The sequence below is a fragment of the Cheilinus undulatus genome, linkage group 9 (assembly GCF_018320785.1).
Source record: "Cheilinus undulatus linkage group 9, ASM1832078v1, whole genome shotgun sequence".
In the NCBI taxonomy this organism is placed as follows: Eukaryota; Metazoa; Chordata; class Actinopteri; order Labriformes; family Labridae; genus Cheilinus; species Cheilinus undulatus.
In genome coordinates, this window is record NC_054873.1 from 28,739,911 (window position 1) to 28,800,516 (window position 60,606).

The 60,606-nt window shown below is 40.6% G+C and overlaps 1 protein-coding gene across 3 annotated transcripts; it reads right to left on the reverse strand.

The window, feature by feature from the left end:
• Positions 1-3,329: 3,329 nt before the first annotated feature.
• Positions 3,330-59,331, reverse strand: otud7a (OTU deubiquitinase 7A). Of its 3 annotated transcripts, none has more exons than XM_041796531.1 (13): positions 59,208-59,331; positions 33,146-33,274; positions 29,372-29,525; positions 24,459-24,644; positions 24,159-24,377; positions 19,980-20,081; positions 17,279-17,406; positions 16,638-16,750; positions 15,313-15,440; positions 14,810-14,959; positions 7,413-7,527; positions 6,774-6,858; positions 3,330-6,422 (listed from the first exon to the last, which is right to left on the reverse strand). In XM_041796531.1, exons 3-13 carry the CDS (start codon positions 29,454-29,456, stop codon positions 4,869-4,871), a joined length of 2,865 nt encoding a protein of 954 aa, XP_041652465.1. In that variant the 5' UTR covers positions 29,457-29,525; positions 33,146-33,274; positions 59,208-59,331; the 3' UTR covers positions 3,330-4,868. The 3 variants fall into 3 exon arrangements, with proteins under 3 accessions (XP_041652465.1, XP_041652466.1, XP_041652467.1); XM_041796532.1 differs by lacking the exon at positions 59,208-59,331 and adding an exon at positions 39,686-39,723; XM_041796533.1 differs by lacking the exons at positions 29,372-29,525; positions 33,146-33,274; positions 59,208-59,331 and adding an exon at positions 24,814-24,919.
• Positions 59,332-60,606: the final 1,275 nt, after the last annotated feature.

Genomic DNA, 60,606 nt, shown 5'->3' on the forward strand with positions numbered 1-60,606 from the left:
AAAGGGAGGTCCCTCATGCAAATTCAAAGGAAATTCTGAGAAAACGGGATCCAAAGAAGAAGACAATGCACTGTCTCATTCAGTGCTCGTTACAGAAGATGCAGGAAACTAGAGAGCAAGATTAATCGCTCTGGTGAAAAGGAGCCCTCATGTGCCATTGTGTGACTAACATAAGACATCACGTGGAGATGTAATTCATCTTAACAAGTCAGTCCATATTATTCTTAGCTGCCGTCCACTACTGTGACCTGGAGCTGCAGTTTGAGAAGTGAGTGTAACCCACAGCTTTTTCTCAGTCACGAGACTGTACTCTCAGTCAGAAGTATGCGATTCATCCCACACACAGCAGGCTGCTGCCCACTAAACAAACTTCTCCTTACTCTCAATCCACCAACTCACTCAGCTGCTGCTGAAGCTACACACTGAGCTCTCCTCTTAAATGCAAGGGCTAATTTTAAATCATAGATAGTTTAGTGACAAATATTTTAAAGAAATCCTCAGAGTGCCATTTTTACAATCTTATGAGATGAAAATAGAGATCTGAGATATTTTAACAGTGTTGATGTGGGATCAGTGCTACTATGTGCAGGCTAACTTGAAAGCTATAACACTGTTTAAATGCTATTTTCTTTCCCAAACATTTAACAAGGACTCATTACTGTAAAAACAGCCAGAGTACACATCTCTGTCAGGCTGTATCAAACTTTAGCAGTGCTCCTTTGGGGTCAGTGCTAAGTTAATATACAAGCTGTGTGTCCCAAACTACACACTTCTGTACTTAATACAACATACTTTGAGTGCATAACTGCACATGGTGCATCCACACTGAGAAATATCCAAGAATTGAGTTTGAAATGATGGACACTTAGAACCCTCAATGATAAACTGGTGGCATAGCAGCATGCTAATCTTTTTTTATTAGAAAGCTTAGGTTATGTTTTTGATCAGCTAAGTGCAGCATGAGAAGTAAAAAAAATCACCAAAGTCTCCAGGATGTTCTTTGAGGAGGGTGAAAGAGCTGCAAACCTCTTAACAGACTTCTGAGATGCCAAGCTACTAAGCTGAATGACTGCTATTTGACTGTTGGGAATTTAGATTTCACCTACTAAAACTGAGCTCCTTTTTCCTCTTCTAGTTGTTCTCATGAGCTAAACTTCTACACATTTGGAAACTGAAGTGTTGTAAATTCTTCCAAACACATTCAAGATGATATCCTCAGAAATATTCAGGATGTTTGAAAACCTTTGTCACGACATGTTACTCGTGCTCACGTGCAGAGTTCTCATCAGATTTAGCTATGAGCGGGATGAAGAACACTTCACATTTGCAGATTTTCGGCTGCTTTTCCAAGGCTTATTCACTGCGTGGCGTCGATCCTCCTGCCAATGTAGGAGTGTCTCTTGAGGGAAAAGGCAGAAAGTTACAGCTCTGTCTGGAATGCTGCCCTACTTGGCTGTTCACTCCCAAGAATCTCAGCTCTGTTACCTCAGAGCAACTTTGGTAGATACTTTACCCACTTTCTGTTTGGCCTGACTAGTACAAAAAGCTAACACAAGGTGGATAAAGTTCTCCCATGAAAATTGAATCCAGTTAACCCTTTGTTTTCCTTATACTGGAAATTTTCTGTTGCCTTAAAAGGGGCACAGCAGCTTTGTAGGGTCCAGCTGCATGGATGGCCCACGGTGATGAGTAAATACATGGTCTGTTGTAAAGTTATTTATGATAAACATGTTTCATTTTTTACCTCAATACTCGCCTTTCCTTAAAAATGCAACTTATGATAATATAAATCCCCCTATCCTTAATTCGAGCTCAGTGAAAGACTCAGTAGGAAGACTTTCTCTACTCATTCATTAGTCACAACTCGCCCATGTCTCTTCCTTCTTCCCGCTCTGGTAATCAGCTGATTATGGGCTTTCACTCTCTTAAGCACTAAGCTAATCAGATCCTGCCACAACCTTGTTTGAGCAATCATCATGCACCTGTCATATTTCAAATCTATAATCCTTTTTACCTGCAGCCAGCCTATTGTTTCAGTGTGGATGGTGCAACCCTCCTCCACCCCAGCCACCTCCATTCAGTTCTCAGCATCCAGTTCAGATCCTGATAGGTCTGCTCATCTGATCCTGCATCCGTCATCAACACCACCACCAGCGCAAAGGCATCGCACATTTCCCTTTTATAAGGATTTATGAAATACATTACTATTAAACTCGTATTGAGTCTCTCCTGATTAAAATGAGTCTGTTAGTAGGAGGAAAGATTAATGTCGGTAGACCAGTTTAACTAAATCAACTGGCTAGTATTTCCATGAATTTGTGTTTTTGGTGTCTAAAGTACCCTGCTGACCATAAACAGTGGTCAACGAATCTTCACTTCCTGTCTGACAGAAGTAATACTGGACAAACACAAAATGCACCATGTTTTGTACTGAGATAAATAGCTTTTCTCCCTCATAACCTTGCCTTTAAAGGAAACCGTGATATATGATGAAGCAAAACTCATCTGACTTCTTAATTCAAGATAAGAAGCTGCAAGTCATAGGGATGTATAGAGCTGATTTCCCTTTTTCTAGTGTTGATGATAATAGACATAAGAAAGCCAAAAAAAGGCACCAAATGAGGAGCCATTTGGAAGCCAAAAGACCAGCTCTTACTTCTGTGTGGAGCAAAATCATCCTAATCATTGGACATTGGATGGACACTGGCTGTGGAAACACAACAGCGATCAGGGTTTACTGTACTGAACCAACCTGGACCACTTGGTGGAAATGCACCACGAGTCTCAGCCATGACTGACCTACACAAAAGAAGAAATTAAGGCAACTTTCTCCGGAACTTTTTAACTCAAATACAATGTAAATATTAGTCATAGATAGTGAATAGTAGATAATTTTTGGCACAAAAAGGAGGCAAATGTGAGCCAGGTGGCTAGCACTGATGCTACTAATCCAAACCACATGCATTGATATTAATAAATCACATCTGGGGAGGGGCTGTTCACTGGGCTGTTCAGGCCTGTCTGACACTCTACTAAAGCCAAAAATAAAACTAAAAGTGCATTTGATTTTCTATGTTTTTCAGGCATTAGTAGGAAAAGGTGAAAATGGTATAAAAAGAAAATACAATAGCACTTTTTCCTCTTAAAAGGAAGTAAACATATTAAAAGTGTGATTGAAAAATTCTTCCCTTAAAAGTAAAATCCCTGCTACCATTATAAGTTATGAGGAAAAAAAGGACAGACACACCAGTTTTGTAACAATAAACTATTTTTTTTCATATTTACATTTGTACCTAATGTGCAAATTAATAATTTAAAGTAGTGTAAAACTCTTAAAGGAATACAAAATCATATCTTACAATCCTAACATGGTGAGAGTCCATGAACTGGTCACATAGAAACGAAGAGGAGCAACACTGCAGTGTATACAGGAAAGAGAGAGAGACAGAAGCGAACCCGGGGAGCAGTGGACATCCTTGGCCAGGACACACTTAGTTAAGGACAGCATGGTACATTATCCAAGCATCACCAGAACAAACAGCAACACAAACACTGCGTCGTTACAGTAGTCATGTCAGATGAGCAGAAAGCACTTGGAGGCCCGGGGTTTTACAAACCCCACTGATTGGTTAAAGCACTGATGATCACAAAGGCTTGAGGTGCTCTTAGCAGCAGGTGCTTCATTTAACGGCCTCTAAATATGAATAGACAGACAATCTCACACTGGACCGGTGACACATCAATACTGCAGGTCACCACATAGTGCTAATAGCATGATTGCACATCGTGTTGAGTGTGTAAGAGAGGGAAGGAGACACGTAATTACATATCAGACAAATACGCATCGGCCTGCTCTCACTACCCAAAATTCCTCTAACACACTGACTGTATAGATAGAGTAATTAACAGGCGACTCGGAGAAACACAAGATAAACACTGCAAATTTGAGAAGCAGTTCATCCTATGCACATTGTGTGGTGTTTGCCACATTGAACATTTTAAAAATTTGATTATTTTGTTTTTTAAGAAGCCAGTTTGGCAGTGCTTGTGGTCTCTAAGAGGCCGACTACGGGAAGAAATGTGAAATGATCTCTTACACAATATTTTGAGTCCAATTCTGACACAGCAAAATTTTGCACCGTGGTTAAGAACAAAAGTACACTTAACAAATGATATAGTTTTACATTTCATCCTAATCCAACATTACAATCTATAATGCTTACACATTTGAGTTCCTGTAGTTCAAATTTGTTTACAAAAGCACACCATGACGATCCTTTACAATTTACAAGACACAGTTAACCTACAGTAACTATATTATTGGTGCATAGACAAAATTGGGAGAGGGTGTAGCAAAAATCACCAATTTATTGCTTTAATGTCTAATATTAATCTCCCGATAATTTTCTTTTGATTGCAAAACAACTATAAATTTTCCACAGAGATTTTGAAGAACCAAGAAGAGGTATTGCATTCAAAACAGATTGAAAGAGCTAAAATGTTCCCTCCTGATGAGATGCAAATCTTCTGTACTTTGAAAAATAAAGATTTTTTTCCCACATACACAAAGTTACATCACATAGAGATGACTTTTACTCTAAAACAAGTAAAAGACTAAAGACAGGGGGGAGAAAAATAAACAAAATAGCACAATTTCTGGCCAAAGCTGCTCACTGTTTCAAGTTCTGCTTCCCCCATCATAAAGTAATTCTTTACTAACAAGGGAAGGGTGACAGGAATACAAGAGCATTCTTCAACAAAATAGGAAACATTTGCCACCATGTTATTGGAAATGCAGAGTGCAGATGGTGTAGTTCCCTCCAGTCTCCTGCGGTCTTGCTGACAAGTGGCTGAAGTGGCTGTGATGGCTATGCGGGCCTCTGCACTTTGCTCTCCCTCTCCCTGCGTTTCAGCTCCTCTCTGTAGCAGTAGGAGCAGTAGTTGTCTGTCTCCGGCCTGCCGTAGAAGGAGCAGTTCTCCCTCTTGCAGCGGCGCTGCTGAAAGCAGTACAAAGGGCTTCCAGAGCTCCGCCCTTTGGTTTTGTCTTGGTTGAGCCAGGTGTGAGACGAGTTGTCCTCATCAGCAAACTCCAGGCAGTCCTGAATGTCTCCCGCGTGAAATCCATTGGTGTAGGTGTGGGACTTGTGTTCGCCAGGCATGTTGTAGGAGAGGGTCTCTATGGTGTTAACAGTGCGGACCCCTGACAGGCGAGCAGGGCTGTAACTCTGGGACGAGAGTGTGCGGTTCTGCTGGGGGTAGGTGGCGCATGTCTTTAGGGTGCCCACCACAGGCTTATTATAGGGGTCGTCCTGGAAGATGGAGGATTGCATGTTGACATCTTGTAAGTGGATCACGCTGTGCCTCTGGATGGGCGGTGTATGGCTGTAGTGGGCGGACACAGGAACGGGCCCAGGTCTCTTAGCACCAATACTGGGGGAAGAGTAAGGCGCAGGGGCTGGGGCTGGGTGGGTGACATGATGGGAGACTGTTGGCGGGGTGAGAGGAGGGGCTGGGACAGAGACAAGAGGGGCTGCAGGAGTGGGACTGTTCCTGCCCTGCATCTTGAGCTGGGAGTTGTGGTTGTAGGTGTGGGTGTGATGGGGCAGGATGGGAGAGCAGCTCTCCGGAGGCGAGCTGTCCGATCTCTCCCTCTGGAAGACACTCTCATGCTCAGGCTTCTTTGCTGTGACCTCAGTGGTGGTGGGAGGCTTTTTCTCTGCTTCCTTCCTCTTCTGCTCCTGCTCTTGGCTGAAGCGCTCCTGGGCGTTGGTCAGGTAGTAGCTGATCATCTCTTCGTGGAACTGGTGTCGGTGGCTGGTAAGGAGGAGGCCTGCAAAGATGAACTTGCGCTCCCCCTGCATGGCAGCTCGCAGGATGTTGAGGCTGAGCTTTACATCCGTGCTGTACTTCCAGTTTTCTAGGCTCTTATCCCCTGAGACTCTCCCTGCACTGTCCTGTCTCTCTGTAGGGGAGGAGCTGGAGGGTCTGTCCGTTGGGGAGGGACTAGTTGCCTTCTCTGATGAGGTGGAGCTGGCTGATTGGCCTGACTCCTCCTTGCTTCCCTTGGTTGTTTTAGATTCCTTCTTCTTTGTTTTTTCCCCTCCATTCTCCCCGTTACGACCTGAGCCAGAGTTAGATTTGTTCATTTTGCCATGCACGAGGCCACCCAGACCTCCCATGTTCTTCTTTAGCTTGATTCCCAAGGTTTTACTAAAGCTACCCAGTTTGTTGGCTACTGAATCAGCCCGGCTCTTGTCCTTGTCCTTGCGCTGCTTCTCTTTGTCCTTCTCTTTGCTGGGCTTGCCGTTGTTGACATTGGAGTTGCTGCCCACAGACTCACGGTCAGAGTCCATGGACTCAGCTAGAGACTGGACATCCTCACCTGCAGAGGCTGTGGGAGACTCTGGCTGAGCCAGGGGAGCCTGTACGGACACACAAACATGCAGTAATGAGCAAAACATGAGTAACCAAACAACAAGGTTGAAAGAATAATTCAAAACAAATTCAAAAGTTAATAAGTGGACAGCTTTAAAAGATTTCCAAAGTATTCCAGACAAATCCGCCCCAAAAAACATCTCACGAAGAACTTAGTTCAGCTGGTTTCAGATGATTTATTATCAGAACAAACACATGAATGCCTGAGATTACTGCAACTGACTGGTAAATAAAACTGATTGATTGGACTGTGGTTTCAAAAACATCTGGAGTAGAAGAGTCCCACAAGGGCTAAATAACCGTGACAAACATGACACATGTGTGAGGAAAAAAGTTACCCTTGTTTCTGATGGAATTCGGATCCATGTTACATTCATGTAGTTGTGCAGCAGGTTGAGTTTGGCCTCCAGAGACAAGATGAGACTGAGGAAGAACATAAACACAGTAGGTAACAGGCTATGGATGACATCTAACAAACACTTTACCAACATGTGCAGGTTATTTGGCAAAGTCCTGAATCCGAGAAGGACATTTTTAGAGCAAGACAGAGAGGAGGTACTATTTATCAGTTTGAGCATCTTTTTTCTGTGTATTTGTGATGTTCATTCTGCAGCATGCTAAAGGATAAGCTAAGCCCTGACTGGCAGGAATGTGAAACAGAAACCCTTACATAAACTCTTTGCTGGACTCAGAGAGGGTGTTGCTGCTTTAGTGAGGCCATTCCTGGGAAACCCTTTGGGTGACTGACGTGACTCACAATTTGCTCTCTCTCCACTCATTCTTTGAGGTGACCTGAGCCCCCAGCCCATAATCGGAGTTAAATCCCACATGTAAAGCTTTGTGGGTAGACTAACAGAACTGCCTTAATCTGCAGATTTTTACTCTCCCACCCTTCATGGGGCTGCTTTTCAAGTCAGCAACCTTTGTGTTCTTTCTTGATAAGCATCACACCTCGTGATACACTACACAGGACTTACTTGGCTAGCTTGGTGTTATCATTGTCGTCCCTCCCCCACTCCCAGTCCCTGCCAGGGTCCACGGCGAAATGGAGTGCCAGCAGCTTGTGCTCCGAGTCGGTCAGAGGGATAACAGCTGGAAGAGATGAGATTATCAGGTTAGTTTGGTCTAGTTTTACTACCGGACATGAGATCGCATGCAACTCATTTTCTCAGGAGGCCAGCGTGGTGTCAGATCTAATGTGACACCATAATGACACGCTAGAATAATGTCACCTTAATTATCCCAGATGCCTGTCAGTGTGGGGTAAAAGACACTGGGTGTTTTCTATTTGCCATCCATTTTTAAGATGTGACTGCAGCTGGTGAGTGTCACTGGGACTGCTTATGGCTCCTCTTATAACACAGATTGGTCCCTAATCTGGTTCTCAGAATTACTGTGCTAATGCTTTCCATCAGGGGGACAGTTCAGGGAAATGTCAACTGGTTTTGAGGTTGGGACAAAATACCGACATTCCTAAATCAAGTGATAGAATTAACAAACTGCTGATGCCAAATATCAAAATAAAAAATACAACATTTTGAACAGATTTCCCTGGCTCAGTTTGACCCACCGAGTCTCTATTTCACAACTCTTCACGTTGGTACTGATGACGTGAATTTATGTTACATGAATGGAAGTTAAACGGCTGAAGAGAAAGTTGACTGAGGGACAGACGACGGAGAGCACAGCTAGAGGATTTTGGATGGACATTAAAAGAAACTAAAGACTGGTAAGAGGTGAAATTGACAAAAATTACGATGAATAAATACATTGATCTTACATTTTACCATTTCAGAGACATTTTCAATTAATCAGTTAAGGAGTTACCGTGATGTACCAACATATAATTGTCTTAAAATACATTAATTACCACAGAGTTACTACCATCTTTCTCCTTGCTATGTATTGCCTATTGTATTGAAGGGCCAATGCTGACCAAAGTGGAGCCCTGAGTAGAATTTCGTATGAGGCCCTCTGCATACCAACACCTACACCCCCACAACCCACCGCATGCTACTCACCAGACATATGTCACTTACAGTAATCCTGCAAAATCAACTTTGAACTTTGTTCGGTGGGGTTGAGGTCAGGGCTCTGTGTGGGCCAGTCAAGTTCTTCCACACTGAACTCATCAAACCATGTCTTTATAGGCCTTGCTTTGTGCACTGGAGCACAGTCATGTTGGAATGGAAAAGGGCCCTCTCCAAACTGTTGCCACAAAGTTGGAAACATAGCATTGTCCAAAATGTCTAGATATGCTGAAGTATTAAGATTAAGCCTCACTGGAGAGAAGAAGCCTACCCTGAAAAATAGACCCATACCATCATCCCTCCTCCACCAAACTTCACAGCTGGCACAATGCGGTGAGGCAGGTAATGTTCTCCTGGTATTCACCAAACCCAAATTCACCCATCTGATTGCCAAACAGAGAAGCGGAGCAGTGGAAATGTGATTTGTCACTCCACAAAACACATTTCCACTGCTACACAGTCAAGTGTCAATGTGCTTTACACCACTCTATCCAATGCTTGCCATTGAACTTGGTGATGTGAGGCTTGCATGCATCTGCTCAGCCATTCAATGAAGCTCCCAATGCAGTTTTAGTGCCTACATTAATGCCAGTGGAAGTTCTGAACTCTTTAGCAATGGAATCAACAGAACACTGGCAACTTTTAAGCACCGTACTCTGTGATTTTATATTATTTTCTGTTTCTGTTGTTTCTAAATGCTTCCACTTTCTAATAAAATCAATTACAGTTGACCATGGAATATCCAGCAGGGATCAAATTTCATGAACCTCCTGTTTGCAAAGGTGACATCCATCACAGTACCACACTTAAAGTCACTGAGCTTTTCACAATGACCCATTTTGTTGCATAGATGTTTGCGAATAGAGACTGCATGGCTAGGTGCTTAATTTTATACACCTGTGGCAGCAGGTCTGACCAAAACACCTGAATTCAATCATTTACAGGTGTGGCCAAATACTTTTGTTCATATACTGTAAATTCTAGTTGTGTGAAATTAGATTTTCATTACCTTGTTGCAAAATCTGATGACTAGGAAAAACTTAAGCAAAAAATAGGCCCCTTACTGATGATGAGGACCTTGACACCATCTGTTATCCACATATAGGGAGCAGTGGGATATTATCTCTAATTGTATTAGGTGTGTCCTTGCTGTTACAAAACATCCAGTTATAGATTATGGAGCAATAAAATGTCTCAAGAAAACATTTAAAAATCAAAATTGAGAATATTTTGTTAAGGGCTGAGAACTTAATTTGAAACAAACAGAGACAAGGTGCCCTTAAAATTTCAAAAATGGCAATAAAAATTCCATAGCAAATGGGACACCTCATTTTGCCTAAAGTAAAATCATAAATCTGATAATAATAGGTGTGGAATTGTTCCTTTTATTAGACTGCTTTGACTGTTTTCAAGGCAAAAAACTCTTAATCCTATGTCGTCTCTTCTGTCTTGCCCATGTTCATGTGCCATGTTCATCTTTCAGTCATCCTAACACTAACACTGACACAACTCTTGATACATCTGCAAACAGTGAACTCACCACAGTAAAATGCTACTAGATAAGAAAATGTCTGAAACTAGCTTTTTTGATAACAATTTTACCATTTTGTTTCCTAAACAGATTTGTCTGTTCTGAGGTTGAAATCAAAAGCTATTCTGCCCCATCTGACTTTCTCTTTTAGCAGCGTCCCAGACCTCATCCTCCCTGGGCCAGTATTGGAGGAAAACCAGGAATGAAGAGACTTCAGCTTAGATATACATTAAAGTAAGCAGCTTTATGGATTCTCGAGACTGTTTGTGATGATTTGGTTTAGTGAAGAGTGCAATCAAGACAGCAGTGCAGAATAAAAACAGGAGTGCAGAAATGATTCAACTCATACCCTGGTGATATGATCAGCTACTCACAAGCAGGAAGAGGTTTTCAACACAAATCACAGGACAGAGAACATAAAACAGACACCCACCCGGGCTTCCTCTCGTGGGAGGCGTGCTTACAGTGTGAGTGCAGCGCGGGCGTGTTTGTGTGTGAGTGCATGGCTGCCTTTCAACAACGCAAGCGTGAGGAGGACTTGCTTTAAACCCCACTGGCCCACATGACAGCTCTCCACAGGCTACCTAGTGTGTGGAGGCTGCAGTCCACATGATAGCAGAGCGAGGCCGGCTGTTCGGGACGAGGGCATTCCAGCCTTCACCGTCAGACCCAGATGGAGGATGCAGTCTTCTCCCTGCTTCATCGATCCTTCCACTGCCAATCGGTTGCTCTGCTCTATGGGCTTCATGGACACAGACACCAGCAGAGACAACCTCTCACTAAAAATGCTGATTGAATATTCACCACTTTCCTTATTCACCCTTCCTCATACATGTAGTGTGAGAATGCCTCATGTTTTAAGACTAAATTAATGCAGTCACGCCCGATGAACACTTATTTGTGACACAGTTACTTGCCAAGCAAATAAATCCCATAAACAGAGAAAATATAACACTCCTGGCACACTATGTCCAGTAATCCATCCTGAAATATCATACTAGTCTTTGCAGGTAATTTACACAAAGTTATGCATTTTACCTAAAAAGAAGCATGACTAATGCCCGTTACCACTGGGGAAAAAATAATAGCAGTGCAGAGCAGCACCACAAAAGAAGGGAGGAATGAAATTTGAGGTTTTCTTAAAAAGGGTCTTTCCTAGAACACTCTGGCCCAGAAAAACTCGGTCATAATCACAAACACTCACACAAAGACAGACAGAAAGAAGACAGTGAACCAGCTCCCACTCAGTTCCCACTTGGGTCATGCAGCAGGCAGCGGAGGTCTGTGAGGTGGCGTCCTGGCTCCCACGTTGCAGCTGTCCTTCTTTTCTCGCTGTTCCAAACTGCTGTGTGAGCTGTTGTTCCTGCTTGGGCCCTGGTCCAGATCCACAGATTCAACACTGCCAATTGAGCTCTGGGGGGCTAAAGTGTGCTGTAATGTATTTACTATCCCTGTTGGCAGCCTTGTTCTGCTGTCCTTGAATGACCGTTTCCCATAGCTTGTGCATGGATGACATCATAGCCCTCCCTGGTATGCAAGTTGTGTACTCAGCAACAGAGCAGCTAGCCTGCCTCGCCTTTCTCAGTTTGCATCTTTGATTCAACAGACAGGGAAGAGGAGGAGGAGGAGGAGGAGGAGGGAAGCAGGGAGTAACTTGTGAAGACAGGACTGCTGGAAAGGAGGTGGATAGGCTTTCGAAGAATTTAAGACCTTACATAAATATCGTTCCTTTGTCTTTTTTTAGTCTGAGCGAAATCGACTGCTCTATGAGATGAGAAATCCAAAAAGGGAAGATTCTCACCCGTCTTTGTCTCTCTTCAGATGACAAATTTCACCAGTACAAGCTTTGATTCACAGCAGGAACACTGAGCCAATGTTTCCTCTGTTTTGTGATTCAAGAACAATTTGTACTGTCTGGAAAATGCACAAATTTGAATTCCTGACTTTGGTCACTCTGCACAGCTGCAGACTTGAAGGGCCTAATTCACCAGAGTAAACAGCAGTCTTGCATATAAACAAGCCTCTGCTTTTTTACCACCGATTTTAACAGCGGAACCGTCGTGGTAATTACAAGAACATTACATTTGAAGTAACACGTTGAACCACAACAAATAGCATTTTAACTCTCATTGCCATATTGATTTAATTACACTGCCTGCATGGTGAGTAATACACTGGCTGCCTGTTATAGATATAGAAGGAAAACCTGGGCCAGAGCAGGATGGTTGCACCGCACTGTTATGTAGGTGGTCTTTGTGTAAAAGAAGACCATTTACTTTTTTCAAACGGGTGTCAGAGGGTTGATGACGAGATGCCAAAAAAAACCTGGAAGTGTTTTAGTAGCTTGAAATAGCTCCGGAGTTTTGTAGAGGGCTAGTTCTACTCATGCATCGTTTTAACCACAGGAGCACAAACAAGCTGATAAAAGGCACGGCTGGCAGCGAGTAGTAAAGAGCTGGTCATTATCACACAGAAGGTGAGCTGCAGTGGGATCTAACAAAAACATACAAGGATGCATAGAAATCTAGCGTGAAAAAAACCCACTTCACTGCTCTTTGGGGAAATATAAAACAGACAGAAAAGTTTTGATCCTTTGCCTTTGCTGCTTTTTTTCCCATCCACCATCCAAGCATGCTATAAAAGGGGCAGTAGCAAGATGTGTCAGTGTGATTTAGCATCAGGTTACTGGTGGGGACTACCATAATCTTCCACACAGAGGGGCTGAAGAAAGAGCCAGTATTCAGACGCAGCCACTGGCACCTGAACACACAGAGCCAATGGATGCGCTTTGCTGTGCTGGAGGAAAACTGAGAGCAGCCTTCCACCTGAGACGTCCACACATAGGCCCTGACTGTCAGGAGAGATGGGTGGGTTTGTCGGGGCTCCAGCAGCCCGGGACCCCTGCCCATATGTGGTGATGCAGTTTAGGGCTTAGGGGCCAGCTTGGGCTACTCTGCCCTAATTGGCAGTGGAAGATTAGGTCTGACCCTTACACTGTCTGCCTGTCTGGCATCTGTTCAGAGGTATAACCAGTGTGGTGCATTTTGCTGTTTACAATAAAAAGAGAAACAATAAAAAATGCAAGTAGCCATGTCTAATAAAGTCAATCAGAGCCAAAAACTCTATTCCAACATGCAAAAAAAGTAAAAAAAAAAAAAAAAAAAAAAAAAAAAAATCAAGACTGGAGCAGCACAGATTTGCACCCTTGCAGTGTAACATGATACATCACATGACACACAAATGCACCGAGCTTAGCGCTCCAGAGTTTTCATAACATCCTGGAGAGAGGCTGCAGACAAAACCAACTCTGATCCTATCACAGGACACAGTGTACCAGAGAGAAAAAGTACAGTCATGCAGGGCTGTTGTGATCCAGCTATAAAGCATTCTTTGGACATATGCGCCATCCAGTGGGCAAAAACAGAAACTGCACTCTGCCACAGTTGCACACACTCATAAGTGGGCGGGTAGAGTGGCTCTCCTCTGTGGAGCTGTTTTTGATGTGCTGCTGGTATTAAAGGGAACGGCTTCAGGGCAAAGATTGCAGGTTAGTAATCATCTAGTGCTGGAACCAAGGTTTAATAACCGGGTTTGTGCTTCCAGCCTGAGAATAGGACTTTATAAACTCAGAAAACCCTGAGAAGAAGAAGAGAGAGGAAGACGGATGGAGGAAGTAGTTTTGCGTAAGAGATGGAGCTGGCCGACAGCCCACGCAAATGACAAGTGAGTTCCACCCACTGAGTCAGATACAGAAGAGTGCTGTGACTACCAAGACCGGTCGTCAAGGAGATCCACTCTGTTTGTCATTTAAAGGAACTCTATGTGAGGATGACTCCGACCTCAAGAAGAAGCAGCAGATCTAGAGTGGGAACACTGGCGTCTGGAGAAGCCAGTAACGAGACAAAAACATGAATCACACAACAATAAATCAAATTTTCTTCACCACAACGTGACACAATCAATATTCCAAACACAGAGAAGTGATTACATAGAAAGACATGCTGATAAACACTAAAAAATGTTGTTTTTTCACTGGGGTAACATATTTGCTTCAACAAGCTTAATTTAGTTTAAGTGTGGCAGTTCATTTCTGACCATGGAAATAGTGACAAAAGTCCTGATGGCACTTGAAACACAGAAAGTAAGCAAACTTGATCACTAATTGCAGCAGCCATATTGAAACATTTGTCATGTCAGCAACATGGCTGACTCACACTAGGTATGGTAATGGCACATGAGCAATCTTCATCTGCAGAGAGACAAAAAAGACCTACTTTAAAAGCTTTAACAGAAATGTCAGATAGATGCCTTTTCAATTTCTTCTGTATCTGAGCTAGAGACACTCAATTATACCCCTCGGTCACAGTAATTTAATTAAGTCATACAGGGTCTAAGGACGACATTCAAGTAAGAAAAATGGTTCATTTTTGGAGGTCTTACGGTGTCTTCACAGCTCGAGCTTCCTTAAATATGGTTTTCTTTGAAAGCCCCCTCTGTCCACTTTCCTCCATGTCAGCCAGCCCGCGTCCTTCTGCCAACTGGCCTGCTTTAATAATGGATCCCAGGTAATTAGAGTGCTGTTTTATGCATTATTCACCCCCGGAAGGACAGGCAGACCACTCACCCTCACTCTTGCAGTCTTCCTACTTTAAGTTAAAAGCAAAGCCTGCTTAACTATTACCTAACTTAACTACCGCGCATTACAGTGTTTTTTTTTTTTAAGCAAGGGGTCAAGAAAAGGTCAACATCTAAACTTGCAGAAGCCATGATTTCTTTAGTGGAAGTGGTTTTGTGATATTAGACGGATGCTCACCTTGCTCTCGCTGCTGGTCCCTCTGCTCCATGGACACCAGCGCCGAGAAGTGAGCCTGATCGTACGCCAGGACCAGAGGGGAGCAGTGACAGCGACTCGGGGGTACCTCCAGAGGCAGGTAGAGTCCTCCAAATGGGATGGGAGCAAATGCTGTAATTCAAAGGCACCATAAAGTGTCAGACTGTTTTTTTTTTGTCTTGAGCAGTATTTGCAAAGAAGAACGGAGTAAAATTTCAGTGTCTAGGTGTGACATCTATCCAAACAGAATCCGTGCATTTAAAAGTTGTATCTACCAAATACTGACTTGAAGGGGGTGAATATTTATGCAGTCACTTATTTGACATTACAAAATTTGATTAAGTTTGCATGACTTTGTAGAAATGTTTTTACAGTGTTTAGTCAAAAAAGACATTATATTGACCATGATTGATTTATAGAATAAATAAAAGGGGGTTGAATACTTTATTAGGTGCTGTAAAGGTAAAAAAAAATATTTGGTCCACCTTCTCCTCCTGAGTCTCTGAGCATGGTGTCAGCCACCACTACAATGGGCCTGCGTAACACATGGGCCAGCACAAACACATGGAACTCCTCCAGACTCTCATACACCGGATCTTCAGAGTTATCCACCCTGCAAAAACAAAAGCAAACATGTAGTACAGGGGAATGATGGGATATTGCGACAATTTCCTGAGCTGGTACTAACCGAAAGGAAATATTCATAGCCAGAATAATAATCTTTGTGCTAATCTAAATCTATTCTGATCTAGTTGGATCCATTTTGCCCACTGGCTGACTCTAACAGGCAGGACTACAATATACAAAGATCCATCTGTTCATACACGTGTTGGAGAGAGAGTAGGAGAGAAATGGAGAGGAAGAGGGAGGGGAGGAAGAGAGAAAACAGAGGCAGAGCTCTCAGGCATGCAACCACCAGGGAACTAGTGGATGTGCAACAATTAAGTTGTCAGCCACACAAACAGCCACGCTGCCAAATTCACTCTAATAAAGAGCCTCTTAATATGTGAATCCCACTCATCCTATTTAGGGGGCTCATCTCGCACTAGGGCCATCAAACATCCCTAACCTGATTACTGTGTTACAGTCAAACTCAATGAGAGGTTAAAACCACCAGAATAAATGACTAAATTATGCTCTTCAATGGGATATTTTTAGCATTAGAGGGTCAGCAAATGCTCAGAAAGCCAATGAATTCAAGGTTTAATGACATTTTCTGTAATCAGATGACATTTACATCAACAGCATGCTCCTCAATTGTTTTTCTGTTCATCATAAATGTTTTTCCCTGCTTCAGATCAGCTGCAATACCACACGTGTGAGAAAGCACCTATGTCTATTTTAGTAAAAATGGAAACAGAAAATAACCACAAGGTTTCTGTGCGTAGGTGGAACCAAGAGTTGGTTTCCAATCTGCCTCTGTAGCCTGAGATAAACCCACTCTTACGCTTGTTTATGCAACAGGGGGGCTACGCAAATCAAATCACCTGCTGCAGCTTAATGCAATCCACAGCTCAGGGGAGGCTGTTACAGCAGAAATGATTAATACTGACAGCAGCCTGTAGATGGCACCGTCTCACATGAGAGCTCCCACAATGTTATCAAATCAAGGTGGCAAAATTGAAAGAGCAACAAAAGGGAACGCAGAGCAACCCCTGACACACTCATCTCAGTTAGGAAGTCACTCTTTAATTGTGCGATCCCTTCAGAGAGAGGGTTGAAATGTGATGCTTGTGTTTCTTAGTGAGTTCAGAGTTCAGTATGCTCACTTGCAGGCATTTCTGGGAGAAAGACGAGCAGAGCAGCTTACCCTCCGCTAGTGTTGCCATTCTTGCTGAGGTGAGTGCGAGGCTCGCTGGAAGCCAACTTCAGAAGCTCGTTCCACTCTCTCTCCCACTCCTCCTCGGTGTACACCAGCCCCGACTGCACAAACACATACATGCAAATGAAACCTTTGTAAACACGGGCTGATGCTCACCCACACAATCCTATTATTATTCATATTTTCTATTTACATCTCCAAATACAAGGCTATCTTCTAATACGTATAAATGTCTGGTAATTTCTGATAGATTTTTGCTGTGAAGGGAAAGTCTGACGTACTTTTGCATCTCACTTTTGCGAGAGATTTGTCTAAGATCACTGGGCCACCAAGATGCCTCAGGCATTTTTAAAACATAAGCATCTGGACTACTTTTTTGCCTGAGCTATCTTTGGTGACACCATTTTGCTAACAGTTTGGCACATACCTAAATCCATGAACACCAGGAGAAGTGAGAGGAAGTGAGATTAATTTGATGGAATTAGCAGCACATGAAGGGAAACTAAAACCAACTCTTATTAACAGATTTAAGAGGTTTACTAGTCTTACGTGGCATTTTCAATGTATCTGTATTGAAAGAAGGTGTAATATATTCATGTTCAGCTGTAAAAAAGGACACTTTCCCCAACCTCCTTGTTCTGTTGCGTTTGCTGCCATCTCCACCTCCTCTTCAGAGCGTCTCTCTCTGCTCCGCTCTTCATCATGGTGTACAGAGATTTCCTCAGCATCAGGTCTCTGTCATGGAAGCCCCACATCCCTGATGAACAGACACACAGCAGAGTTACTGCATGTGAAGATTGAGAGCATAAAAACAAAGCCTTTGCATATTTATGACTAAAACAAGGTGTTGGATTTCTTAAAGCACAAAACTTCTAAATCAAACTGAAATGCTCTTTAACTTCCTGTCTAAAAATGCCTTTTATCACCCATCAAAGAGCTTAAGTTGTCTTAACTGTCAGTGCATATCACATTAGCTCTGTTTCCTCTAACCTTAAAGCCTTCGCTGTCTGCCCCAGCAGTCCTCGCTTTCAGAGTCAACAGTCTCACTTCGCACAGACCTGTTGAACTGTAATCTCACTGAAACCTGCAGCTGACAGTTTCTTCAAATCTATAGGTCAGTTTGCTCCCTCTTTCCTTCCTCCCTCTTCCTAATCTCTCCACTCTCTGAATTTGGCAGGTGTGCTGCAGCACAGTTTTCTGTCCTGAAGTTTAGCAACAAAAATCTGGACTCAAGTGACTGTGATGGATTTGTGATCGTACTAGGTTTTTTTTAAAATTTTTATTTACTTTAATTTGTCAGGGTCCATGTACAGGAAAAAACATTAAACTCATCAGAGTAGAGATGCTCTGCACCAGATTATAGCTTTCTAGCTAATTTCTATCTGCAGTCCCTGTGGCAGGCAAAAAAGAAAATAAGGTATAGATATAAAGTGCATTTACAGTACAGAAAGTGCATAAAAGCATAGGAAAATATATTTTGTTCATAGAAAATGCAAACATTCAATTTTAGTGCAAAGACACAGATTTAAAACAAAGACATAGACTCACTTACACTCAAAGGCATAGAAACATAATTATTAGAAGAATATATGTTAAAAGACTAGTCAATGCTGACAGGCTTGATTTCTAATAATCCAGTTTTTTGTTTCTCTGGAGAAGACTCTATAGTTTGTGTTGGTCTTTAGTTCAGTTGGGAGCTTGTTCCATTCTTTTATGGCTATGTATAAGAAAGCTGACTGTGCAAAAGCTGTGGTAAGTAATACTGCACTGGAATACTGCACTGCCACTGAGAGGCTGTTCTTGTTGCTCTGTTCATCCATTCAGAGGTCAGATGAACAAAGGCCTTAAGGGGTGGAAACGATTCCTCGAATTATCCCAGTGATTCCATTCAAAAAAATTCCTCGAGGCGAATTATCTGCTTTGAGGCTTCACTTAAATCAGTCCTGTACGTCCACGCTGTAAATTTGGATATCGGGCCTTCAGTTGCACGGCATGCTGTGTTTCGCACGGACGGCTATTTGTGTGGCACAGTGCACTTGTTTTCGCTGTTACTATGACGTAACATGAATGATACGAGGCGTAAAAATCACAAGGGAAGAGAAGTTGATGCATTGATGTTGACAGCCACACGTCCTGCGTTTTTACGCATCCACTGGCCATGGCTTCATGGCAGATATGGCACTATGCCTGCACCGGTGAAGCTACGCAGATCTCCAAGTTTACATGCTGCCTGCATAACTCGCTGGTGTGAGACAGCGCTCAGTTTGTGTCTGCAGACTTCAGGTAATTGCATAAACTTCTCTGAGGACTTGAATCGTGGAGCCCGACAGTTTCACAGAAGACAGTCAGGCTTCACGATTCAAGTCCTGCTTTGGCGCTTTCCCTCTCTCTCTCTCTTGTGCGTGCACACGTTATACATTTAGTTATAGATTATCTAAAATTCAGTGCACTGACGTCTTGATTACAGCGTATTTTTCAAAATGTTTTAGCATCCGGAATGATTTGATAAGACTTATATTGATAATGAATTGACACCAATTAAATAGCAACACGCTATTGCCACAGACTGACTGAGACAGAGACTAAACAGGTTAAAGTTCATCATCATACAGTCAGGATTCAAAAGGTCATAGAAGCAGCTTTATTTCTTATAATGTGTTCTCCATGTCTGTGGATGGTCTTAAAAGGTCAGATTCAGCTCACAAACAAAAATGTGAGAATTTAAAAGTGAACACCCTTTGAAAAACAGACCATATTCCTGTAATCTAAAGGTTCCCCTTTCAGACATCATCAGACCACTGTGTGAATGGTGAAACTTTATTCTTACTAGAATGTGAAATATTACATTCATGCATAAACTAGAGGATGTTAAAATAATTAAGTGTCCCTTTACTTTAATGGCAAATTGGAAAATAAATATAAACTACAATGAAAGAAATAAAGAAAATTTTCTGAAAAAGGATCCCTAAAACCCCAAATATTGCATAATCTTATGTAATTATTTAACTTCCTTTCCTTGTAACTTTAAGAAATGTAATTTGTCATCAGAACTTCATTGCACTTTGTAAAATGTATTTTCTTTAGAGAACCTGTTAATACCAATTTTTAATATAGAAGTAGTTCATTTAAGGGACCAATCTTCTTTTCTCATTTGTCTAGTACTACTTCTCTTGAAAATGCAAAAGTGACATTAAAAAAATGCAATATTTCTTATTAGAGTACTCGATTAATCTTCAGAAGAATTGATAGAGTACTCGACTACAAAAAGAATCTATTACTGCAGCCCTAGATCATACTATATTTCAGATATAAAGCTGTGCAGGGGCTCACCTAAAGAAGCAGCATGCAGGAGGCAGTTCCCGTCCCCTGTGGTGGCTAGAGGAAGCAGCTTCTTACAGCTGGTGCACATGGTGGACCACCAGTTCAGACGACCTGCACACATACAGACAAAATATTAAGGACTATACAAAAAAGGAAAAACAAAGGGGTTAACCTCATCCAGCACTTCTGGTTTGTATGCACTTTAAAAATAAGTTTTCTTGGATGGATTTGTTTCACACATCCATCTGGGAAAGCTTCAATAGGAAACATTTGGGAAAAGGCAGAGGCTTTGAAAAAAAACTTGGAGCATGATTGGGTGAACGTTCTGTCACATCTCTACGGGCCAATCAGAGTAACAAAACATGTGACGTAGCTGCTATCAAGCTGAGCGTGCGCAGCTACTGACAAATAACGTGAAACATGGCCACTACAGACATGTAAGTATTCGACTTTTGTTATTTTGAAAAGAAAACAACTCACTGCTGTTCTCTGTTCTTCTTTTAATGAAGAAATGTCGTCAAGTTCTAATAAATCTGGCACTATAGCAGCATCCACGCTAATCTCTTCCTCCATAACGGCACCACCTCTTGCTGATGCTTGTTTACGTCACGACTCTGCTGTGCCTGAAAGTAGTGCCCCTCATTGTTAATTGGTCCTGTCACTTTCTAACCAGGCCCAAATGGTTCAGATGGGAGCTTTGCAAGATGGATTTGCCAGTGAAAAACAAGGAAACGGGCATATTCATCTGCTTTGCAAGGTTACTAAAATCCAGAGTCAATTTTTGTTGCCTTGACAGGTTTTATGAGCACACAATAACAACATTTATTCCTAACATAGACTTTAATCTCTCTGAGAAAAAGAATCAACAAAAAAAATGAGCCCTGAGGTGCCAACTGAGCTCAGTCAATAGAGCAGTAACCTCATATACAGAGATTACACTCCTCCAAACATCAACTGCAGGTACGACTACCGGCCTTCACTCTTGGATTGTAAATCTACTCGACTCTGTCTCCCTCACATTTTCTGTTTTTGTATCAATTGAAAGGGTTAGGGCCCAAAAAAACAGAGAGATAATGTAAAATAGTGGTTCTCAACAGGTGGGTAAGGACCCAAAGGTGGTTTGCAGAAATATTTTCAGTGGGTCATAAACGTGTGCCTGGGAAATAATGTTGCAAGTTTAACAGGGACGGTTTAAAACATGTTTTATTTTCTCTGTCTTAAGTCATTTGTGTCCACTGTCTGAGGTCCAGACTGCACCACTTCCTGTTAAATAATCTAACTGGTTGACAAATATCAGAAATTTGGGTCATGAAATGTCGTTCAGAGGTTGGCGGGGGGGTCCTGAGGCCCTATGTACACAACATTTTCAGGAAAAAAACAAAAAAATTTTGTTGCGTTTTGGCTGTCTGTCTACCCAAGAATGGTGTTACAGTGTTAGGCAAAATTCCACTTTCTGACAATACACATGCCTTCTATGGTTGCAGTTAATTGCCATGCTCGAGTAGGATTTTCGCACATGCGCAGGTGGGTCCTCTGAGGAAGGAAGGGTCTCTACGCATTGTGTATTTTGGTTCATTGCAAAATCATAGCGCCATCTACTGGCCTGGCATGTATACGACAGCATTTTTGATGTTTCCTGCAGTCTCGTATGCACGGTTTCCAAAATGTTGTGGAACTATTTCAAAATGGAGGCAGAAAATGAAACAGAATGTTGTTGTGTAAACAGGCCTAAACTAACCTGACACGCCAGATGGATGTGTTTCATACATCCATCTGGTAAACCTTCCATAGACGGTAGTTTGGGAAAGTGCAGAGCCTTTGAAAAAAAACTTTGAGGGTGAGAGGATGAACATTCTGTCTGTCGAATCTTTACAGGCCAATTAGAGCAACAAAACACGTGACGATTAGACTCTTGCCGAATGCGGTCAGGAGAAGGGCAAAAACATTGTCCCCCCCCCCCCAAAAAAACCCCAAAACAAAACAAAACAAAAAACTCAATGATGTTCTTTGTTCTCGAAGAAATTTCGTCAATATCTGATAAAACTGGCGCTTTAGCAGCATCCATGCTAATCGGCCTCTAGTTGCTGCTTGCTTACATCATGACTACACTGCGCCCGAAAGTACTGCCCCTCGGCGCTTATTGGTCCTGTCACTTTCAACTGGGCCCAAATGGTTCAGATGGGAGCTCTGCAAGTTGTGTTCACCAGTGAAAAACACGGAAATGGGCAAATCCATCTGCTTTGCAAGGTTAGGCCTAAACCAGTTGAGAACCACTCATTTAGAAAGTTGTTTCTTCTGTTCATCTGCTCATTAATGCAAATATCTAATCAACCATTTATCTGGCATAGTCAAGACAGAGAGTTCTAGCACACTTTAGACATTTTTTAAGACATGAACTTAGAAAAATGAATGTCAGTTTTTACAAAGCAAAGATAAAAAACTGAAGGTGCGTACGATTTTTTTCAGTAAACTGGAAAAGGGATGAGTTTCGTGATTTATTTCATTGTTTATGAAATGTCAAATAGTATAGAATGAAGAATTTTTGTCCAAAACACCCAAATTTTATGAGTTTTGGCAAATCTAATGCATCTACTCTGACAGAAATCAAGACCTTTCAGAAGAGGCAACATTTTCCAGCCTTCTATTGTGCAATTTTTGTGAGCCCGTTGGAATTGTAGCTTGCTGTATTTATCTGACTGTAGCAACACCTGGTGTGGTCCTCTGCTATTGTAGCCCATCTGTTTCATGGTTATTTGAATTACCACTTGAACTAATCTGGCCATTATCTTCAGACAACTGCCATCAACAAACCATTTTTGCCCAGTGAACTGCCACTCATTAGATATTTTCTCTTTTTCAGAGAATTCTCTGCAAACCCTGGAGATGATTTTGTGTGAAGATCCCAGTAGAAGAGTAGTTTAGGAAAAAAATCAGAATAGCCTGCACCCTCACAGTCATTTCAATCCCCCTTTCATCCCATGCCGATGCTCGGCTTGAACCTCAGTTTACCATCTTTAAAAATAACAGGCAGTAACGGGTATGGAAAGGTACCCCATACATTAAAAATGGAACTTTAAGTCTTCTCGTCTCACAGTAAAGCAGAGTAAACCAGTAAGTGCCCACTGAGAACAATTAGCCAACAAGCTTAATGAGCCTCAATAGCTGAACTTTGAAGGTGATCATTAGCACAAGCCATATGCTTGCACAACCCTCCAACACCCAGCACTCCTCTACTCTTCCCCATCTTGTCCTGTATTTTCCTTATCAGCTTGACTCTTTCAGTCTCTCCATCACCGCCCTGCGCATGTCCCTGAGGGAGAGACAACTGCTTCACAGCTTTGGCCACGGCACACTGCGTTACTGCAGGCTGGCTCACTGCTCTGAGCCTAGGGTTATCTGAAGGCATCATTTATTTAACAACAGTAAACACAGAAGAGGCTTTGAATGATTTACCCCTCAGTGTAGATGGGGTCAAAATTAACCTTTTCTTTGGCACTATTTCTAATTAAATAACCACATTATTCTGGGAATGTAGAACACTATTATATTTCTTAAGGTTTAACCTTTTTTTTTAATTTTGGTAATTATTTTTAAAGAATTGCAGCAGCCATGGTCCCTTTGTAATTTTTAAAAGCAAAACATTTCGATCAAGTTCATTAAAAAGCTTCAATTATCGCTGCCAATCCAACACTATCATCTGGATATTTGAGACTGTTTGATCCAAACATATCAAACTATAAAACCGGTCATTTATCATTAATGTGGAACAGAAAATAAAGCATAGAAGGGGAATAAATTGTCCAAGTGTTCCTTTTTGTTCTCACAGATAATAGTAGAAGTAGGTGAGGAGGCTTTTCCAATCCTTACTGCCTCTGTGTGGGAAAATCTGCAGGAAGATTTCAAACTTAGCTAACTAGTTTCTTCCGCATTAGTTCAAAGCTTCAGTGGGGAGATGAATCCTCTGGGATCCAGGATGCTTTGAATTAGGTTGTTGTCGTCTTGCTTCCAGATGATGCTGCTTCTCTGATCTTACTCTCAGTCTTACCCTCCACATCACGCTCTACATCACTCACCCCAATGCGCTTCTCATTGCTGCTTCTTTGAGGATCTTCTACATTCAAGTGCTATTCAAATATGGATTCTAGTTCAGATCTTTCATCATAACATATGAAACCTTTTAGTACACACCAGCCTGCTCCAGAGCCATCATGGTGGACTGCTCTATCAGATCTCTCTCTATGAAGCTCCTGAAGTCCTCGCTGTAGACGCTGAGGTCCGGTAGCTGGAATGTGTAGATGGGCATCTCAAGAGGGAACTGCTCGCTGGTACACTCGTTGGCCACCTGCAGCCGTGCCAGGGACACGATGGCAGAGCTGGCATGGGAGATCCCGCGGGACAGACGCTTCTCTGGAGGGAAGAAGAAGGGAAGATGAGTGAAAGCTACCGAGTCCAGTGGTGGTGGTGTTTTTGACAGTTTTTCAGTCGAACCTTGTGCATTGTCCTCCTGCTTCTGTGCACACTGCCTGTCGATCTTGCTGACATGGGTGGGCGTGTCACGTGTCTCTGGCTGCTTGTAGTAGCGGCCCTCATTGAAGACCTGCGGCAGGTTGGCAGTGTGGACCTGCCTGAGCTCCTCGTAATCATTTAGAGCAGCACTGAGGTCCCAGTTTTTACCTACAGGACAAAAACAAAGAAAGGGTTGAATAAAAAATAAACATAAATGGCACTGTCAATATAACTTCCTGAGACCCATGCTTTTGTCTGTAGAGCAATTTTTGTTCCTCCCACTTATTTTGGATAAGTGGGGCCTGATAAGTTTAAAACCTAAAGAGTAACCACTAACAGAATATGACATCTCCAGGAGGCCATGTTTTGGTGGTAACAACACTTCACTGACCCTGTGCCAACTATTAAAAAACAAACAAAGAAAAAATAGATTATCCTCAAATATTCCCCAACCCTTGTAGTCAAAGATTTTCAAAGAAGACAAATCTGTCAAATTTCCAATAATATTCAAGTAAATCTTGAGGCAAATTTCATTCAACATTTCCTAATAACAAATTAATTCAACCAAGGTTCCATAGAAAATCACAGGGGGGAAAAAGACAAAACAAAAAGAAAAAAAAACAACAACATACATTTAAACGAATTACCTTAAATTTTTAACATGCAAGAAAATTTCATGTGTAATTCCCCCCAAAATTTCAATCAAATTCCACCAACAATTCAACATTGCATCCATTTTTACAGTGCCATTTAGCAGATGTGTTTGCCAATAATGACATACATTTGTGTTGACAGACAGTTGTTAATGGTGTTGGTTGTTTAAGGACCTTGCCCAAGGGACCACACTGGATAATATTCATGCACTGACCGGGATTTGAACCCCAAAACTTTTGTGCCAAAGTTAGCAATGAAACCCCTGAGTTCACCAGCTGCATGAAAGTAGCCGTGAAAGTACATAAAAAATTCAATGCAAATCTTCCCCAAAACTTCAAACCAAATTGAAAATTTCAAACTGTTCCCCAAAGATTCTAGGCAAATTTCTAAAACTTTAGTGAAGTTTTATTCAATGTGGATTCCACCCTGGCCGTGGGACAGTGGACCAACTCTTTACCCTTGAAGGGCTCCTTGAGGGGACACGGGAGTTTGCACATCCAGTCTACATATGTTTTGTGGATTTGGAGAAGGCCTACAACTGTGTCCCGCGGGGGGTAATGTGGGAGGTACTGCGGAATTATGGGGTCCTGGGGCAGCTGCAGCAAGCCATCAGATCCCTGTATAACCAAAGTGAGACACAAAGTGAGACACGTTCCTGGTGTGTGCTGGCCTCCCCCAGGGCTGCCCCTTGTTTCCGATTCGATTTGTGATTTTCATGGACAAGATCTCAAGGCACGGCCAGAGACAGGAGGGTTTTCATTTGGGTGACCTCAGAATCCCATCTCTGCTTTTCACAGATGATGTTGTTCTGTTGGCTTCTCCAGCTGGGGCCCTGTAGCAGGAACTGGGGCGGTTTGTGGCTGAGTGCAAAGAGGTTGGGATGAGGGTCAGCACCTCCAAGTCCAAGGCCATGGTACTCTGCTGAAAAAAAAAAAAACAGTGGGTTGCTCCCTCCGGGTGGGGAGGGTGTCTTTGCCCTAAGTGAAGGAGTTCAAGTACCTTGAGGTCTTGTTAATGAGCGAGGCTAGAAGGGACCGGGAGATAAGTTACCGATAATTTACTGATAATTTACAATTTACGGGTTTAAGCGGTCGAAATGAGATTCTTTAGGAGGGGGGCTGGGCTCTGCATTAGAGATAGAGGGAGGAGCTCGGTCATCCAGAAGGATCTTGAAGTAGAACCACTGCTCCTTCACGTTGTAAGGAGCCAGTTGAGGTGGTTTGGGCATCTGATCAGGATGCCTCCCAGATGCCTCCATGTGGAAGTTTTCCAGCCACGTCCAACTGGAAAGAGACCCCAGGCAGACCCAGAACTCGCTGGAGGGAATATATATCTTATCTGGCCTGGAAACGCCTTGGAATCCCGCAGGAGGACCTGGAAAATGTTGTTGTGGAGTGGGAAGTCTGTGTTGACTTCCTTAGCCTGCTGCCACCGCAACCTGATTACGGATAAGCAGAAGAAAATGGATGGATAAAAATTTTATTCTATGTTGTAGGAAAGCCAAATGTCATGTCCTCCTATGATTAAATAGTATAGCCTTTCAAAATCTGCCAAGCATCCTGCAAAAAAAGCCCTATTCCCTTTAAGTCAGGGTAAAAACAAGAAAAGTTGATGTTGTTTTGATAAGGAAATAATAACAGATACTCTTGCAGATCTATGAAAAAGTCTTTCCCATTATTGTATCAATAATTCATATGCTGCAAAGCCATACAGTACTTTAGTCTCCATCAAAAGGATAATAACCACAGGGTTGAGGTTGGTTGGTGAAGCAACAATAAAGATAGTGATGGGAGACGGATCCTTCCACAGACTGACAGCAATATCCTGATACGCCAGAGGAAGAACCCACACACTGGTAACACATGAGCGCCATAATCACACAGACACAGTTGTCTCCTCTGGGTGCTGTCTCACTAACAGAAATGCCTTCCAGGATTAAAGACACCAGTAAAACCTTCATCTTATTATATCTCTGTGTGCCTTCATATACAACGGAAAATACCTGAAAAACTGTCTTTAAAGTCAAGGCAATACTTGCAACTGCAGCCATTCAAAGAGAGCTTGGGTGTAATCAGAGCAGGTTTATGAGGTAGGGTGCATTAATGGACTCCATGCGTAACAGAGCTACAGGAAGTTGTCCTCTTTCCGCGTCTGACTTCCAGACATGCTGCTTCTTAGCTGTCTGAACATGAAACCTGGCACCACTTACCACTATATCTTACTCCAGTCAATGCAAATGGATCTGCTTTATGGATCTGCACACTTCCAGAAATACAACTTGAAGTCTTGCACAAATTTTCACCTAAAACATGGTCTTTAAATGTCTCTGTTAGTGTGGTATTGTTTAAAGTGCTGAATAGGAGGATTTTCCAAACATAAAAAAGTAAGACATCTATTTAAGGAAGCTTTGCTAACAAAGCTAATCTGACTGAGTTCTTAAATTTGAAAAAAAAAATCACAGAAATAAGCCTTCCTCTCCACTCTTTGCCCACCCAAAATCTCAAAATACTCCTGCCTCATGTCCAAACACATTCTTCAATACACAAACCAGCCTCTAGAGGGAAGCACCACATCCAGTACTGTCATATTTCTCAGTCTGCTTTCCTCCTGTCTCCCTTCTTGCTCCTCACACCATCCTGACTCAGAGCATAGAGGGTCACAGAGCAGTCGACTGATGCAGGCCTGGAAAGTGAAGCTTACACCACCAAAGAAGCAGAAATAGGACATCCAGGCCCACGTCTGTCTTGTCTGAGTGCAGTGTCTTGTTTGGTGTCACATGTAGCCCCTGGTGGCTCGGTGCCAGAGCAGATTCAGAAAAAAAAAAAAAGGCTGAGGGGGAGGGAGAGACAGACACCCAACGCTTTAATTCTCCATCACAGAAGACACCGGCTGCATAACCCACACAAAAACTTTCCAGGACACACACAGGCATTGCACATTCTTTACAAGGATTTCATCCCCTAATGGAGGTCTGATTAATGTGCGGCATGCTCTTATTCCTGTAACGTACACAGAGCTGCATCCTTGAGTTCAGCATCTCTTTACTGCAGTTCGACCACATACTCTAAAGCAAAATTGGCTGAGACTGAAACAGCTACTCTGAAGGACTGGAAACATAAACAAAAACATCACTTTTACTGTTCCTACATATCAAAGCCAATTCAACTGACCATCAAGCAGCTTTCTGTTGTAGTGTGCACTTTTACTCCCCTGTTTTTTTCCCTGGGCGGCACTGTATGTAAGCTATACAAGTGCCAGTAGCACTCCGCTCCTCAATGAGTTCCAATGAATGGGCACAAAGCTCTCCCTGGAGAGTGCACTCGTAAAACCGTCACACTGGCCTCTAAATCAGCGAGCTGGCCCACTGTTGCAAACCCTGCTCCTCTCCTCCCCTCTTTTGTTTGTCCTTCTTTCCCTTTCCCCCTTATTTCCTCTCCCCTTATGTTCTTTCCTCTTGTTTGCTCACATGAGCAACAGCAGTACTACAGGGATCAGCAGAAACTCCAAAATCCAACTCCCCTCAACACATTGAAGTGTGATAAAGACTTAAACCTTAGAGGTCAAGCTGCAGCTTCAGAGGCTGATAATGAAGCTCATGTTAAAAACTACAGTTAGTCAAGTGGCCACTTGAAGCTGGCTACAAAAGTGTGTCAATCCAAATTAGGCTCCCAATTACTACACAGTAAACTGTAACACTTTATTTGAAGTGGTATGCACAAGACTGACATGACACCTGTCATTCACATGAAGACGGCTTTACGAACATTTATGGAATACTTTTGCCCATATAGTGTATCTAAAGTGTGTCTTAGAGAGTGAAGTTTTAGGTCTGTTATAAAATAAGACAGAGCTCCATATCAGCTAATTTGGAATGAATTGGACATCTGCAAAAATCTAACATGGTGCATCCCTGACTCAAAAAACAAACAACTCTGATGAGCCATGATCACAAACAAATGTCCGTAGGAAACGTGATATTGAACTTGCTCATAAACCAGCTAATGACATACAAGCAAGTCTTTATATCTGGGATAACTTTCTGTTTGCCAACCCTTCATCCTTCTCCAGTGTAAACCTGCACTCCAAATATGGTCACTTCCTGTGAAGCTGAGCTGCTGACAGCCAAAATACACACCTAGATGCTTCAAAATGGCAGCAATTAAACCCAGTTATACATCACATTGACTTCCCATTGTTTCCACAGTTTGTGTTGGTGGTGCAGGACACTTTTGATGTCTTACCTTCCAGCAGGTCTCTTGCCAGACCCGGTTCTGCCCCTGTGGACCGAACAAAGTCTGACAGGACCGCGTCCATGTCCAGAGTCATGTGATCATGTGTGTGCGCTGCCCAAGGTGCAGCGGAGGCCTTGGTGGACGCCAGCCTTCACGTTCTCATCTACAAGCAAAAAATGGAAACACAGTGAAGGTTTGAAAACATCATTTTAAAGTAAATTTCTACCACAAGCATTAAAACATCATCCTCTAACCCCTTCTGTCTCAGCCTCAGCCTGCCTGTAGTGATGTGTATTTCTTCATAGAGCTGATAAACCATCATACTATGAATAACACCACTCCCTTTCCCCTCCCAGCCCTTACTAACAGTCATAACATCATGTCCAGCAGTACAGATGTAAAATCAACAACAAAGCCAGAGGTCGTATCCAGGACACACCTGCCTAACTCCAAAGCTTTGGCCCACCGCCCGTGATCATAACAACACTTCCTGCCACAAAGTGTCAACCAGGGGTTTCTGGGTTAGATCCAGCATCTCACTCTGAGCTGGACAGCAAGAGGGAGGGAATCCTGCGGAGCTGCTGTTTGGAGCAGCTCGACTCAGTGTGATGTTATTTGGTATGATCGTAGATGGAGAAAATGTTCTAACACTCGGCCTCAAATGAAAAACAAACAGCGCCTTGTTGGGTCATAAATAACAATCCTAAAATGCAAAGCAGTCACTCCCTCGACCCATGGAATGAATGAGTCCGTGCATAGCTTTCGTTCCACTTGAGGCAGTGTGGGTGATAAGGAACGGAGCTCAGAGCATTGTCAGTGAAGAAACACACACCCACACAGGTTGCAGTGCTGACACCAGGCTCCTTTGTGTGTTTGTGTGCTGATTGGGAGTTTGATGGCTGCTGTTGCTGGTCAGGTCTGTGACTTTGACCCTTAACTGGAGAGAGAATATGTTGAAGATTCTGAGGTTTCAGCTCACAGGATAGACTGACCATCAGGTTTGGCTTCGTGTTAACAAAGTTGTATCTAGACAAATACTGTTGTTTTCTGCATCTACAGCAGAGTAGTGGGTTATTACAGTGCCTATAAAAAAATGTTTAACCTTTTTATTGATTTTATAACTCTATTATGGCCAATATAATTTGACTTTCTGACAAAAAATTACAATAAAACCTCTTAATTGGCAAAGTGAAAAGAGATTTCAACAAAGTAATGTCAATTAAACAAAAATAATGTTAATATAATATAATACACTTATTTAACATTACATATAATATGTAATGTTAAATATGTGATTGCATAAATATTCACCACCCTTGAAGTGACTGACCTAATTCAACAGATATTCGGCCAATTAATGCTAGTAGTCTCATCATTAGTGAAATGGTGATCACCTGAGTGCAGTGAATGTGTCTCAAGTGATTGTAGTACAAAGACTCCTGTGTCTGAAAGGTCCAGTCACTGGTTAATCAGTATTCCTGGCAACTATTACACTATAAAGATGAAAGCAACACACCAAGCAACTTCGACAAAAGGTTATCGAAGTTAAGTATAAGTCAGGGGTTGGATATAAAAAAAAATCCAAGGCACTGAACATCTCTCAGAGTTCAGCTAAATCCATCATCAATAAATGGAAGGAATGGAAGGTTGCAAAGAAGAATTGAGTTAAATTGCAGTGTCCAGATGTTCAAGGACACTGAGACCTACCTACATGAGCTTAGTGCTGTGATTGCAGCCAAAGGTGCATCTACTAAACATTGATCTGAAGGTGGTGAATATTTATGCAGTCACTTATTTTACATCAAATATTTTTATCTAATTGACATTACTTTGTAGTAATCTGTTTTCAATGTAAAAAAAAAAGAAAAAACAACAAATCATATTGACCATGATTGATTTATATAGTCAATAAAAGGGTAAAACACCCAAGTTTTATAGGTACTGTATGTTGTTTTCTTTATGTAAGAGAAGAATCTTTAGTCCCTGCCAGTATGGGGGGAATTGATGATATTAACTCTGAGCAGAGTTGTGCACCCTTATACTTTGTGCTGCTCACCTTAGTTGCCACGAAGGTTTTAATAATTTTTGACACTGAAATACTCCTTGACATCACATGTTTTAAATAAAACAATCGACATTGCTAGTAATAAATAAGTCATTAAGCTTTAAAAGAACTAGTTCTTCTGACATATTTTCAATCAAAGTTGCAGCCAGCAAAAAAAAAAAGCTCTTTAAAGATACCTATATGTTACAACATATACAGCTATACAGAGTGTATTTGTGCAATTACTAGAATAGACAGGAGTTAACGGCTGTTTTTGGTTGAGTAAAAACAAGTAATTTCATAGGAGTGTCTCTAACTTCTACTTTTGTTGCTTTGGTATTAAAGCAGGTATAGATTTTGTATCACGCCTAAAACTCTGGAGTCGTGACAAACATAGCCACCAGTATTTTGTTTTCTGCTGTCTTTATCATATGCATTATTAATTAGTAAAAGCTGCACTTAAGCTGACCTAGTTACTGTCAGCCATTTGCTTTGTGTTGCATGTGCATTGTTGTACAGAAAGAATCTAAGCAGACATAAACTACTGTACAGGAAACACAGGGCGGGTGGGAAGCTGCAGCACTTACAGGGAAAGTTTGTCATGTTAGACATGTTGTATGACCTTAGAGGAATTTCCTTTTTCTCATAATTGAAGAACATGTTGCAGTATTACTTGTTTAAATTGAAGGAAACATCTTACTCTAAAGGCCTCAAAGCTAGTCTGTGATGTAATTCCCTTCTCTGAGGACTGAAGAAACAACATATGTGCACCTAATTACACTCTCTAGGGGTAGACACTTAACTCAGAGCAGAATAATAGGCCTCCCATCGAGTGAGAATCACAGTATTGCTTTACAGGGCAAAAAGCCTCCAGTCTGCTGGTGTGGAGCGACACACAGAAATAGCTGAATATAATAAGTCATGACCTCATCTTCTCCCTTAAGAACAGCCCTATTCACATCACTTTCCCTGTGGGAGGTAATTATGACTCAGAAACACCTTAATACGTGCTTCTCTACCTGACGTAAAACCATGTGGGCCAGAGGAACCAGGGACTGTCCTGCTTCCTGTTAATCATAATGACAGCATATTTGCATATTTGTCACACACACATATAATAAAGGCTTATAAAAAATGAGAAGGCATTTAAACAACTGGAAAGTGAGCTAGAAGTTCATACACTTTCTTATTTTTAACAAACCTCACGGAAAGACCAGAAACACGAAGTCTGACTCAGCTTTACAGGAACAGCCATATGCTCTAGCTTCAGTTTTTAAAGAAAAAACACAACCTTTTCAACAAATTTAAATTATTGTATGGAACGAGTGAATTTACTCCATAATAGTACCTAAAGTAAAAAATGAAATACTTCTGCTTTGTGCTTTTTATATTTCAGAAAACATTTTATTCTACTCAATTTTTCAAAGCTATTGAAGATTTGGGTTCTGATTAAGATTTGTCACACAAAACCTTTGCAGTCACTCATATTAATTTCACAAGTTTAAATGATGGGGAATGTTTGGCTGCATTGAAAATACTCTAAATTTTGGCTTTTTAAAACATTTAATAATAGGAGCCTTTCTCCAGCTTTCTTCCACTAACCAAAGACATGCATACAAGGTAAACTGGAGCCTAAAAATTACCCGTAGGTATATGAATCTCTATGAGTGTTACTAGCTGATTGTCTTCACATGTTAAATTGAAGATAATATGATTAAACTTAAAGTTCTCATACATACTTTCTGTATTTTGCTGATGCTTGTTGTGAAGCCATCTGATGACCATGGGACTGTCAGGTCCAGGTGTAGCTTTAGTCCATGGCTTCAGAGGCAGCCAGGGAGAGGAAGACACTGGGGATGCAAAGAGCCCTGAAACACAAGCACATACATAATTACCAAAAGTTAAAAACCCTCACACAGATTTATATGACAGTTGGTTCAGATAGACTGAGTTCAGTTTGAAACTGCTATAAAACAAGCATCCTTGAAATAAATGTGACTATATCAGTGTTACAGGGCTAATCCTAAATTTCCCCCCAATCTCTAACTTTCGTTGTGTTTTTAGCACCGTCCCAAACTGCTTATTGTTTAACATGATGACAGAGAATGAAGCTTGAACATTAACTAGGATTGAACATCAGAGGAAAAATTTTCACTAAACTTGTGTAAATTATCCCCCCAGAAATTAAATTTATTTAAAAATCTGCCTTATTTCTTCTCAAAAACTTTTCAGCAAACCACACAAACACCTTTTAGTCTACACTTACTTCACACACCACCTTTGCCCCACCCAGCACTATTTTGATATAATCACATTTTCAGGTTCTCACACTGCCATGCAGGTGTGTTTATGACGACAACAACACCAACACTGCAAAGAAAGTGCAGTTCTAGCTACACAGTGTTTACATTTATGTGAGGAAACACAAACATGCTGATGTTGGAAAAGGCTACAGAATGTCACTGTTCTGTTCCTGCATGACACAGCATGTAGAGATGTGATTATGTCTCATGTAAAGATGGAGCCACTGAAGACAGTAAAAGAAGACTGTAAGACATCAGAACAACAATGGAAACTCAGAGACTTCTGCCACAGTACCCCATTAGATCCTATCAGCGGAGATAAAGGCTGAGCGTAAAATCTCTCCTATGTGGGGCTGAAACACCCATCAGTGTCATGCATAATTAACATGACCAGTAAACCAGGGTAAATATTGTATATGCTCTATACATGTTCTCTATTTACTTGCTCATAGCAAAGTTATATGTTGATGAATTTTCCCTAAAGGGCTGTAAATTAGAGCTCAGGTCTTTCTAAGTCTAGCAACCTTCAGAGAAGCAACCATGTTTCTGTAAAGTAAACATAAAAAATATTTCTCTAAGGTTTTTTCTTGTGAATGGAGAGACATTGAATGCTTTCTAGGGACTCTGGAGGTGCTTCATTGCTCAGGGACATTTTAACATTGTTCTGTAGGTGCTGGGAATCGATAACCTGACACGCCAAATGCATTGTTTCATTTATCCACTGAATGGACATATTTCACATTCACCTGCAAAACCTCCCATAAAAGCATTTGATAAGGGCAGGACTTGTAAAAAAAATTCTCAGAAGGTGATTGGACAAACGTTCCGTCTGTCACATTCATGACAAGCCAATCAGAGCGACGAGACAAAATGAGGTAGAAGGCATGTGCAGCTCAAGTGCTAACTGAATTGTACAGGCAAGCGCTGCAGCAGTGTATGAACAGCGGGGCTTGTCAGTGGCTAAAATTCTTCTCTGCCAAGATGAGCTTTTGTTGTGATTATTTATTCTTGTTTTAATAGAGAAATGTGGTCGAGGTCTGATTAAACTGCCAGTTTTCTACAGCTACATCCAAGCTTACAGGTTACAGTACAACTTAACCCCACCCATAATGATCACAAACTCATGCAGGTTGGTGGAAGTGTGAAAACACTTTTGGCATGATATCTTTCAGTAAGCGTTTTTGCTCGTTTTAATTAAGAAAGGCGGTCCAGTTCTGATAAGACTGCCACTGCGGCTACATCGGAGCTAACAGGTCCACCAGCAGCCATTGTATATACCAACTCAAATTACCCCTTCTCCCTCAACTCTCACAAACTTATGCCAGAGCAGGCTGGCAGAAGAGCAAAAACACCTCTCCCGTCATGAAAAGTTTCAGCGCTGTTCCAGTTTTGATAAAACTGCTGCTATACTATTGCTACATCTGAGCTATTTGCTTCAACAGCAGTAGCCATTGCCATTGGCTTCCAGCAAAACTAAACCCCTCCCGTAGTAGCGACTGCCTCGCTACGGGAAATTGAACCACCAACTTCTGAATTAACTTTGGTTGTCTTTACCAATTTAGCTGATAACAATGAATAATAATCTGTTCTTTACATTAGTATTTAAGTGAAAATAAAGTAGCCTGTAATTTCATTTCTGTAATTTTCTTCATTCTATGTGACAGAAGTTGTTTCAGGGTGTAATGCTTTAAACTATGAGCAACTTCATGAGAGTAACGGGATGAGTCTTGTCAACAGAATCGCCGTGATAGCATGTTTATCATGTTTGTAACATAAAAGATACTACATAAAGAGAGAAAAAACCCTACTGAAAGCTGCTGTTCTGTTGCTGTACCTCAGACATGATTTGTGCTGCTTAATAGTGATAGACCACAATAAGTCTCTGCCACCGACTCCATCCCGTGTTGCTAAAATCCCCCTGTAATGAGTAACCCTTACCCCCTCATGTCCGTAATGGTGTAGGCCCACTGCAAAGAGGCACACTGCTAAGTTTCACACACCTTTGCTGCTCATTATTTATTTTTTATTGAGTCTTTCCATTAAAAACTGCACTCTGTCCCTTTGATAAATTTCACATAGCCTTGGCCATGGCCTTCCTGCTTAATGCTACAATAATCCCAGAATGCCTTTGTAAATAGCTGTATTGGTTATCTTTTGTTATGATTGAAAGCAGCAGAATTTGCATACTGAGTGTTTAACTTTTCTATTTTTCTAAATATGTGAGAACAAACATTTCATTAAAAAATGCAATTGAAAGTATAAGATTTGAGGGGGTCACACAAAAATTATACCAAGAAAGAATACAACGCATACACAGCTTATTCCCACTCAAGCTGACAAGTCAGTGAATGTTAGTATGTGTAGCTCACACCATTGTCTGATCATCTCTGATCTTGTGGTTTTAGTACAAACACTTTAATTTATGGCTCAGAGGGGAAACTTGTGGCCTGTAAACAGCGTCTGTTTCACTCTCACTCTGTAGCTGCAGCAGATATATTTGACAAACGAAGCTTTCAATATTGTTATCTTCTTGCAGCATTCTGCATCGACTCCATACACTGCATTTGTTTACCTCCTCTGGTCCACTGACCCGTGAGCGTTCTGCCTGCAGTCCTCCGTATTTACAAAGGTCCATTTGTAGAGCGTAAAAAACACAGTTTCTTAATCATCTGCCTGCACAGACAGATGAAGACGATCCGATGAATTCTTAGCCTGCATTACTGTACAATCAACAGCAATGCAGCTATACAGGAAGAAACTGAGTGTTGTGGTAGTGGGAGCAATAGACTTAAATTCTTCTTTGATTTTAGTTCTGCACCAGGTACCACAAACTGAACACCTTTCTTTATAAATTCAAGCAAAAGTACATGCTATAGATGACAGACATTATTTGGATGCAAGTAAAAACATTACTGATAATTAAAATGAGCCTTCTAAGGAGCTGTTGGATCCCCCCCCACTGAGAGCTGACGTTTATCCTTTAAGAACAAGCAGACAAGCAGGTTTTATAATGAAGTGACACTTAAAATGTAGCATCCCATCATATCTAACGTCTGTATCCATACACTAAATCAGCCAGAATCAACTGTCATCATTCAGGTCTCCTGTTTGGGAAAACTTTGGTTTCCCAGTCAAATACAAAAATGGACAAAGACATCTAGACAGAGGACAAGACCAAAGTGTTCAGACATCATTCAGCAAGGACTCAGTGGTGCTAAGAACACGTCCAACTTATAAATGCAATTGAAATGGCACCACATGAACATAAATATCACTAGACCCTGTAGAGCAAACATGGCTCCCTTAGGCATTTAAACAGTCTTAAGCTGGTCCAAGCCAAAGCAATGTATAAAAAAAAATAATTTCCATCATTTTATAGGAGATCTACGACCACAGCCATTGTTTCCCACAGAACTAAGCTGATCTTTGGTGATATATATGTTTAATATTTGATTTTCTGCTCTTCTGGCAGTATTCAAAGCAGGACATTGTATAAATACGCTCAAATAACATCACTTGCCTTCTGAAATCAACAACCCATACAAAGGAGGGGAACGGCGTCTGTGGAGGCTTAATATTACAGAGGTACCACATTGCAACTTTCATTCTCAAGTACAGGACAATACTGGTAGAAAAATGATGAAACAGTGACATAATTGTTTAAACCAGTTGTTGCACATTAACTGGTGCATTTACAGGAGGGATCTACAGGTGGATTAGGGGTGGGCTGATTATCAGCCTGGCTGTGGCTGATATTTGGCATTTGCTTGGGTATTGGTATCTGCACTTTATTTTACCAAGAATCTATAAAATTAATTCATCAAAAAGTGCACTCCTTTGGCTCCACTGCAAAGTGCATCTTCCCCTCTGGCTTTATTTTTGCTCTCCTCATTCTCTTCAATTGTTCTGAATTTGATGCAAACTGATTGGCTAGAATACTAAAGCCACTGACACAGTAAGTGTATGATATCACTTCCTGTTGTCCTGCTGCTACTGTGTTGCTCTGTGCTGTTTCTCAAGCAGATGGACTTTGGGCTAAATTTTTATTTTCTTCATTGTTTGATCAAGAAATGCTGCTTTTGCCACACTGGGTAAATTTTGTACATCATAAATGTGTATCAGCTCCAAATATCAGTTAATGGCCTCATACACTACTGATAATTGGTATTAGCATTCGTCCCTGAAAAAACAATATCAGTTGTCACCTAAAGTGGACATCTCTCTTTTTAATGGAGCGGTTATTATAAACATGAAAAAATAAATAGATAAAACAAAGAAAATGATCTGCAAATATACTTGTAAATATACTGTAAATATACCAGGGAGTCCCACCTGAGTATCATCCATGTATGGGAAATACTGGTATCAGTTGAACATAAGATGTCCACATTTCAGCAATAACCATACCAGCTCTTTATAAACAAGCAGAAACTGGCCATTATGCCGTTTAAAAAAAGGGTGCTCTATAACCCTAAAGTTGTCAGTGCCTGTCTCAGACATTTAATAAAAAGTTAAGATCTTTGAAAATATATATCTTCTCTCATTTATTTCAATCAATCAGCCCATAATGTGTTGAGCCAATTCATAAGAAAATGTTATCTCAGCACACAAAGAAGGCTTGTCTAGATGGTACTCTGTGCTATATTAAAGACCTAACATTAATCAGCCTTGAGAACCGCACTAAGAAAGCTTTAGCAAAGCTACAGTGGCAAAGAAAAACCTCCATTAAATGGGCAGAAACTGTGAGCAAAACCAGACTCATGTTAAACAGCTGCCTGCTGAAGCTGTGGATGAAGGGAGAGAGAGAGAGAGACAAAGGGCAGCAACAGAGACTAAAGAAACAGAAATTTTGATGGCTGTCCTTGCTATAAACCATCTAATTTTCTTCTATATGGCTACAATGTCAGTTTTTTTTTTTAGTGTGGTTAATTCATTATCAATTTAACATGTCATATACTTAAAGAGGTGCCCAGCCCTGGCGGACTTACAAGACACTGTCTAACAATGACAAATCAAATGTTAACATAATGTTGCTCCTTGGATATCAAAACTTCATCACTTATGAAGCATAAGTCATTCATTGATTGTCCTCTTGCACTGTTGGAAAGCATTTAACAGAAAGTGAGCAGGCTGAAACACTTTGTAAACCGTCACTGAAGTCTAGGACGTAGAAAACAAATCCAAACAATCTGCAAGTAATTTACAGCTCAACTCAACTCAACTTTATTTAAAAAGCACTTTAAAACAACCACAGCTGAAACACAGTGCTGTACATAAATAGAAAGATGACATCTTAAAATGTGCTACAAAAGACAACAGAATAAAAATAATATTTAATTTTTAGCTTCCATTGAATAGCACAAAGAACATATTTGCTTCTCATCAGAGACTGACCTGAGTATAATTATCTTTAATAAATACGTGTGGTGATAGACCGCACATGCTATCATTAGCATTAGCAACTAAGATGATAATAAATAAGGAGTGTCAAAATCTTCTATTCATTTAAGACCTTGTTAGTTGGCTGCAGCACTATATTTTTTAAACAAATATAAAAAAACAGAGGATGACTAAAAGCCTGAACTGTCACTGCTACTTTGCAAAACAGATGTTTTTGAACTCCTGATAAAGAAAAATTAATTTCATGTTGTATTTGTTTCCCTTACTGCACCAAAAACGTAACAAACCACGACTTCGAACGTGAACCAACAACTGTAACACCTCCAAATCAGCCTTTTCTCAGAAAAGGACTGCCTTTTCACCTCTGTTGACCTTTTCAAGCAAATAAATCAAACAAAGCTGGTTTGAATTCTTCTTCAAAAATAGATCAACATAGAACCAACCTACACTATGCATTCGCACCCACTACTTCCTTTAGCATGTTTAAAATCTGTTATAATCACCGCTCCTTTAAATGACCTGTATCAAAAAGCAAATAGTTAAATTGAATTGAATTATAAAGAGTGAAAGACTTACTGCGGATGACTCTACTAAACTCAACAATGAAAACCCAGCAGCTTTCTATGAGAGAACACTTCAGAAAGGAAAAAAAAAGACAGGAAAATGATAAACACACTGTTTCCTCATTTGTCATGCATTACTGGTTGTTTTTTCCAAACAGCCTAGCGTTGAATGGAGATGAGCAACAGGCTATTTTTTCCATGATGCACATGCTTATAGTTATGTAGGCTTTTTACAGTAATAGGATGAGTTACAGTGGCGATAATTGTCTCCATAGTGAGCCATGATCGCCCACATGCAGGGCAGATACACAGCAGGTGGGAGGTGAACATACTGTACCAACACTGACACTCTACTCTTTGCACTACATCTCCTATGTAGCAGGAAAATGGTCAAGCAAATCCTATACATGCACGACTTACTAGACAGTGTTTGCATTTTCAGTGAAACACAAAACGCTTTTAAAAGCAGCCTCTGTTTTTAATTTCTTAATGTTTTTGATTATAGTCCGTGTAGCCGATAGCTTCAGTCTGAGGCTGGTATAGAAAGAAAACATAATTTATGTGTGAAATAATTCATTTGTATTCACGGAGTTTTAAGTCTTATCATGTCTGTTTCATTTCCACTTCCTAAAATCGCCTTGTCTGCTACTCAGGCCTCTGATTCCTTTAATACCCTTTAATACCTTCAGATTCCCACAAAAACTCCTTCTTCAAGTGAGCACACAATCAAACAGAATACAGAATTAACCAGAAATTTAACAAAGAAACCCCTCACAATAACAGGCCAGTGAATTTAAGGATGTGGGGGACAGGGGCAGAAGTCAGCCTTAAGGGACTGTTTGTAATTTGTGAGGTGGGCTTGCATTAGATACTTGTCAATAGTAAGTATACTAGCCACAGGCAATGCCAGTCAGGGTGGTCCCTTTAAGGTGAGACCAATCAGAGCACCAGCTATCCGTCTACTTCAAGAAAAAAAATGCAAGTAAAAAACTACATTAGAGTCAAAAAAATGTTGTAATCGCTTTACTTTTCTGCCAGGAGGAACCTTTGCTTTAGCCCATGTCTTCCTACAACACATCAAACCGACTTTTCAGGTCTGTGATTTTTTATAAGTGATAAGAAACACAACCAAACTTTAAAAATATGATCAATCTTTACAACAATTATAGATGTTTATATATATGGGGGTGTTCATCCCATGGCAGTGAATCCCCTCCCCTAGATGCTAATGCTAACAAGCTGTAATGTCCTAGAATGAGTCATTAGTATTACTTAATTGACGGAAGACAATACATAAATAAACTTGTCTCTATATGGTCAAAATTGTTGTCCGTATGTCATTAAAGACTGGATGAAAGATCCACCTAAACTGCTCAACATGTCATTAACAGATATTCTTTGCTAACTGCTTGAATCCTCGGGTATGAAATAAAAATCACATTCCCTGAAGCATCGTATCAAATAATCAAACAAGCTCGTAGCAAATGGAACGCATTCAACTCGGATGTGACGTTTCAAAAGCTGACCACTGAGGCAAATGGACAACAGCAGAGGTCCCAGAAGGATGGCTCTGTGCAAAATTTGGGGATTTTATAGAAAATCTGTTAATAGTTATGATTTTTTATGGCATTAGTTTCGAAGCAATACACCCAAGAAGTCTTCTGAGAAATAATGACGAGAATTGGAGCAACGGTGTGGCATGCAAATTGAGACAGACACGCTGCCAGTTATGGTAGAAAGATGTTCACGGTGCCCCTGAATCAATCTGAAACTGTTTCTTTAAGATGAAAAGTTACATGTAATGAAGTGTTGACTGCAGTCACACACGTTTGGATTTTGAATCCCAGAGAAGTACAGAGCGTGCCCTCCCAGCTGATGATGTGCAGCCACAGCGTCTTCCTCTGTGCTCCAGTTGGGTAATCATAAAAACTAACTAAAAAAGATTTTGATTTTGAAGTTTATTTGTAGCATAGAGGGGTAAATGGTCTGCTTTCACCTCAGTGTGAAGTAGATGTGATAATTTTGGGTGTTTCCTTTAATTCCAACTGTATCTATGACGCTCTGTTTACTGTTGCTACGAGGATACACAAGTATACCAGAACAAACAGAGGAAAAGTTTCTGCTGATTAGGTCTAAATTGATCAGGTATCCTGGTGGTACAGGAGCATAAAATGTGATACCTTCAACACACAGAGAGAGATATGAGTAGGACTAGTGAAAGCAAAAACTAAAAAGGGGAACTTTCTGGATACTACTGCTTTCTTTCAGGACCTTTATGGATCAGAGGATATCAGTGGATCAAATAAATCTGCAGTCTGCAGCACTCACCATCAGAAACTCCATACCCTGCTGAAGATTTATGGAACTTTAACTTGTTTTTAATGCATAACAGCACAACTCATGGTTTGCACTTCACAATATACTTGATCAAAACATGTAGAACAAAGAAAAAACTTTAGCTAATTTAGTTCTGTTGGTCCGTACTGCTGATATAGTAAATATAGGCAAGAATTTTCATTTCTGACAAAACTGATAGCAAACTTTTTTACATCTCTACTTGTATAGTGTCTATTAAAAAGATAAGTATTTAAAAATATTTTCTACATAAGAATCAGGGTAAAACAGAATTTGACAGTTTTGTAAATATAGCCTAATGTTAATGGAAATCAGTAAAAAAATCCACAATATGTGTAACCTGCTTATGGAGGGCCATCTCTCTGCACAGCCTCTTAGTAAAGCAGGTGGCACCTGCCCAGAGAGTCAGAAGGACCTTTGAAACCTGAAACCTGAGCTTGTTCACAAAATAGTGGCAAGAGACCTGTCAGGCCAGAGTTGGACATGAGATTTGGGCTTGTTGGTTAAACACAAAGCAAGTTTGTCGAACCTCACAGACTCTGATCCCTACTCTGCTGGATGAGATATTTTGGATTCTTGAAGGCAGGCAGAGAATGAAATCTTGCATTCTGGCTCGGACAAACGGCTCCGTCCAACCGGCCAACTGTGGCTCCAGTGTGTGAGCTGAGCTGCTGCCTGCCTGGGCCAAGCACGGACAGGCTCAAAATGCTGTGCTCAACACTGCTAGATAACCACCCTGTGATCCCTGCCCCTGGAGTCAACAAGCGTCTAAGTACATAGTTATTCGTGTGTGTATGTGCTTAAATACGAACCATAGCATGTTGGCACATCAGTGTGCCCTCAGTGTGTTTACCAATATCAAAGCCAAGAGACCAAGAGCTTCCACAGAGGGCTGCCAAAGCACAGAAGACGGCTAATAAAAGATGGCATTTATTCTTATCCAGTGCTGATACACATGCCTGTGCACAGTAAAATGTCAAACTGCCCTCTCTGTTACGGTCAAAGACAAAGACCTGTTTACCTGAAACAACGGCTCTCTGCCTTTTATAAATACACCATAGACAATAGTTAAATCAGTGTGTTTGCACAGATATCAGACTGACGAAAACCAATGACTAAAAGCAGGAACTGTAAAAGCAAACATAAAGTCTCGGGGTAGTTGTACACTGGAGGAACAAATGAGCCCAGCTGCAGGGAAACAGATCATTTCCACCTTACATCAGTACAGAATAATCAACACAGTCCATTAGCATGCTTCATAACACAACACACAGTTAAGTGGCATAGAAAAATTCATGTAACAGGATATTATAATGTCTCACCAAAGTACAAACTAAGCACTTCCACTATTTCAAAGTCCGTACTTGAGAGCACAAGATTCAATCAGTGAATTTCAATGTGGAGTGGAAGCAGCACTTGCTATTCAGGCTTCATATCAGTCAGTTTGCCTCCATCTCTGTCCCTCCTCCTCCTCTCCCTCCAGCCACAATGGAAAGCTTGTACATGTGGTGATTGTGTACGAGCCTCGCCAATGCTCCATGTACATGTGTGTGTACTAGCATATGGGCTGTTATCTGGCCGATACAATGGGCAGGCGGTAGAATGTATGACGTGTTCCAATCAGGCGAGGGCCCTTCACCGAGCACAGGCTCATCAAGTTTGGCCGTTTTGATTTCTGAGAGCTCTGATGATGTTTGTCTTTCACTTCATTCTCCACCTGCTTTTTATCCCTCCATTATGCTCGTTTCACTAGCAGGACTTCCCCTGCTTTGCATTGATTCGCTGTGACCTCAGAGCACCCCGACACCCTGAGAAATCAGCTACAGGGCCATATCTCTAGATGCAAGAAGACGGTAACAATAAAGTAGAGGAAGACAAAAAATATAGGAAGGACTGAGTGCATCAGTCAAAAATGAACACTTTCTTGAAAGTCTAATACTAGACGGGGGCTGTAATCAGGCCTCACTATACTCTCTCTCTCTCCAAGTGCTTCTCTAAACTTAAAAAAAGCCAGACTTCTCACATACTGCGAGAAAGATGCTGCTTGAAGCAATAATGTCACTTTGCATCTCATTTCTGCCCTGCACACTGCCAGCGCAGCATATCATGGAGTAGAGAGTTGTTGGTAATTTGCACTAAATGCATCAACCCATTAATTTTTCAACTAAATTCCAATTAATGCTGCAGTGGACAGCAGGACAGCACAGCTATGTGTGTATACCTGAGGGACATCAGAGCTCCAGGGGACCGTTCAGGTTTGAATTTACAAGCTAAATCTCCAAATTTGTCATCTAAATTAAGCTTTACTGTCTAATAAGAGGCTTTTATTCTATATAGATTCACAAGCAACACAGTGCAAAGTGTATTTCACGGATTCTTGGGAATTTGGATAAAACAGGTTTTAATTTTGAAAATAAAAAGTAAGTCAAATTACAAAATCTGAAGGTATATCATTACAGACGAAGGTCTTGGCTGTTCAGCAATGTACCGGTGCAACCTCCTCATTTTGTACTTTTGTTTTAAAATAGGCGTTTTTCTGGTCATTACTTTGTTTTTGTCAACACCATCAGACACAACAAAAAGCAAATTATTATTATTTTTTTTCATCTAATATGTATTTAGAGTTTTAAAATGATTATCTGGGATTCTTAGTACACATATACACTGTTAAATGTTGAATATTCACTTTTGTTCATTTTTTATACTGTTTCACGTGTACTACTTTAAAAGATCTAATATCATACAACATTTACTTTTAGTCTAAATAGAAAAAGTAATGTTTTCTTATTTAACAAACATATTTTAGTATTAAAAGAGACTATTACTTTAATAACTCAAAAGCACTGAAGAAACATATTGTAAGCATATTCATTCAAAACAATTAAAACTCCCTCTGACAGTGATGACTTTAGAACTGACGGTGGTGACAGTAGCCTCATTATAACATACAATTCTGAAATGTATACCACTCAAATCAATGGCTTCTTGCTGAACAACTTTATTTAACTATTTGGTCCAAAAAATAACAATCCTCAGCACTGTGATAAACATTTTTCAAGGAATATAAGGTACAATGAAGCAATATCATTATTAAAAGTACCCCGCCCCCATATAATCAAATATCAAATCATCATAGTAAAAAATAAAGTCATTACCAGTAGGAATAATGTACAATGCACCACTGACATCATCTTAAACTGTCATCTAGTGTCCCCTACTCATAAAATAATAGATTATATTCTTCTGTAAACTTAAAGTGAATGTTAGATTTGGTTAAAAGTTTGTTGTTGCATAGCCTAAAAGGGATATTGTACACTATGTGCTATTTAGGTAGGTAGTAGGTGCACTATGTGCATCCCAAATGACGTAAGCCAAATGAACATGGCGTAATAGTGAAATGAGAGAGGGAAGGCACACCTCATCCCCTAAGGTGGACGATATGGAAGAAATATAGGAGGAATTACATAAATAAAGATAAAAAAAGGTTAATGAAACATTACAGAACATATTGATATTTATTGTGATCAACAATTATATTCTAGCCTCCATTTAGGCCCATTTGGAGGTTTTTGTCACCACCGTCAGACAGAAAACCTGACGGTGGTGACGTCTAACGGTGGGTGACAAAAACCTACTCTTTCACATGATCTGCATGAGTTGTTCACATTAGCCATCTTGTTTCCCCTCTGTTGCTAGCTACTTCAGACCTCTTCTTAAAAAGTAAACATTTATCTCATAATCTATTCAAATATTTTTTTGTACAGAAGAGACTGTGTTGACATGTTATGGTTGTGACAGTAGTATTGTCCAAAAATATGAACAAGTTTAAGAGAAAATAACAAACTTACAGAAGCTTAAGTGATCTTCGAGCATGCAGTAGAGCTGAAGGTTTGAAAATGGAGTCTTCAGGAATGTAGTTGACCTTGTAGTTGCCTGATGTTATTGCTTTTTATAAATATCTGACGGTGGTGACGAATATGTGGGACACACTTTGGGCAACCACAAAATAATAGTAAATATTGTTAAAAACTCACTGTTTTTAGTTTTTAATACATATTATAATTTACTCTTTCATGTGGTAAAGATATTATTCTATTCAATAATTACTTTTTTTTTTTTAATCAAGTTGAAATGATTATCTCCTATCGGAGGACAACTGGTTTTGTAGGCAATGGGCCAGCATATAATCCTTAAATTAAAACAAAATAAAAATAAACCTATAAAAAAACCACACATATGTGCAAAGGATCACCTGATTATAACCTTGGTTCTTTTTATTCATGAAAATGTTTTTAATTTCCAACAGAATTAGCACTTTTCTTAGTGGGACATGTTTTATCCAAATTCCCAAGAATCAGTGATTTATTGAATTTTAACACTACAAGCTCTAAACCTTTCCTTCTCCTTCAAAGCAACTGGTGGCTCTTCTTTCTTAACTTTGTTAAATCACCAGCTTCAGCAGAGCGTCATCTCAGCCATGTGTGCAGCATGCACACAAACAAAAGCACAGAACAAGATCACAACTCATTAAAATGTAACTCCCGCCAAAATCTGGATTGCTGACTGGGCCTCCTGCGCCACAAACATACAGGTGTGACTTCAGGCAAAACTTTACCAAAACAGAAGTTTCTGATCTATTTTATAAAGAGTTAACCTAGATAGAGATAGATTTGCCAGCCTCCATCTCTGTCACCAGGCAAATCCATCTTGAAAAGCTCCAGTCCTCAACGTTAGTGCCAGACGGCACTGTACAGACCAATCAGCGTTATTTTAAGACGGCCTCCAGTGCGGATATTAGCTTGGATAAAGCTTTAGTATAGCATCAGTTTTACCAGAACTGGACCATGTTTCTGTCTGAAATAAAGAACAAAAACACTTAAGCTTGTCATGATGGGATTTTTTTTTCCTCATCAGCCCGCCTGCTTTGGTAAGAGTTCGTGAGCATTACAGGGATAAAGGGTTAGTTGTTTAGTGATTGGTTCGATACATCAGCTGGTAGTGAGTAATTAACTCAGACTTAGCCACAGCGGCAGTTTTGTCTGAACTGAACAACATTTCTTTATCAAAACAAGGGCAGAGAGGCACACTGAAAGCTTTTCACAACAGTAAATAGGGCCCTATGAAATCTGTTTTATTTTTTCCAAGTTCCATTTTAATTTTTTGGAATTTTGTTTTTTAACCTTTCCACTAATTTTACCATAAAAAAGAGTTTCTTGTTTATGTAAATGAATCAAATATTCACTAATTAAATGGAAATAACCTTAAATTTTATTGAAAAGGGCCACAATTGGCCCAGGAGCCGATGTTTGGATAACCCTGATATAAATTAATTATAACCAGTGTAACAGTCAGAAAATTCCAACATTTCAAGACACATTCACTAGTATAATCACATCTTAACTGATGTTTTTAATGTAAATGAAGAAATCCTTCTGTTCTCTCAAACACAGAATAATAGTAACTTAATAGGAAGGTCACATTAAAATTAAATGGTTAAAAGAAAACCTGTTACCTAAACTTTTTTTTTACTCTCAGAATATGTAACATGTACTGTGCATGCAGTTTGATGCTGCATTGTTCTACTCCTGACTGTAACGGTTCTCTCCTCATCTCTTTCCATCCTCGCTGTCTGTCTCATATCAGAGCGCTACATTAATACAGACACGTGTTGGCTTGTTAAGCAAACAAAGGGAACTACGGTATCTACAGGATGAATTATTAAGCTAACTGTTACTCGAATTTAACATCATTAGACTGCGGGACTTCATAAAATCTTGAGTCCGTCCGACTTGATTTTGAGCCTCCGAGGGTTGAGCGGTGTGGAGAGGTAAAATAACTTGAAGCACGGATGAGTTTTCTTGAAGGTGCAACATTATGTCCCACGGTACTGCCCTGTATGGGGCTACGTGATGTTTGCCGGTGTTTCGTGCAGCCACTTTGACATCCTGTTATTGTTTAAGAGGTAACTGTTTTTGTGTTCCCCTGGGAACATATTCCTCATATATACGTTCCTCTTTCCAAATAAAAAAAACAGCATTTCAGTCAAATTCATTCAATTTCCACGACTTCTGCGTTAAATTGTAAATTCCGTTTCTATTGACCAATTCCGCGATTCCATCCGTGATTCCGTTAACGCGAAAATCATAGGGCCCTAAGTAAAGATGTTTTTGCTCTTCTCCTGGTCTGCTTCAGCATGGGTTTGCAATGGTTACAGGTGTAGGCCTATCCAGTGGCTGCTGCTGTGGTAGCTGTTAGTTTGGCAGACGAGCTAAAACATCTTTCCAATCATGAAAAGGTTTTAGAGTGTTTTTACTCTTTATTTCAGAAGGAAACGTGGTCAAGTTCTGGTAAAATTGACGTTATACAAGAGCCATATCCGAGCTAATCACCGAACTGGAAGGAGCCAAAGCAAACAGATTTGAGTCCAACTAGCTTAAGTCCCACCCGTAGCTACCGTCACATTCTCCTCAAATTAACTCTGATTGGTCCAAACAGCGATCTCCACACTCTGTAAACCCCCATAAGATATTGCTACTTCTCCACTGAAGCAGCTCTGTACAGCTCTGAAAGTAGTCACTCACCACTCACTCATTCACTCAGTCAGGCAGGCAGTCAGTCACATACAGCTCCATGGTAGGACTGACTTTGCAGTCAGCCAAAAAGCATCAGAAAACAACATAAATGTTAATCTTTGAGGAGAAAATACACACTTAGCAGCCAGTGTAAGGTATACTAATGACAATGAATGAGGGGTTACAAGCATGGGATCCAATGTTACACAATAGTGACGCTTTATCAACATAGACTTTTAAAAGCAACAAGAGATGAGACAGGCCGGCATTTTATGCATTAATGTATGTATGTAGGTTATAATGGTGCCTATTCTCAAGCCACATTTTCCATCTCAGAAACACAGCTACATATAGCTATGCAAAGCAGCTATATAGTACCTCCTGTCCTTGTCAGCCTGATTATTTCAATTACCATGAAAGAAGAACAGGAAAACAGCGTTTACTGCAAAGCAGTGCACAATGTCATAATGCCTGGATCACTTACAGTTACAGCCTCTTTTAACAAGCTTGGTTGTAATGTAATATCTGCTCAGCTCAAACCCTGTAGCAATCACCAAAGGGGAGATTCTGATGTCCTACAATGATCCCTCAAAAATAAAATTTCATTATCTACACAGAAAGTCAAATAAGAGAGGACACACTAGAAGAGCTTGTTTTGACACCTCAGACTCTACATCTCACAGCACCTGCGTGCGTTATGCTGCATGGCACCACTATTAGTTTGACAGTGTGCGTGGGTGCATGCATGTACACAGAAGTAGGTGGAGAGGGCAACATCATGTAACCTTATTCTTATTTTAGCATGTGGAGAAAAGACGTTAAATGCATAAGCTCAATGTTTCTTTATAATATATTAAAACATCTTTGTAGTTGTAGCACAAGCTGGCTTTGTGAGACTGTTTGTTTGCAAGGATCTCAAAAACTGAATGAGCTTAGCTTAGCTTCAGTCAGCGAGTCCTTTGGGTGGATCTTTGACTCACTATAGAGGTCTGTGGGTCAAATGGCTCAGGCGGGTCTAAAATGCAACAAACAGGGTTAGTGCAATCACATAATGGTGGATTAAAGTTCAGAGTTTTGTCATGTAAAATAGCCTAGCATTACTGGGAAAATACTGGGCTATCTCACCTGTGTAACTCAGGAAGATGCTTTTCAATTTCAGAGCCACAGTAAGACCAAATATAAGTAAATATTAGTGTCTTTGTTTGTAACTTAAGTAAGGAATTGTTATTACCACCTTTCTTGCTGTAACATTTTAATTGGGACTTTCCAGGACCTAAGTAGGATGTATAATATAAACCACTGTCAGCTTCTTCTCCTCACAGTTTGGGAAACGTGTGCTTACCGGCTGAAGGGGAAATCTATTTGCATTTCCTCTACCTAAAGAAACTATTTCAAATTCATTGGTCTTTGCAGACTTCCACTTGGTTTATCAGACAACCAAAAGTTGAGACATACATGTACAGAGGATTTAAGTCACATGATTTGTCACCAAAAATGACATATGGACTAGTAATCAACTTGAGAAGATAATTGTTAATTAGAGAAATCACAATTCTGGACCACACAATCTATCTTTTTACTTACATGTGGCTGATATGATTCCATCAGTAGTAGTATATCAATGCCTCATGGCTCGGAGATGCTGATAATAAGACATAAATGCTTTTGGCAACATAAAGAAATACAATTTTAGGTGTTAAAAAATGAAAGAACACATAAGCTGACCCTGAAATCAACCGTAGACCCCAAAGTGCATCCTGCACTTTACTTTGGTCAGTTTAGCCAAATGATTAGCTACCTATATAAAGCTAACCCTAACTACAACAGAAGATTTGATCTGATGTAAACTGTGCTCCTCAGAAAAACAAAGCATGAGAGGACAGTTAATGAAAGCTGCTAAATCAAAGACTCCATGAAACTAAATATTATTTACATCCATTCACATTATAGGATAGTGTTAACACTCTTGAAAAACTATGTATGAGCTCTTTTGTCAGCTTCTTGGAAGAAAATCTTTGTAAGGAGTTCTGATGCGTGTTCTCCAACCCACAGAGAGGGCATTAAGTGTGAGTGGGAGCGCTGTGGTTGAAAAAATGAATGTGGACAAGTGTTAAAGTCAGACTTGTTTGAACAAGTGACAATTTCCATGTTTCAGTCAAGATGATGCAAACAAGATGTACTTAAAAGACATTCTCTTTGTGTTTTATTTTTAGCCTCAAAAGAGAACCTGATTTTGAAGTGTTTTACTGAACTGCCGTGAACATCAAATTTACTTTTTTGTTTCTTTAAGTGCAGTTTTATTTTCTCTACGATTATTTTGTTTTCTATAATTGAGCAGTGTTGGATAGTGTTACTTTTGAAACTAACTCGTTAGATTACTGCGTTACATAGTGAGAAAAGTAATTTGTTACGCTACTGCGTTATCTACTTCTAAAACTCAGGCGTTAGAGTACTTTTGCGTTACTAAATAATAAAACCCTTTAACCACTCTTTCCACTTGTTGGTTGTAAAAACGACAGATAACGACCGCACGTCTGCATTTGAATGTGCAGACTCTGATGCCAATGTACAGCCTCATTTACAGCCCATAATCTGTATCTCTGCAGCCTGAGAACACCGCTAACAGACAGGAAAACCTTTACAGCTCTTTAACGTGCTCACAATCTGACAACAAGTTGAGCAGAGGCAGACAGAATCACTCAAACACGTAACAACAGCGTAACAACAGCGTGTAACTGGAACAGCTGCACAGCTGATTCAATGAAAGCAAACGGAGCTTTTAAACTTACGTTTCACCATGATAATGTTCTTGTCCCTTTTATCCAAAAATCCATCATAATGGGGATAATTCCACAGTGGCCTGCTGTCCTCTCTGTCATTCCACTGGCTCAACAGGCTAACAATGCACACGTAATGGCACAGATTGTTTACCTTCCGCTGGTATGGCGCAATGTGCTAACGTGACTACAGGAAGAGAGAAGGACAAACAGAGCAGATACTTCAAGGAACTTTTTCTCTCTCTCTCTCTCTCTTTTTTTAAAGCCACGAAAGAGAGAGGAAAGGTGGGATTTTTCTTCCAGTAACGGATTACTTTTATGAAAATGTAACTAATAACGGGATTACTTGATTTGTAAAACTAACATGTTATATTACTCCAAAAAAGTAATCCTACTCTAACGGATTACTTTGTAACGTGTTACCCTCAACACTGTAACTGAGATCAGCTGATTTTACACAAGCCCTTATCAGCTGACAGCCAGTTGACTTGCTCCAAGCACACTATTAGCTAATCACTCTCATGCTGTATTTAAACTGCTGCAAGCCATTTATGCAACCATCCTCCACCCCAGCTCCTCCTCTAATATGTTTCTGGCTTGATCAATGTCATTATGTTGTCCTTGATGCCTGCTCTGCTTTGGGTTGTTTGCTTTCTTGAAGGTGCAGTAAAGGCAGGAATGTGTGCTGTTCCTGCTTGATGCTTCATCCACATAGGCTTGTGGAACAGCAATAACAGCAGTAAGTGCAAACTAATAACTGCTTTTGTGACTATTCTACAGCAAATTACCTAATATGCAGCTCTTTAGAATAGACTGTTTAATAATTTCCTATGTGTCAGCAGCATTCATCTGTGTAGTACAAAGGCAGAAATTTTTACCACTTTTTGCCCCAGTACGTAATACATTTTTTTTTAATATTATGTGATTGTCAATGTTCTGCTGTAAAACAAAAAACCTATATGATCACATAATCAACTCAATCTCCCAAATCCCCACTTTTCAGGGCATGAAAAAATGCTGTATTTTTCAAATAATTTACTACTGAATGGCCATAGTCAGCATCTTTTGACACTTTTCACTGGTTTAAAATTTGCAAAACCCACTGACAGATGTAAAGGGTGACCAATAGCACTGATATGTGAAAAAATAAAATAAAATCAAGAAAATTTGAGTTACAAGGTTATGGCCCAATGTCAGTGAGATTTAAGTTCTGTTGTCACAGTTGTGTTGCCAACCTGTTTCAGCCATGATTTTTTTATAATATACAATTTGATGCTCAGGGAAAGTTTATATTTACTCAAAGTCACATTGTATTGGGTCATATAGGAAGACAAAAAGGAGATAAATTAAATAAATATTAGAGGTCGATCAATTATTGACCTGGCCAATTATTAAGGCTGGTATTTGGCATTTGGCCGATTATTGGCATTTGCATTTTGTTTTGCAGAAAATCGCTAAAATAAATTAATCAAAAAATGCATTACTTTGGCTCCAGCAAGGGGTCTTGCCCTGTTTTCACACTCCACAGTCTAACCAAATGTCCTGCGAATAACACAATCTGATTGGCTAGATGGCACAAGTACCAGCCAATCAACACTAAAGTCTGAGTGCCACTGATACACTGAGAGTATTAAATCACTTCCCGTTTCCTGCTATACTGGTTCCAAATATCAGTTATTGACGTCATAAACTACTAATAATCTGTATTGGTAGCTGCCTTGAAAAATCAATATTGTTCACCCCCTGATAAATAATACAATAGACCACATCCTGAGGAAGAAAATACAGGAAGTATGACTCACGTTTTCCCAAGTTCATATAGAGGCATCTTCAAATGCTATTAAATGCTTTTGCAGAGGCATGCAAAATAAGCATTAGTGCATCAATTTAGATGACTCAATTGCAGAAAGAAAAAATGAATCAAAAGGGAGAAACTAAATGTGCCCTGATGTTATATGTTAATGACTGGGTTGCTGTCTACAACAGCCTCTCAAACCTTTAAACCTGATGTAAATATGTGCTGGGTATTACCTGGTTTTTTATCTCTTCAGCCATGATTTTTAAGTTTCTTTATGCTTACTAATACAAGCCATATCATTAATGCCGTTACAGCCCATGCATTGCTTCAGTGCACTGTCAGCACCTACTGAATGTCCGATGGGACTTAAAGCTATTTTCTGGCACTTACTGATATTGTCATTCCTCCTGTCTGGATCCTTGTTTGTGATGTATGTTGCTTTGAGGAAAAAAAGTGTCTGCTGCTCAGTGAATATCTACTGAATTCTGGGGCCTGCAGTGTTTTAATGACCAGTGTAAAAACAGTCAAGAATCACATCAGCATTACTCCTCAAATTCAGGTCTTAATTTAGTGATTAAAACAGTTGCAGGTTACAGATGGGGCACGACATACATGGATAATAAAACAAATCATTATTTATTCTTATCTAGTTCTATAAGAATTGTTTAGTGAATCTGGAAAATGTCCTATAACTGATGTGGTTATCAAGGGACTCAAATGGGGTCCAGACCCACAGCTCAGACAGTATTGAGGTGGGCGTATGGCCAAAAGCCCATGGGAGAACGTGGGAGAAGCATTAAAAAAGCTGTGGGAGGATGTAGCTGCAGGGAGAACAATAAGCACAGACCTCCACCACATATTCTCATAAAATTAATACTTCGAATGCACATTACATGCATCTGTACGACAGAATGTAAGTTTTCTACAAACCTCATTAGATGCAGGTTCCCAGACTAGAGTCATTTTAGATGTCTTCTTCTTATTCTGATCAGACATTTAAAGATACCTCTATAGCACAGAAGGGTCACCAATATTCTAGGATTTGTCTGGTTTAACGTTTGATCTGAGGAAAGTGGACAGCATGGCATTAAATTTCTCTACTTAATGACAAGAAATCAGGATAAACAACAAGACAAAAGGTTTGAACTAATCTGCACTCTCCTTTTAACATCTCCTTCAATGAAAAAAAACAAAGAAAAAAACTTTGAGACAAAATGGAGATACACTGAGTTTCCAATAAATGCAGCTGGCTGCTGCAGAGAACAGGAGGCCTGACCTCTTTTTCTGAATGAATGAAAATGACCTACGCTGTGGGCCTGCATGAATCTAAATTGAGTCACCAAGGGTATCCTGTGCAACAGTGTTCTGTTTGATTTAGAAACTGCTCCCTTGCTGATTCAGGGCAGGACAGGGGATGACTGTGCCCACTGGGCCTTGTTGGGAGAATGCTACAATGGCAGACGTCTCCAGCAGCATCCAGAACAAGTGGAGCAACACAAATGCAATTAGGAGCAGCAGGCGGAGTTGCACATGTGTACACACGTTTATAGGAGGGCGTCTATACTAGGGATGGGCGTTTGGAAGAAACCTGCCAACTTGAGCATCTATAATGTTGATGATCAATTAATTGATTAATCGTTATGTATGTATAAAAACATACATACATGGGCATATATATATATATATGAACTTAAAACAAAAAGTAAGGCAATTTGTGTTTGGTACGTTATTTCTTTGTTGTAACAGTGCTTCTCTGCAATAAATCTTATACTGTTGGAAAGCCTGTTTAATACCCTTTTAAATGATGCCACATTTGTAAGGATCATGCATTTGTTGGATGAGCAGCAGAGCTGAGTATGTGGGTTGCGCCCATGAAAAATGTGCCAAATCTTCTCTGCCAATGCCAAACAGCTTATTTTGCTGTTGCTATTAACTCTTGTTTTGAGCTTCTGGTACCCCCAGGTGCTGCCAAATCGGGTGCCTGATTGGCAGCACCTGTGAGCATGGGCCCTACTACAGCGCTCAGTAGATGTCTGCTTCAAGAATCAGCATGCCACTAAGACTGATCTGGATAGGGCCTGTTGGTTGGGCAACTTCAAGCTGGTGTTCCGCAAAACCAAGTTGTGGCATTGTTTGGAGTGAACCCTAGTACCATCTCCAATCTGAAGGCCAAGTTCCATATAACGGGGAATGTCAGAGACAGGCCGCAAAGTGGGCGTCCCAAGAAGACAACACCCCTAAGAATACTTTTTTCTCACCCTGTCAGCAAGAACTCTATCCTCCAAGATGACAACACTCGCCCCCCACAGAGCGGGGTTTATCAGAGACTATCTCCAGAATTTGGGAGTGGAGAGGATGGAATGGCCTGCCAGCAATTCTTGACCTTAACCCCATTTAACACTTGTGGGATCAGCTTGGGTGTGCTGCTCGTGCCAGAGTGACCAAAACAACCACGTTGGCTGACTTGCAACAAATGCTGGTTGAAGACTGGGATGCCATCCCACAGCAGTGTGTGACCAGGCTGGTGACCAGCATGAGGGGAAGGCACCAGGCTGTTGTAACTGTGTATGGTGCTTCCACACGCTACTGAGGCTCCTGTTTGTTAAATGAATAAATCGTTAAATTGTCAATATGTCTTGTTTCTTCAAACTTCAATCATCCAATCCACCAAACACCAAACAAGAGTCAATGGCAGAATCAGCTGTTTGGCATTGGCAGAGAAGATTTGGCACATTTTTAATGGCGCAACCCACATACTCAGCTCTGCTGCTCATCCAACAAATGCATGATCCTTACAAATGTGGCATCATTTAAAAGGGTAATAAACAGGCTTTCCAACGGTATAAAATTTATTGCCAAGAAGCACTGTTACTACAAAGAAATAATGTACCAAACACAAAATGCCTTACTTTTTGCTTTAAGCTTATATATATATATATATATATATATATATATATATATATATATATATATATATATATATAACAAAAAAGGTAGCTAATGAGTGTGTTTCCTCAGTGATTTATTTATTTTCAGTCTTCGAAAGCCTAGGGCTCTTAAACATAAACAAGGCATGGTCCCACTCACAATGTCATGACGGTAGATATTGTTGTGCAGTGCAGAGTAAGACATGTTTAGTCTCTTTATTAAATGCCAACATCAGATTGACTAAATTCCCCATGATCAACCAAATTCTTAACGACCAATTAATCGATCATCGATTGATTGTTCCCATCCGGAGGATATCTTCTTTGTAAACTATAATGTCGCGCACAGGTGGCTGCCTGTTTCTCTGACGATATGTGTAACTGTGGCCAACTGAATGAAAAATTTAAATTTGATTTTCATTGAAGGGTTAATCATAGTCTGATCTGCAAGGCTTCAGTCTGAACTTCAGATTCAATGATGACTACTTCTGTGTTCACCACAAAGGCTGTAATAACACATCCTGCAATGTTCAACAGTGTACATCCAATTTAGTGTCTTCAGGGGCCAAATATGCTGTGTGTTTTTTCTACAGAGCACTGTTATTATTTGTATTGTATTTGTTTTCAAGCACCAAAATATTTGGTTGAATTAAAGTTGATGGTACAATTTGGTCTCAGTAATGGATTCAACAAATTGATCGTCAGGTGTCAGATGTAAAAAGGAACATGTGCTCCTGCATTTAGAAATTAACAGCTATCACTGTTGAATTCTGAAGATGAGGATACCTTAAGGCTGCCTTTATCTCATGACTGCTACAAACTAGCAAAAATTTTTTTTCAATATTAATGAAACACTTGGTTTCTTTTTGAAAACACTTTTTACTCAAAAAAGGATGGCAAGAGGATGGGTCTAAAACTAGGTTTTCTTTCTCCTATTAAGTTAAGTCGACAAGCTACATTCTGGGTCTCCCGACATCCCTCATAAAGCTATAGACCTCATTGTCCCCTCAAATGACAGATTTAGGCCATAAATGATCAGAAATTATTAAATGTAAAACACAAGTGCTGGCTTTTTCAAACACTGCCATTTCTTGATTCTCTATGAAAAAGTCCATAAATCAACATGAAAAGGTTTCTGCAGTCAACTTGTTTCAACACTTGTGAAGCCTCAGCCACAGCCACCTCATTAAAGCCGGACGTTTTTCCAGCTTAATTGCACAAGCCTTAGGACCTAATCTGGCTGTGATTTAGAGGTACATTTCAGATTGCCACCCTTTCAGAAACACATCTGAGAAAGGAATGTGGACAAATTCTCAAATTATATCAGTCCAACATGAAGGCTAACGTGCAGACATGGGGAACTACAGTAATATGGTGACCTGTGCCTTCTCCTCCTTCCCCTACTTTGGCGTGTGCAGGAGCCCCTTTGCCTGCCTCCTCGGCCTCTAGCTGACCTCCCCAGGCCAGCAGACAGACCACTTAACATTGCTTCCCACCTGTAGAGATGTCTGAAGTACAGGGCCCACTTCAAAGCCATGCAGTGATTGGGCCATGATTACTATGAGCACTTGACTCATTTCATCTTCCCTGAAGGACTAAACTTTGGGAGGAACCAGGCATGGGGACATGTGTTTCTTTCTGCAACGACAGGGGATTTAAGGCCCCCTTTACAGGTGATTTTCAGAGTCCAGAGGATGCTTTATTTTGTTCCTTTAGACTCCTACTACAAACACACAGCTGCCAAGTGTAAATATAAACTTCAGAGTGGAATCTAAATAATGCAACTAGTGTTTTCTTTTTATCACAAAGGCAGCTTATGATCAGAACTTTTGCTACTTCAGTTTTTGAAGTTGGTTGTGGGCAATCGGCACAGATGTTCGCAAAGGACTGTCATTTTGCATCAGTCGAGGAGCAGTTTGATAAAGCGGCTCTGCAACAGTGACATGAAAGCCCAACTGGGTTCAACAACAACCGTCATCTCTGCTCTGCTTTTCTGTAGCTAAATGCCAGTGACAGGAACAGAATTCACTGTGGTAACTGATCAGGTGCCAAGTGCCCTCTCCCCAGTGCCCTGCTGCACTGAAGCCCTCTGTGGAGCTGGCATGGCCTGGCTTGGCCTGGCAGCCACGGGCCCTGCTTTGTATCTCTGCCCCGCCTACTCAAGCTGTCTCCAAATCAGACTCGACGACTGTCAACTGCTCATCTCCCAATCCCAAGAAAAGCATTCGGCATTGGGGTTGTATGTTGGCTGAATCTGATGTAAAGGTAAGAGAGCAAACAAGTTGAATTTATGTAAAGCATCTTCCTTACAACCAGGAAACCATGGCAGAGTGTATCTCACTCCTGAATCTGGTAAATTAGAGGTTTTATCATGCAGGTTTTCATCAGGGGATATAGATATGTTTAAATTCCACAGCAAAGAAAAGAAGCCTCTCCATCTTCACAAGCAGGCATAGTGGGTAGAAATTGTGAACCAGGCCAACAATTAAAGACACTAACACTGTCACTGGATTTCAGTTAGGCAGTGGTATTTGCAGATATTGCAAGGGTTACTTTATTCCAAGGCTTACAGTTTGACTGGGATGTTTTATAATATGAACAGAGCCTATAGCTGTTATGCATCTCATCTCTATGTTGCTCAAAAGACACTGTGATAATTAATATTCAATGTCTGTAAAAGAAGCACAGCCTTAAAGGCTTTATAGCCTCATAAGCTAACAGGCTTTGTTTTAGGATAAGCTACCCTCACAAAATGTATTCTTGATTTATATTTCATTGCTACTGTATGTTCCTACATCACAAAGGTCTGTGACTAAGCATACAGACTCAACACCACATCCATGTTTACAGCATTGTAGTCTAGGACTCCGGCTAACGTCTCACCCCAGACCGTCGATGAGATTTGTGGCCTCGATTCATTTGCCTTCGACCTAAAATAAAAAAAGGAATTCGCCGGAACCTGAAGTTGAATGCATCGAGGCACGTACTCGCATAAAAGCAGGTGCACCTGTCTGCAGTGGTAGCCTATTGTGTTCACTATCAAATCAGCCATGAATCGGCCTGTCACGCCGCATGTGGTGAAGATAAAAACATGTCTGTCTCTTACCGTTCTGTTTTCCGTCATTACTCCCCCATCCTAAATGTTTTCAGTCCAGACCTCTGACGAACCGTTAATTCCTATCAGACTGTCTCACTCTCCCTCTCTCTCGCTCATCCCCATGTCATATTTCTCCGCTGCAGCAGAACAAAGCCACGCCTCCTCCGACAGCCGCTGCCGCGTGACGTCAGCCGGCGAGGAACTTTGGCACACGCCCTCCGATACACATCCAAAGAGGAGCCGCGAGAGGCCGCTGTGCCGTAACAAAACACAACTAACACTTCAACTCATTCAACCTGATGATATCAAAGTCTAGGACAGCCTTTCACAGACTAAACTATGCTGCGGCCCAGTTGAACATTGAAATCCTCCTGTGGCCACCCAAAACCGTCATACAATTACATAAGACTCATAGTATTGACCTCTATAATTTTGCTTCATAAATCGATTATTTCAGTTTGAACACTTGACTTTTGTCAAAATGACTTCAAAACATTCTTTTTACTACTCGTTTCCCAGCTGTAATGATTCAGCAGCGTCTTCAGACACAGTAAAGTTAATAAGGAGGGATTTTTGGAATCACAAAGTACAATTAGTACCACTGTTTCAATATTTTTCCTCCTGTATCACATTTAAAAAATCCCTGGTCAGACCTCTGACTTTTTTCTGTATTATTATTACTATTATTATTATTATTATTTTTTTTTTTTATAAAATTTTGCTTAGTCTGTACTTTTTATGGTGTCTCAGATGAGACTCCCATAACACCACCATGAGTCTGTGAGAGTGGACCCCCCTCGATTATGTGACAAAAGGATGACACGCAAGTGAAATCTTCTGGCTTACCTGTTTTGGTTATTTGGTTGATTTTTTTTTTTTTTTTTTTTGTGGATTTTAATAAGTGTAAACATCTTATTGTATTTTTTTAAATGATAAGTTTGGTTTTTATTTGAAGTAGATGCCCTATTGTGGCCCATTTACAGTACCTACAGGGCCCACCAGGGGGCCCACAGTTTGGGAAGCAATGGTCTTCTAACATTTGTTGATATGATAATTTATCATGGACGAATAGGCTCGAAGATATTTTACATTTTAAATGAAAAGCAAGATCCCAAACGATAATGTTGGCTAAAGCATTTAAGGTGCGCAACTGAGCAACCAAGTCGACAAAAACAAGCCTGAAGTTATAAACGAGCAAAAGTAGCTCTCATGTTGATTGCTCACGTTTATTTTGAAACTGAAGATTAAAATGAAGGCAACGTGCATATTTTCATCCCAAGGAAGGAACACAAATTGACTCATAGCCTGAAACAGTAGAAAGAGGATTCCGCATTAGCCTACCTTGCGTTAGCTAAGCCTAGAAATAGTAAAGTCAAGTAAACATAAAAGAAAAGGAGTCTACACTAAA

Coding starts and splice junctions, on each gene's coding strand:
- otud7a (XM_041796531.1), bottom strand. CDS start 29,456: ATGACTCTGGACATGGACGCGGTCCTGTCAGACTTTGTTCGGTCCACA. Junction 20,082..24,158: donor GATGGCTCTGGAGCAGGCTG/GTGTGTACTAAA, acceptor GTATGTGTGCAG/GTCGTCTGAACTGGTGGTCC. Junction 6,423..6,773: donor GAATTCCATCAGAAACAAGG/GTAACTTTTTTC, acceptor GTGTCCGTACAG/GCTCCCCTGGCTCAGCCAGA.